Source organism: Sapajus apella, unplaced genomic scaffold (assembly GCF_009761245.1).
Source record: "Sapajus apella isolate SASKATOON/1434 unplaced genomic scaffold, GSC_monkey_1.0 scaffold16, whole genome shotgun sequence".
In the NCBI taxonomy this organism is placed as follows: Eukaryota; Metazoa; Chordata; class Mammalia; order Primates; family Cebidae; genus Sapajus; species Sapajus apella.
Genome location: NW_022436956.1, coordinates 12393796 through 12465715, shown reverse-complemented (window position 1 = coordinate 12465715; position 71920 = coordinate 12393796). Strand labels below are relative to the sequence as shown.

General features: G+C 42.7%; 2 protein-coding genes and 1 non-coding gene across 4 annotated transcripts in view; all 3 read left to right on the top strand.

The window, feature by feature from the left end:
• The first annotated feature begins 17473 nt into the window (after positions 1 to 17473).
• Positions 17474 to 51285, top strand: CRTAM (cytotoxic and regulatory T cell molecule). The gene is made up of 10 exons (XM_032285154.1): positions 17474 to 17727; positions 27884 to 28030; positions 31013 to 31165; positions 33280 to 33423; positions 34740 to 34901; positions 40366 to 40446; positions 42457 to 42540; positions 45627 to 45773; positions 46537 to 46623; positions 49926 to 51285. Exons 1-10 carry the CDS (start codon positions 17682 to 17684, stop codon positions 50054 to 50056), a joined length of 1182 nt encoding a protein of 393 aa, XP_032141045.1. The 5' UTR covers positions 17474 to 17681; the 3' UTR covers positions 50057 to 51285.
• A 7961-nt stretch (positions 51286 to 59246) lies between these two features.
• On the top strand, positions 59247 to 59411 carry LOC116556454. The gene has a single exon (XR_004271004.1). It is a non-coding gene; the product is annotated as a U1 spliceosomal RNA (small nuclear RNA).
• Positions 59412 to 64019: 4608 nt separating this feature from the next.
• JHY (junctional cadherin complex regulator) overlaps positions 64020 to 71920 on the top strand; it is a 74516-nt gene continuing 66615 nt past the window's right edge. Inside the window, exons 1-2 of one of the 2 annotated variants that reach the window (XM_032285152.1) lie at positions 64020 to 64771; positions 67843 to 68269. In XM_032285152.1, coding sequence (XP_032141043.1) covers positions 67929 to 68269 — 341 coding nt within the window. In that variant the 5' untranslated portion in view covers positions 64020 to 64771; positions 67843 to 67928. Of the gene's footprint in view, positions 65109 to 67842; positions 68270 to 71920 lie in introns of both variants that reach the window. The other variant, XM_032285151.1, reaches the window with a different exon arrangement.

Sequence of the window (71920 nt, the reverse complement as noted above, 5' to 3'; positions counted from 1 at the left end):
TGCAATGGGAAAAAAGTTCTGGGGAGAAGTCCTATAACTGTAACTCCATCATTAGGTGTCTGTCTGTGGTCCTATCACATGGTGTCTGATTTGGTGAGTATTCTAGGTGCTTCCAGTACCTCCTTTCTTCCCCTGATTGGTTTGGCTTTTTCTGGGGTCTTGGTTCAGCTCCTTTAAGAGGCTTGGCTGGCTCTCTCTAAATAGTATGAAGAGTCTTGGTTCAGGAGATGTTTTCTCAATCAGAAAGATTTTGGGGAGATTTCTCAGGAAGAGAGTAGGTCTTTAGTTTGGAAAGAATACTTGGGATTCTTGGTTAGGGATCTTGGCTTGAAGGCCTTCTGTCTGTCTTGTCTTTGTTGTATGTTTGTTTGTATATTTGGAGGTGATCGCTGAAGGAATTGTTGATGGAAGTCCAGGAGGCCTAACTTGGAGAATCATCCTTATTTGTGGGGTCACATTAGGTGAACCCTGAAGGAATTGTTAGCAGAAGCTCCACAGGTCTGACACAGGGTGACCATCTGCTCTTCATCTTGCCCACAAGATGGAGATTCTCACCTACTGATTCTTGGTTGAAGGTCATCTCTCCCAACCTTGAGTGGATCAAAGATGACAGGGACCAACAGGGGCAAATTTGAGCCTTGCCAGGTCAATATCAGGTGCCGAGCAAGGTGACTAGTGTCTATTTTCTTACCATATTTTGCTTTGGCTGGGATGGAAAATGTTCATTCATTTCCCCATGCAGTCCATTTGGCAGCATCTTGCAAAATTAAAAGACTTTCGCCTATGGTTTCATGAAACAAAAAGAGATGATTTTCCTTTGGATGCTGGTTGGCTCCCATGGTCATTGGAATAGAGGGGGAAAAACAAATTTTCAGTACTCTCATGGAGAGCTAATATATTCATGAGGTTTGCTAATTCAGTATCAAGCAGAACAGGAGTTATACATGAACTGAACTAATAGAAGACTAAAATTATCTCTTATGATTTTTTGTTTAAAACATTTGCTGATGGCCGGGCGCGGTGGCTCAAGCCTGTAATCCCAGCACTTTGGGAGGCCGAGGCGGGTGGATCACAAGGTCAAGAGATCCTGGTCAACATGGTGAAATCCCGTCTCTACTAAAAATACAAAAAATTAGCTGGGCATGGTGGCGCGTGCCTGTAATCCCAGCTACTCAGGAGGCTGAGGCAGGAGAATTGCCTGAACCCAGGAGGCGGAGGTTGCGGTGAGCCGAGATCGCGCCATTGCACTCCAGCCTGGGTAACATGAGTGAAACTCTGTCTCAAAAAAAAAAAAAAAAAAAAAAAACATTTGCTGATTCTATTTTATTTTTAGAGTCAAGAAAAGTTTGGTTTTTCTTTTAAGCTATTTACAGCTTATATCATTTGAGTAAAGTATACACTGAGCGAAATTTGGAGCCTATTTCTTTCTCTCAACCTGATTTCTCCAGAATTTGGAAACTATTTCTGAGTATTCTTAACTTGTGGCAGTATAGTTATCTGCCAACATGTAATAAGAATGTTTGCTTTTGTAATAGGACATTGTTGGAGACACTGATTATTTTACCAAGGCTTTGACGGCAATGGCATACTTTCATTTACAAACAGACTGCTTTAAGGAATCAAAGTTGACTTTAGAGCCAATAAAAGCCCCTGGTAAAAACTGGCCTCAAATCTTGTCTATTCAGTCCCTGTACAGGGTTCTGGACCTGTGGTAAGTAAAGAATGTCACTTTCTTACAAGCCCAGGAGCCCCAAGTTATCTTGGAATCTCAAGGAGAGGAATTTATCCGATTCATACTGATATTTGCAGGCACAGATAAATCCATGGCTGGGCTTAAGGCTTTGAAAAATCTAAGCTGAGATTCCTTATGAAATAAAGTTTTATTAAAGCCAATTTTAAAAAGAGCTTATATGGCAAATAATTATTCTTGCTGACCTTATGCAAATCTTCATGCTAAGTACAATAAGACTAACACTTATTTTGCAAACAAATTTGTCCTACTATGATTTGTCTTTAGTAAAAATGGGGACTGGGCTGGACACGGTGGCTCATGCCTCTAATCCCAGCACTTTGGGAGGCCAAGGCAGGTGGATCACAAGGTCAAGAGATCGAGACCATCCTGGCCAAAATGGTGAAACCTGTCTCTACTAAAACAAAAATTAGCTGGGCATGGTGGTGCACACCTGTAATCCCAGCTACTCAGTAGGCTGAGGCAGGAGGATGGCTTGAACTCAGGAGGCAGAGGTTGCAGTGAGCTGAGACTGCACCACTGCACTCCAGCCTGGTGGCAGAGCAAGACTCCCTCTCAAAAAAAAAAAAAAAGTGGGAGGATGGAGAAAGACAAACTGTATTTCAGAAAAAGGTATTTCTACTTCAATTGTGACTCAAAATCAGTAAGAATTGTTATTACTTAAAACCAATCAATGTAATAATTGAGTTTTATAGAGGCTATATGTAGTCCCTCTCAAGATCTAAAGTCTCTTTCAAAGATAGCCTAAGACAGCAAAGATCCTCATTGTTAATAAGACAATGAAGGTTGAGACAATTAAGATAAATTTTCTTGAGAGCTGACACATTCAGATAAACAGACATTTTGGACTTTCAGACAACTGGCTGGCCGCCTGGCATAAAGCTGAGAATGCATTCCCTTTGAGGTAGCAGATACCTGAGAATAGATTCGCAGATTACAAAGCCAAGCTTCCGAAGACATAAAAACAAGACAGAGAATCTTATTATGGTTTTCCTCCTTATGACAAACCACACCAAATATAAAAACAAGAAGAGCAAAGACCATTTATAGGTGTCTACAGATCAATAATAACTCTAAAAGAAGTCTACAAGAGTCACAAATTCAAAGCACTAATTTAAAAACAAATCTTCTGTTTTAAATTCGGAAAAGAAAAGGAGACAAGAGGTGACTCTTACTGTCTGCTCGACTGGATCCCTTAGGTAAAGGTCCAAGAGACTTCCTGATAAGAATTTCTTAACATTTTCCCAGCTTTATCAGGCTGTAGTTTCTCTCAATTGTAGCTTCCAGAGGAGCAGAGCATTTTTAATATCCTGCCAGTTATGCCAAATCTGTAAAGCAAAGAGAACTTCTCCACCTCCTCTGAAAGTTCAAGTCTGCTAAATAAATGGGCAATACACAGATTAACAGGAGAAAAAGCATACAAATTAGCTAACCTCAGACATAGGAGTTTCACAAATATAAGACTCTAAGAAGGCCCAGAGTGTTGAGGCTTAAATATTCTCTTTATAGGAAAGAGAGAAGTGAGAGTGTAGGCAATTTTGAGGGGTGGTAAATGATTTTCAGGGGAATTAAATGAGCGCAAAGAGCTGACAATAGCTTGTAAGTGATTCTCTTTTGAAACAAAATGGGAATCATAAATTATGGAAAGGTGAAGGGCAGAACTGCACTGCAAACAAAGGTTGTCTTGTTATGCAGATAAAGGTGGTCTCTCAGAGTTACCCTTAAAATGACAGATGAAAAGTCTATCTGGGTGTGGTGACAATTTGTAGCCTCCTCTCTGGTGGTTAATCTTTCCTGGTTTAACAGTTCATAGATTGGTGACATTCAGTGGCTGGTAAAGTGACAGCCAGCATTTGAGTGCTTGTATTTTTCAGGCACTTTTCTAAGTACTTCACATGTGTAAGCTTTTTAAATCTTCTCATCAACTCTACGTGGTAGAAATTATTATTCCCAATTTATGAAGGAGGAAGTTGATTCCTCCCACAGTCACATGGCTCATGAGTGTGAAGCTGAGAGCAGGACCACGCCAGCCTGATTCCAGAGCCTGGACTAATCACTGAAAATTTTTGTTGTTGTTGTTGTTTTGTTGTTTGTTTTTAAATTTAGATACACAGGCACCTCATACAGGAGGAAATGTTTTTTAAAAGAAATTTCAAGGCCGGGCGTGGTGGCTCATGCCTGTCATCTTAGCACTTTGGGAGGCCAAGGTGGGTGGATCATCTGAGGTCAGGAGTTCAAGACCAGCCTGGCCATCACGGTGAAACTCCATCTTAAAAAAAAGAAAACAAAAAGAAATTTCAGTGAAAGTATTGCAGAAGCCTGAGGCATCATCTTGGGGATTCTTGTGTTCTTCAGAATACAGTTTGGAAATCACAATTTTCATCTAATCTCATTTACAGATGAAGACAACAGGGCTGGTCACTTATCCAGGCAGAGCTCCATGAGCTGGGGCCTGAAGCTGGCCCTTGCTATTCTGTGGTATATTCTCCAAAACCACAATTGCCTTCTGAAATCCCCTCATATTTGGGTTGTTTTCAGAATGATCTATTGCATTAGAGTAAATAAAGTTTTTACCCTCACGAAAGCCCAGGTTCACAAGGGTAGGTTTTTTAGGCAGGAGGCTTAAGAACAAAAGCTGAATGGTCCCTCTCCTCCTCCCAGCACACCAACCTACCATGGTTCCTGTTGGGATGAGATGCTGTTCCAGCCACCTGAGGGCTGCAGATTTATGGAGGATGTTTTTTGTGCCAAGGTGCTGGGTGTTCTGGGTATTATTATTTATTTAATTTAACCCTCCGTGAGTGCTCCATAAAGAAGGTGTGGCTGCGGGTGAGCTGGTTCTCTTCCACTGAGGGCAAGTATAAAAATTTGAAGTCCCTCGAAGGAATCTCATAGACAAAGAAAAAATGTGTGTGTGTGTGTGTGTGTGTGTGTATCACTGATTCACTGTGTCATGTCAGGCAAACGTTTTAATTCTTCATTTTTAAAAACGATACAATGCAACTTTCTCAGCTCCTGCCTTATGATTCCTGGAGAGTCACCTCAGGCTGTACTTATTCTTCCCATTTTACAGGTGAGGAAACTGATTGCAACAGGCAAGTAATGTGCTAAGGCTAAACAGCTGCTAGTGAGTGACAGGGCCTAGGTGACAAGCCTGGGCCTGTCTGCTTTTCACTCCCATGCTCATCCCACTAAGCTCCTACTGCTCCTAGGAAACTTTTGTCTGAATCAATAATTAATTTCAAAGGCTACTGCTCTGACTTAGAAACTTGACAGTCACTTTGTGTAAGTTTTTTTTTTTTTTTTTTTTTTTTTGAGACCGAGTTTTGCTTTTGTTACCCAGGCTGGAGTGCAATGGCGTGATCTCGGCTCACCGCAACCTCCGCCTCCCGGGTTCAGGCGATTCTCCTGCCCCAGCCTCCTGAGTCGCTGGGATTACAGGCACGCGCCACCATGCCCAGCTAATTTTTTGTATTTTTAGTAGAGACGGGGTTTCACCATGTTGACCAGGATGGTCTCTATCTCTTAACCTCGTGATCCACCCGCCTCGGCCTCCCAAAGTGCTGGGATTACAGGCGTGAGCCACCGCGCCCGGCCTTGTGTAAGTTTTACAAGAGTGCTCAGAAAATCCCAACACTGAGTATGAATTATCTGAGGCACCTTCTGGGAGATGCAGGTGAGTCCGCCTCTTACTCTTAAGGAAGGAGACCCCCTTCCCTCCGCCTGTGCTTAGGAGAAAAGGAGGAAATCGAAGTTAAAAGCCAGCCAGATGAGGTCAGTGGAAGAACCAGTTAGGCACTGCTGACCAGGTCTGGAGGTTAAAAATTAAACCCCCCTCTTCTGGTATATGTCTTTAAGAAAGAAGAAAAAAAAATTAACCCCCCCGGCTGGGCGCAGTGGCTCACACCTGTAATCCCAGCACTTTGGAAGGCCAAGGTGGGCAGATCACCTGAAGTCAGAAGTTTGAGACCAGCCTGACCAACAAGGAGAAACCCTGTCTTTACCAAAAATACAAAATTATCCAGGCATGGTGGCGCATGCCTGTAATCCCAGCTACTCAGGAGGCTAGGCAGGAGAATCGCTTGAACCCAGGAGGCGGAGGTTGAGGTGAGCTGAGATTCCACCATTGCACTCCAGTCTGGGCAACAAGAGTGAAACTCTGTCTAAAAAAAAAAAAAAATAAATAAATAATAACCCCTCTACTCCTAACCACATTCCTATCTGTAGATCACAGTCACGGTATGGAGGAACTTTCTCCCAGAAGGTATTGTTCTTACTCAGTCACCCAAGACCGATATCTAGTCACATCTCTCACGCTTGCTAAATTAATCAAGACCCCCTCACATGTGCCCCTCTTAGATCTCTTAGATTGTGAGCCTTTAAAAGGGCCAGGATTGGGCTGGGCACGGTGGCTCACCCCTGTAATCCCAGCACTTTGGGAGGCTGAGGTGGGTGGATCATGAGGTCAGGAGTTTGAGACCAGTCTGACCAAGATGGTGAAACCCCATCTCTACTAAAAGTACAAAAATTAGCTGGGCACAGTGGTGGGCGCCTGTAATCCCAGCTGCTCGGGAGGCCGAGGCAGGAGAATCACTTGAACTCGGAAAAGCGGAGGTTGTAGTGAGCCAAGGCTGTGCCACTGCACTCTAACCTGGGCAACAGAGCAAAACTCCATCTCAAAAAAAAAAAAAGGGGGGGGGGCAGGATTTTGTTGTTCGGGAGCTCCATTGTTGAGGCATCTTTGCCTGATGCATCTACTGGCCAAATAAAATTACCACTTCCTTCCCTGTTCGGTGTTGGAGAGATTTGTTCACAGCTGCTCCGGCTTCATTTTGGTTCCCTGACCAGGAAGCAAGTTTCAGTTGATGGATGGCCAGGACAGCCTCCCAGGCAGTTTTGCCTTGCCCTGTGAAGTGTCCCTGTGAGGGACTCCAGCCCACTTGGATGACACGAGTCCTGAGAGTGCCCCCGGGTAGGCATTGGCCCCGGTGGAAAGCCTCACCAGATCAAAGTAGGGTAGACCCCCGCGGTGTGGATCCATCCAGTGGCTGAACACAGAGAAGGAGCGGGTGTCTGAAGTGTCCAGATGTCAGAAACACGGTAGGACTTGTCTTGGAAAACTTGCCCACCCCACTGAGTGGAAACATGGCCTAATCACCCATGACATGCCAATCTGTTTCCACACTTTGAGCTTGATTTTTGTTTCTTTGTAACTGGTCTCAATAATCTTGTGTTCTCAGAGTTTGAGTGGTGGGAGGTGTGTGAGTATGCGTGAGTGTGGAGGGGCCCAATTGGGCTCATCAGCCGTGAAGTGTGGGGACCGCAGGTCCATTAGATTGGGCCGTAAGTCCTGAGCACATTGTGGCGCCGCCTGGGATCAGGGACTACCTGCAGGAGGCTGAGGGAGGTGCCCTCTCAGTTCAGGCATTGTTAGGGGAGTAACTAACTCTCCAATGCCAAGCAGCATCTGAAACACTCCCTTAAGGGGGACGGTCCTACCGGTCTGAAGCGAAAGTGAAGAGAGTCCCGAATAGTAACATCGGGCAAAGTCAGTGAGAAACCCTTCTACCTTTTGGTACTACTGTTTTTAGGGAGTTGGGTAAAACACAGAGCAAACCTGCTCTGTTGGAAGCTATGCTAAAGAATTTCAAAAAGGGATTTAATGGAGATTACAGTGCCACCATGACGCCAGGAAGACTTAGAATTTTGTGTGAAGTGGCCTGGCCACCATTAGAGGCAGATTGGCCCTCGGAAGACAGCCTGGATAAGTCTCTTGTCTCCAAAGTGTGGTGCAAGGTTACATGGGAACCAGGACACCCTGACCAATTCCCATACGTAGATTCTTGGTTAGAGTTGGTTTTAAATCCCCCACAGTGGTTAAGGGGCCAGGCAGCTGCAGTTCTAGTGGCCCAAGGACTGACAGGCAGTGAAAGATCTCATTCCACCCTCCAGGGGACACAGACTCTTAAGGTCTTGGCCATCTCAGCACCAGAAGACTCTTTGCTAGTAGCACCCCTTCCAATGGCATCCCCTCTGATGGTACCCCCTCCTTACTCAGAGGAGAGGTCCCCAACTCTAGAGCCAGAGGTTTCTGCACCTCCACAGGATCCAAACACTCCTAAGTCACCCAGAGTGGAAGGAAAAGGAGCCACGGCTTCAGGAGGCACTCCTCCCATAGCAGCATGCTTCCCAGAAAAATTACCCCCATTGGCAGCCCGGTTATGACTCAAGGTGGGAGTACAAATGCCTCTAAGAGAACAGTGGTACACTGGAGTAGATGAGGATGGCCACATGATAAAAGGTGTGTCTTCACATATATACCATTTATTTGGTTGACCTCATAAACTGTAAAAATAGTAACCCATCTTACACTGACAAACCACAAGCTTTAATTGACCTGCTTCAGACTGTTATCCAAACTTATAATCCCACGTGGGCTGATTGTCACCAGCTGCTCATGTACCTTTTTAACACTCATGAGAGGTGGAGAGTGCTCTAGGCAGCATCTAAATGGCTGGAAGAGTATGTTCCAGCTGATTACCAGAATCCCCAGGAGTATATGAGGACCCAGTTGCCAGGAACTGACCCTTAGTGGGACCCAAATACCCCTGAGGACATGCAGAGGCTAACTTGATGCAGAGAGGCCTTACTGGAGGGAGTAAGAAAAGGAGAACAAATGGCCACAAATATACACAAAGTATCTCAACTTAAGCAGAGGCAAGATGAAAGTCCAGCCCAGTTTTATGAAAGATTGTGTGAGGACTTCTGCATGATACTTCCTTTGATCCCGAGGACCCTGAGAATCAGCACATGGTGAACTTAACTTTAGTTCTTCAGAGCGCAGATGATATCAGGAAAAGGTTACAAAGACAGAATGGGTTCCTGGCCATGAGCACTGTGCAGTTGTTGGAAATAACCTATCGTCAGGTGTTTGTGAATAGAAACGCAGTAAGCTGCCGAGAGAAGGAGCGACAAAACTGGTGAAGCGTCGATTTGCTGGCTGCAGCTATCAGAGGAACCCCTTCAAAAGGGCAGGGCAAGGGGGGCCCTGGGAATAACACCCAGTCAGATCGATCATGTCTGCAGTGCAACCAGTGTGCCTATTGTAAAGAAATGGGACACTGGAAAAATAAGCGTCCTCAGTTGGCAGGGGAACAAGGTAATCCCAAACAAGAAGTCTCAGGAAAAGATGAGGCTACCCTGTTTAGCTTGGCAGAGGGGGGCATTAGGCTGAAGGGAACCAGGCTCGAATGCCCCCAAAGAGCCCACGGTCAGGATGAAAGTGAGGGGCAAGAACATTAATTTCTTGGCTGACCCTGGGAAGGAGCACTTGGTAGTGACACAACCCGTGGCCCCTTTGTCCGGCAAGACAATAAACATAATTGAGGTAACTGGAGTCTAGGAAAAGCAAGCTTTCTGCCTACCACGAACCTGTTTGGTGGGAGGCCATGAAATTATACATCAGTTCCTGTACATGCCAAACTGCCCCCTACCCCTTTCGGGGAGAGACTTGCTAAGCAAACTAAGAGCTACCATCACCTTCACTAATAAGGACTCCCTGCAGCTAACACTGCCTGGAGCAGGGATTACCATGGCCCTTGGGAGGAGGAATGGAGGCTCTTCCTGACTAAACCAGGATGAGAATTAACTCCTGTTCTAGTCAAGCTATGGCCACGGGTCTGGGCAGAGGACAGTCCCACAGGGTTGGTAGTAAACCAAGCCCTGGTGGTTATTGAAGTAAAGCCAGGGGCATTCCCGGTCAGACTGAGACAGCACCCGGTCCCAAGGGAAGCTCTTGAAGGCATCCCAGTCTATCTCAGACATCTGTAAAATTTATGGCTTTATAGTTTCTTGCCAGTCTCCTTGGAACACGCCTCTTCTACCTGTCCCCAAGCTGGGAACCAAGGACTACCGACCAATGCGGGACCTGTGCTTGGTCAACCAAGCAACCGTGACCTTGCACCCTATGGTGCCTAACCCATACACACTGCTAGGACTGTTGCCGGCTGAGGATAGCTGGTTCACTTGCTTGGATTTGAAAGATGCTTTCTTCAGTATCAAGCTAGCTTTGAAAGTCAATAGCTAATTGCCTTTCAGTGGGAAAATCCAGAAACAGATGTCACTACCCAGTACAGCTGGATTCCCCCACCATCTTCGGGGAGGCACTAGTTTGGAATTTCCAGAAGTTTCCTGCCAAAAGCCTAGGCTGCATGCTGCTCCAGTATGTTGATAATCTTTTATTGGGACACCCCACGGCAGTTGGGTGTACTAAGGGAACAGATGCCTTACTTCAGCATCTGAAGGACTGTGGGTGTAAAGTGTCCAATAAAAAGGCTCAGATCTGCAGGCAGCAGGTACGGTATCTGGGATTCACTATTTGACAAGGGAAGAGCAGCCTAGGGGCAGAAAGGAAACAGGTCATCTGCACCCTGCCGGAACCCAAAACCAGAAGGCAGGTAAGAGAATTCTTGGGAGCGGTGGGCCTCTGTAGACTGTGGATTCCGAACCTTGCAGTACTGGTCAAATCCCTGTATGAAATCACAAAGCAGGGAGACAAGGAACCCCTTGAATGGGGATCCCAGCAGCAGTAGGTTTTCCACACCCTGAAGGAAAAACTTATGTCTGCTCCAGCACCGGGATTACCTGACCTGACAAAGCCCTTTACATTATAGGTATCAGAAAAACAAAAAATGGCTGTTGGAGTGCTAACCCAAACCATGGAATCTTGACCAATGTTGGTGGCCTACCTCTCTAAACAGCCGGATGGAGTTTCAAAGGGCTGGCCTCCGTGTCTAAGGGCTCTAGCATCAACTGCCTTGTTAGCCCAAGAAGCAGATAAGCTAACTCTGGGGCAGAATCTGAACATAAAGGCTCCTCATGCAATGGTGACTCTAATGAATACCAAGGGACAAATGCCAGGCTAAGTACCAGAGCTTGCTTTGTGAAAACCCCTGCATCACCACTGAGGTCTGTAGCACCTTAAGCCCTGCTACCATGCTCCCAACATCAGAGAGCCCAGTGAAACTTGACTGTATTGAGGTGTTAGGCTCAGTCTATTCTAGCAGGCCTGATCTCTGAGACCAGCCTTGGACAACTGCTGATTTGGAGCTGCACGTGGATGAAAGCAGTTTCATTAACTCCCTCGGAGAGAAGTATGTGGGATATGTAGTGGTAATCTTGAATATAGTTGTGGAAGCTAAATCACTGCCACAAGGAACCTCAGCCCAGAAAGCTGAACTTACTGCCTTAACATGGGCCTTGGAGCTGAGTGAAGGTAAGACTGTGAACATCTATACTGACTCTCGGTATGCCTTTCTAACTCTCCAGGTACATGGGGCATTATACAAGGAAAAAGGACTCTTAAACTCAGGGGAAAAAAGAAATAGATTATCAGCAGGAAATTCTGCGGCTATTAGAGGCAGTCTGGAAGCCCCAACGGGTGGCAGTCATGCACTGCCGGGGACATCAATGGGTCTCCACCGCTGTTGCCCTGGGCAACGCCCGGGCTGACTCAGGAGCTTGAAAAGCAGCGTCCACTCCCTACCAAGCAGCAGTAACGGTCCCCCTAATCCCCCAAATGCCTGATTTGGTGCCTACCTATTCTAAGAAGGAAAAAGACTTTTTTCGGAATGAAGGGGAACAGGCAATAAAGGAAGGGTGGATTCAGTTGCCAGATGACAAAATAGCAGTGCCGCAGCTGTTGTGCAAGCCATACATGAGACTACGTATCTGGGCCCGAATCTCTTGAAAAGTTAATGGGCCAGCACTTCTACATTTCACATTTGTCAGCTCTAGCAAAGGCAGTGTCACAACGATGCGTCACCTGCCAACAACACAATGCAAAGCAGGGTCCAACGATCCCTCCTGGCTTACAGTCTTATGGAGCAGCTCCCTCTGAGGATCTTCAGGTGGCCTTCACTGAGATGCCCAAGTGTGGAGGTCATAGGTATCCGCTAGTTCTGGTATGTACATACTCTGGGTGGGTAGAAGCATTCCCAACTCGAACTGAGAAAACTTATGAAGTAACCCGTGTGCTTCTTCAAGATCCCATTCCTAGGTTTGGACTGTCCTTGCGCATCGGCTCAGACAACGGGCCGGCTTTCGTGGCTAACTTGGTTCATAAGACAGCAAGTGTTGGTAATCACTTGGAAACTGCATGCCGCCTGTCGACAACAGAGTTCCGGGAAGGTGGCGTGAATAAATCAGATAATCAAAAATAGTTTACGGGAAGTGTGCCAGGAGACAGGGTTAAAGTGGGTATAGGCACTTCCCATGGTGTTTAAAATTAGATGCACTCCTAAGAAAACAGGGTACTCCCCTTATGAGATACTCTAACAAAAACTGCCTCCTATACTACAAGGGCTCCCAGGAACTCCTGGAGAGTTAGGTGAAATTAAATTGCAGAGACAGCTACAGGCCTTAGGAAAAGTTACCCAAACCATCTCAGCCTGGGTAAATATTTGAAAGATGCCCAGTGAGCTTATATATTCTCCCCAGTTCATCCTTTTCCACCATGTAATTGAGTGTGGATAAAGGATTGGAATATCACCCCTTTAAAGCCCCGGTGGAAGGGGCCCCTGACTGTAATCCTGACCTCTCCCACAGCTGTGAAGGTGGAAGGACTACCAGCTTGGATTCATCACAGCCGAGTAAAACCTGCAGCGGCTGAAACTTGGGAGGTGCAACCAGACCCAGGCGACAGCTGCAAAATCACCTTGAGAAAGACGGCAAGCCTTGCCCCAGCCACATCCCAGAAGCTGACTGGTCCACACACAGCCCAAGCATGAGGAAACTCATCTTGGGGCTCCTTCTCCTTGAAATTGGGACTCATGTAGTAAGAACTTTACCTGACTTTGGAGACTGTTCTCAGTGTATACATAAGGTCACTGAGGTAGGACAAAAAATCACTACCGTCCTTTCGTTCTACGCTATTATGAATGTACGGGAACTCAGAAGGGAACTTGTTTGTGTAACGGCACCCAATATAAAGTGTGCAGCCCAGGGGATGGGCAGCCAGATGTCTGCTGTGACCCATCAGAGCCCCCACATGCACAATTTTTGAGGTAAAACATTTAACAACTGTGGCATGGAAAACCTCAAGTAAGTTCATTGCTAGAACAGAGGAGAAAGGAATCCCTAAGCAGTTGCCATAAAATCTGATGCTTGTGCGGCTGTGGGTAAGGGGTGTGGCTCTCGTGGGTGGGAGCAGGGTTATGCAGTAGAGCAAAAGCATATGTGCCAGACAACATATTGGTGTAGTGAATGTACTTACTAGTCATGTGTTATCTGGGCCACTTGGAAAAATAATAAAAATGACCCCGTCCATCTGACAAAGAGAAAAAGTAATATTCCCTGGAGTAATGTTCTCTGTACCACTGGGCATTGTAATCCATTAGGGGTAATAATTACAAATCCACAGGATCCCCACTGGAAAAAAAAGGAGAATATGTAAAGCTAGGAACTAATGGGAAGGAACTGGACCCCATGGTAAATATCTTAATTTAAGTGTAGATCCAAAGCTGTACTTCCAGTCCAGTGCCTGAGTGTCAGACTTTTTATGAAGAGGTAAATGAACCAGCCCCAGAACTCCCGAAGAAGATGAAAAAGTTGTTCCTCCAGTTAACTGAAAATGTAGCCCACTCACTTAATGTTACTTTTTGTTATGTGTGAGGGGGATCTACAATGGGAGACCAGTGGCCATGGGAAGCCTGAGAGTTACTGCCCTCTGATCCCGTCCTAGACCTAACCTCGGTCCAAAAAAATTCAAACCAACAGCTTCTGAGTCCTAAAGGTTTCAATTATTGGACAGTATTGCCTAGCAAGAGAGGAAAAAGACTTCACCGTCCCGGTAGGGAGGCCTAGTTGCCTATAATGAAACAGTAGATACAGTCACTTGGTGGGATTCAAACCACACAGAGAAAAACCCTCTCCTTAAATTCCCTAAATTGCAAGATGCCTGGAATCATCCCAGCTTCATCGAGACTGGACAGCTCCAGCTGGGTTGTATTGGATAGGCGGGCACAGAGCGTACGTGCAGCTGCCTGAGAAATGGACCAGCAGCTGTGTCATAGACACCATTAAACCCTCTTTCTTCTTATTGCCCGTCAAGACAGGCAAATTGTTAGACTGCCCCATTTATACATCTCCCTGGGAACCAAGAAGTGTGTCTATAGGAAACTGGAAAGATGACAGATGGCCTCCTAAAAGGATCATACAATATTATGGGCCTGCTACATGGGTACAGGACAGCTCATGAGGACACCAGACCCCAATTCATACAATCAACCTCATTATCTGATTATAAGCTGCCTTAAAAATAATCACCAGTAAAACTGGTAAAGCTTTAACCCTTTTGGCCCGGCAAGAAACTCAAATGAGAAATGCTATTTACCAAAGTCGACTAGCACTAGACTGCTAGCTGGTGGCCGAAGGAGGAGTTTGTAGAAAATTCAATTTAACCAATTGTTACCTGCATATAGATAATCAAGGCCAGGCAGTTGAAAATATTTTAAGAGATATGACAAAGGTAGCCCATGTGCCGGTACAAGTTTGGCACGGGTTTAACCCCGGATCTATGTTTGGAAAATGGTTCCCAGCTTTAGGAGGATTTAAAACCCTCATAATAGGTGTGGTGCTGGTAATAGGTGCATGCTTGTTGTTCCCCTGTTTATTGCCTGTATTCCTTCGAACAATTAAAGGTTTAGTCACTACCATAGTTCACCAAAATCTTCAGCTCAAGCATATTACATGAATCATTATCAATCGGTATCGTCAAATGACCAGGATAGTGAGGAAGAGGGTAAAAACCCTCACTAATAAATAAGTGAGGTTCTCAAAGGGGGAAAATGAGGAAGACCCCCTTCCCTCAGCCTGTGCTTAGGAGAAAAGAAGGAAATGAAAGTTCAAAGTCAGCCAGATGAGGTCAGTGGAAGAACTGGCTGGCACCCCTGACCAGGTCTGGAGGTTAAAGATTAACCTCCCCTACTCCTAAATACAATCCTATGTATAGATTACAGGCATGGTATGGAGGAACCTTATCCCAGAAGGCATTGCTCTTACTCAGCCAGTCTGACCTTGGGAAAGGCCACGATTCTTCACAGGAGCTGTGAAAGGTCAAGAAGAAAGTGTAGGCCCCTTTGTAAATGCAACAACAACAAAAAAACCCAGTGGCTTCTACACATAGGGAAATCCCCTGTTTTCTGACCCTTAAAACAGTTCATCTTTAGCCTATTTAATAAATGTCTTCCTTTTCACATTTGCACCTCCCTCATCCCCAAAACTCAGCTTGACAGGGTAAGGATGAGAAATAGAGAGGATGTTTGTTTATTTCTCGAAAATCGGTCCCCTCTCTGCCACTCCACCAAGTGTTACTTCCTATTAGTACTGAAACAGAAGATGAAGATTTCATAAAATGGAGATCAAAATGACAAACTAGCTCTCAGTTGTAAGGTCTCCCCCATACAAGGTGGTCAGTAGACTCTTTCCCATTAGAAAACAGGTAGACCCTCCAGCCTCATCTTTTTCTCCCCAGCTCAGTGAGCAACCACAATCTGCTGCCCTCTCCCGTTGAATACTCCATGAGCTGTAGGTTGAAGTGGGGGCAATGAGAGCAGGGACCCTGCAAAGCACAGTGTATGTCTTCCACAAGTCCACCTTGTAGCGTTTCCCCCACCAACCGTTCTTAATATCCGAGTCCAGTGGACTATTGTGACATTTGCCAAGGTTTTCAACCAGGTGAATACGGCATCCATGGATGAAAAGGAAACATTCACCATTGCCCGAAGTGCAATTTAAAGCAAGCTCTTCTTTAATGCTCTGGGGAAACTGTAAGTCAAACATACTTCTAGACTTCTGAGCAAAAAGAGTAGCATTTACATCTCAAATAAGGAGTCCGTTTAGTCTTTCATTCACTCACTCATTGACAGCCCATGTCAAATGCTTTTGTGGGTCAGGTTCCTGGAAAACACGCTGAGACAGAGATTTGTGTGCAGAAGTTTATAGGCAAGTACTCTTGGTGACAAGAAGGAAAGCAAGATGGGGACTTGATAGAAGCTGGACTGAGATGCAGTTGCAGCAAAGATCTCAGCTGATTCTGATCCCGTGGGGAACTTCAGAGTTGCTGCACTTCAAGGCAAGGGAGAAGGACCTTGAGATCCCCTCATGGATGCCCTATGGAGGAGGTGTGATCCTGGGTAAACTGTTCTCTTCCGCTGAGGGCAAGTATAAAAATTAGAAGTTCCTGGATGGAATGTTAGGAGCAAAGGGGAGAAAAATGAAAAACTGAAAAAAATTTGAAAGACAAAATATTTCTGGTTTTTTTGTTTTTTAATTTTTATTTTTTCATACAAGGTCTCACTTTCTTACCCAGATTGCAGTGCAGTGGTGTGACCGCGGCTCTCTGAAGCCTCAACCTTCTGGGTTCAAGCAATCCTTCCACCTTAGCCTCCCAAGTTTCTGGAACTACAGGCATGTGCTACCGTGCTTAGCTAATTTTTGTATTTTTTTGCAGAGATGGGGGCTTGCTATGTTGCCCAGGTTGGTCTTGAACTCCTGGACTCAAGTGATCCTCACACCTCAGCTTCCCAAAATGCTAGGATTACAGGCATGAGCCACTGTGCCTAGCCAACAAAATATTTGAAAGACATTTTTAATGGGCAAGATTTTTCCTACCCAAACTATCATCAAATTTATCAGAATATTAACACAAATTTCAATTAGAACTAGTAAGTAGTGTTTTCTTTAAAATTTTCAGGCATTGCAGGCTGATCTTTGTTTTCTAAACATAAGCCTACTAATCCTTTCTGTGTGTCCCTGGAAAAATTAAATTACAGCTATCTCAATTTGTGCAATTAATGAAAATTAAATACCAAAATTGTTCATATGTACATTATCTCCCCAACTAGATTATATTCTCCTAAAAAAAGGAATTTATGTTTTTTATTTAAGCATGTCTCAAAAAAGTGCATACTAGATGCTGTATAGGTGAAAAGATGAATGGGTGGATAGAAAGAAGGATGATGGGTGGATGGATGTACATATGTATAGATAGATGGGTGAGTGAATGGATGAGTGGGTGGGTGGATGGATGGATGAACGGGTGGTGGGTAGAGGGATGGGTGGTTGGGTGGCTGGATGAGTGTATGCATGTATATATAGATGGGTGGGTGAATGAATGAATAGGTGATGGACAGATTGATGGATGGATAGATGGGTGGGTGAATGGATGGATGGATAAATGGATGGATGGAGAGGTAGATGGAGGGAGAATGAATGGGCAGGTAATACATGAGTGAGTGGGTTGATGGATGGATGAATAGGTAGATGGGTAAATGGATGGATGGGTGGATGGATGGATGGATGGATGGACGAGTGGAAAGATTTATGAGTAGATAGATGAAAAGATGGGTGGATAGGTGGGTAGACAGATATATAGATTTCAAAAATGAGTATATATATGAATAGATGAATTCATCCCTGATAACAATTATAAATTGATGTCAGCATTAGAAAGAAAATATTTACAAAGATTGAGCAAAAATTGTCTAATTATCTAATAAACTAGAAAAGTAAAAATAAGGATGACATCACTAGACAGGGACATTTTACAGTATCTCTCCCACTCTTCCTCCCTCTAAAAACCTTGCAACTAGTTGATTTACCAATACTACCCACTTGTGGTAAAACAATTTTTGTCATCAACACATCACTCACACCTCTCTCCCATCAAGAAAATACATGTGGTCCCCAATATGTTCCACCGGGAGGTGTTTTGGGGGCAGCTAACTAAGAGGGGGCTTCCAGACAGATGGAGGAGTTGATACACATGAGGTCACAGAGCTACTGCCTCTCCCCCTTCAAAAGAAACTATTCAGCTCCATTTGTCACAGAAGCTAGAGGAAGTTGACAAAGCGTCACAGCAGCACAGCACAATATGTGGTGGAGTGTTTTCAGCTTGCTGGCCTGGTTCCATTTACAAGGTAAGGACTTAGAATTATTTTTTGTTGTTGTTGCTCAGCTGACTTAATGTTTTGCCAAATCTACCCATCAGTCAGTCAACTGCTTTCACAGAGGAGCCACTGTAGAAGACAACTCAGGTGACTGATAATACTTTCCAAGCCATGCTCAAATCACACATCTGAGGGATGCTACTGCATTTATTTCATCTCTTGTTGAATGGCTAAAGGGTATAGAAGGGATCCTTACAGTGTGTGTCTCTGTGGGTCCCATGTTATGGCAAGATGTAACAAGCTTATTAGGCTCTGTCTTTTAAGGGTATACTAGTTGAAAGAGCATCCGTATTGAATTTTAAAATTTCCTTGCTATATAAATCTTAGCCACATGATTTAATCTCTTTGAAACTCAGTTTCTGCATCTTGAAATGAAAATGATAAAAATGTTTGATCCACCATACTCCCTGGATTGTTAGAAGGATCAAATTTCAAATGTGAAAACACTTTAAAAATGATAAAGCACCGTACAACTCTTATTTAGCTCAGAGGTAATAATGATACCAATGAAAACCTTGTGTTTATTTTTAAAGAATAAGATATACTGTACATTTTACTATAATTTTCAAACTTGGGTTTTAGTGTTTAATTCTAATGTAGCATATGAAAATTAAGGATAGAGACAGTTTTCTACTTTTTGGAGCGGGTCAAATTATTTTCTACCCAAAGTGGGGGCAGGGGTGTAGGAAGTGGCTCTTGTCCCTCAGTCTCTGATTACAACTTGTATCAGATTCATGCAAAGGAAATCACTCATAAAGCCACTCAAAAATTTTGCTTTTTGTGTGTTTGTTTCCAAATATTGAACCTGCGTTTCATGAAATGCACCTATCCTTCTAAATCTACATTCAATCTAGAATGGCATCTGAAGGATGCTACTTTAAAAAGCTAGATTTCCTATTTTACATAGTACTTCAATTCCCTGTTTCATATACCTCAATTAGTGCCTTCTTTTTTTGGTCCCTGTACCCTAAGGCACTTAATAAGTATTCAATTTTGGTAATGAATAATATTAGTTTCTTCAATAAGTGGCTTAAAGAATAGCTAATACATTCAGAAAGAGTACATTTAGACAGCTAAAATTAGGATGATTTTAATTATTCCAAAGTTTAAAGCCTTTAACTGACCTTAACTTTTTCAGGCTTTGAGTTATTGCCTCATAAAAAATAACTCATAAAAACACATTTGTTAAATAACTAGCAAAAATTATGTTTCAAGGTAAACCTAAATTATTCAAATACTATTTATATAGAGAGGAAAAGTATTTATTGTGCCATGCACAGTGCTGAGTACTCTATGTTAATTTCATGTAATTATAGCAAAAGTACTGAAGTAGGAAGTAACATCCCCAATTTAAAGATGAGAAAATTGGGGTAAAAGGTAGGTTTAAAAAAAAGGAGAAATAGTTAGGTAACCTGTCCAAGGTTCAAAGCTAGAATATGTCAACATAAATATCAGCCTATGAAGCAGATAGTAAAATTATTTATTTCATAAAACTTTTTTTTTTTTTTTGAGACACAGCCTGGCGCTATCGCCCAGGCTGTAGTGCAGTGGCGAGATCTCGGCTCACTGCAATCTCCGCCTCTTGGGTTCAAGCAATTCTCCTGCTTCAGCCTCGTGAGTAGCTGGGACTACAGGTGTGCACTGCCATGGCCAGCTAATTTTTTTGTATTTTTTTTAGTAGAGATGGGGTTTCACCATTTTGGTCCGGATGGTCTTGATCTCCTGACCTCGTGATCCGCCCGCCTCGGCCTCCCAAAGTGCTGGGATTACAGGCGTGAGCCACCGCCTCCAGCCTCATGAAACTTTTAATTAACGTGTTTTTGTGTGTATGTGTGTGTGTACTAGATTGTGATAGAAAATGTGTTTATTAATGTGGATCAAAAGTTTGAAAACCACTGCACAATTTGGAGGATTCAATATTGCAGAGTCCTAATTTGAAAACTCGTTCAAGGGGCCCCTCGAGGGCATCTGAGCTCAGTGGCATTTGAGCAGTGGCTGCCGCCCCGACCTAACCTTGCTCAAGCCCATCACAGATGTAATTAGGAGAGTAGTTGACCCTGCTGCTTTCTTGTCAGCAAAAAGGCCACACATCATCAATTTTGGCAAAGCTATAAATTGTCAGCTGATTTTAGCAAATTAAATGATGGGAAGATCACTGTGACTGCTTCTACAGTGTAACTTCTATGGCTGCCAAAAATTTATGGCAAAAAAAAAGTCACATAATCTCAGAGCCTGCCCTCTTTTCAAGGCTACTCCCGGAATAGTCTTAGGATTGGTTAAAAAAACACAGACACAATAAAAGTGAATCATTTTTCAAAATTCATCCCATTAACTTACATTGTAAACAACGAAAATGTCAAATCCAACGAATTTTGAACCCTCTATTTTGGTTGTTTTGTGGAGCGTAGGATGCAGAAAACAGAGAAAAATTGCAAATTGAGCAGTTCTTTTTATACTTCATTTGCCCAGGAAAAAGTCACATGTTAGATGACATGTTGAGACAGCTTCTTTAAAATGTACTAAAAATAATTTGATTCTGACAAGTCTGATTTATTTTTATACCTGCAATTTTATCTATTGATTCAATCTAAAAATAATAAAAATCTTTTTTTGGTAATGATCTAAAACACATTTTTCCTTAATACCTCATAACAGTCATGTAACTAGGGCTCTGATGTGAGAATTGATGTATTACATGTCTATGGCTTTAATGTAGACCTCGTCTTTGTTATTTGACATAAGAGTTAAAGAGAAAAGTTAGCATCCTATTAAAATATTTATTCTGAAATATATACGTTTACTCATTTTTATCCATTAATTCAATCAATATCAAAAATCTTCATTATGCTAAAATGAGTAAATGGCAAACAACTTTTCCATGAGGAGTTTGTAATCTATCTACAGAAAAACACCTGTAAGCAACTAATTATAAATGTACTGGGGCCGGGCGCGGTGGCTCAAGCCTGTAATCCCAGCACTTTGGGAGGCCGAGGCGGGTGGATCACGAGGTCAAGAGATCGAGACCATCCTGGTCAACATGGTGAAACCCCGTCTCTACTAAAAATACAAAAAATTAGCTGGGCATGGTGGCGCATGCCTGTAATCCCAGCTACTCAGGAGGCTCACCGCAACCTCCGCCTCCTGGGTTCAGGCAATTCTCCTGCCTCAGCCTCCTGAGTAGCTGGGGCAGGAGAATTGCCTGAACCCAGGAGGCGGAGGTTGCGGTGAGCCGAGATCGCGCCATTGCACTCCAGCCTGGGTAACAAGAGCGAAACTCCGTCTCAAAAAATAAATAAATAAATAAATAAATAAATAAATAAATAAATGTACTAAGTGCTATAATAAAGGTGTATCTCAAGCCTTTGGGAAACTAGAGGAAAGACATTATGGAGAAGAGGGAGGCTAAGGCCTGTTTTGGAAGTTTTGACAAAAGTTGTGTAATTTGAGTTGAGTCTTTGAGTTGAGTCTTGAGTTGAGTCTTAACGTTGAGTCTTGAAGGAGATGAGAAAAGCATTCTAGGCCAAGAGAACATCATAGACAAAGACACACTATCTTCTGGAGCCTAGAACTTTCTGGAAACAGCAAGTGGCCATGTACAAGGACTATCTGAAGAGGAGTATCAGGACATGACAAGGGAGGAGAACACAGGAGTCAAGTTGGCTGGAATTCGGGCCTGATTCCCATAGGCCATGGAAGCCATAGCAAATATTTGAATGAAGGAAGAGACATAATCAAATTCATGCTTTTTGTTTTTTGAGATGGAATTTCGCTCTCGTTGCCCAGGCTGGGGTGCAATGGTGTGATCTTGGCTCACTGCAACCTCCGCCTCCCAAGTTCAAGCGATTCTCCTGCCTCAGCCTCCTGAGTAGCTGAGATTACAGGCATCTACCACCATGCCTGGCTACTTTTTTGCAATTTTTAGTAGAGACAGGGTTTCACAATGTTGGCCAGGCTGGTCTCGAATTCCCGACCTCAGGCGATCCACCCGCCTCAGCCTCCCAAAGTGCTGGGATTACAGACGTGAGCCACCGCGCCAGCCTCAAATTCATGTTTTTAGAATGTAATCCTAGAAGTAGATGAGGATGATGAATTAGAGAGAAGAGAGACTAGAAGGAAGTTATTGCAATGGTCCAGGAAAGAAATGAAGAACTTAACTAACGCAGCAATAACAGTGATAAAAGGGAAATAAATTGATTAAAGACATGTTTTTGAGAAAGAAGAGTTTAGGGCACCTCTCAAATATCTGGTGATGACATTAATATAAGGGAACTCTAGAATGGGGCAGGTGGTATATCTGTGTTAGACATGGGTGGAGCATGGGGTCAATAGAGATAATGAGTTCCAATGGGACACGTAGAGTTTGGAGTCCTTGCAGGACAGGCTTGCTCTGCTCTGGTTTTAAATTTATTGCACGTAAAAATTTAGCTACTAAGGCAAGAAAGGGAAATAATATTTTATTCTTTTCTCCGTTTACCATGATAATCTATAGTAGAGGTAAAGATTGCACATGCAAGCTTTCAAAGTATTGGGAAAAACCAAAGAATCTTAAGAACTGCACTGGTTTTGTCTATGTGCACTTTGGTAGGTGGCTGTTACTGCTGCTTGTCCTTTTGTTTGGGAGTAGATCACATGTGATTTGGTTTAAAGCCATCCACTGATAGGACAATTCATTCATGGGATTCGGGGTGGTGACGAAGGTGAAGGTCACAGGCTCCATTTCCACATACAAACCAGTCACAATCGATAGCCCCAGGATCAGCTAGCAATCTCATCACATATGGCTATGCATGGATGGATGAATTCAGTCACAGAGATAATGACAAAGCCCGGAAGTCAATAATCCATTCCGTAAACATGACCTACCAGTAGGAAGTGGTGACCTCATAGGAGAAACACCACAATCACTCATTGTCAAGCTCTGTATGCTCAGCACATGGGGAGCCATCCAGGGCTAATTTGCAGATAAGAACTCTGAAGCTCAGAGAGGGCTAGACAGTAGGTGTACGGAACTCAGGGTCCAATAGGAAAGCTTAAAAGTGAATGGGGATATACACGTCTTTAGAGCCTGCAGAGGAGGAAGTGGTAAGCAAGGAAGATACCTCACACCCCATATCTCTGACAACAAAGGTGAAAGTCTGACTCCAAACTTAAGTGAAAGGAAATTCAAAAGAAGTTCCAATTTAGTTTCCAATGGCAATGAGAAGATCGTAGGGAATGTTTCCCGGGAAAATATACCACCAAAACTTAGGCACAGCATCCTGCTCTTCCATCTTTAACAAAACTAAAGACATTGAAACATATTTCTAAGCACTACAGTGTAAGCAAAGCTGGGTGAGTCTGTGGCTTCTCACTGGGGCTATTCTTCCTTTCTACAGTGATTTCCTGTTTCTAAATCGAATATGGGGTCTACATGATAATACTGCAAGATAAGCAGACCTGTAAAGCCAAAAGCAAGCCTTGGTGCAAAGAGTAAAGGAAACAGCTAAAATCCTATGCCTCAAACGCAGCCTTTTCCATGTGAAACTCAGGCATCTATGGTGTGGTCAGTCTGGTTAGCAGTCTGATACCGAATTCTCAGCAGCAAGTGCAGACGTTAATCTTAAGACATACAGTACTTTAGCGTGTAATAAAAAGCCAAACTATGTTTCGTCACAATTTTTAAATGTTGTAAGAGTTAAATTACACTATTTAATTCATAAGCACGCATACCAAGAAAGAGACAAATGATATCATACATCCTTAAAATGGAAGACATTTATTCCTAAACAGGCTGCAGATAAATCTCACCACCCCCATCTTACCCAATGCAGGCTTTCTGTTCAGACCATCACTTTACCAAAGGTAAGGACACTGGCAAAACATGTCAATGTCGGTCCCCAAGGAGGAAATTAGGGCATGTTTCTTAACACTAGTCTTTATTCTATCATTGATTCAATATGTAACTTTCTTCCAGTAACTAACTTCCTGTTTCTCAGTATCTTTGTTAGCAACAGGAGAGCAAAGGTATCTATCAATTATCTATGTTATAGTGCTGTCGTGAAAACTGGCATTAAGCCAGTAAATTTCAAGCTCGTATTGTAATAGTTTCTGTAAGGAATGAATTTTAGAGAAATATAAAACGTCGTCATTCTCTAGAAACTTCAGTCTGTTTATAGGAATCGGGACAGTGCACAAGAACTGAGTAATTTTTTTTTTTTTTTTTTTTTTTTTTGAGGCGGAGTTTCACTCATGTTACCCAGGCTGGAGTGCAATGGCGCGATCTCGGCTCACCGCAACCTCCGCCTCCTGGGTTCAGGCAATTCTCCTGCCTCAGCCTCCTGAGTAGCTGGGATTACAGGCACGCACCACCATGCCCAGCTAATTTTTGTATTTTTAGTAGAGACAAGGTTTCACCTTGTTGACCAGGATGGTCTCGATCTCTTGACCTCGTGATCCACCCGCCTCGGCCTCCCACAGTGCTGGGATTACAGGCTTGAGCCACCGAGCCCGGCCTTAAGAACTGAGTAATTGAGTAAAACAAGAAGCATCGCAGTGCTGTGGAAATTCGTTCTAGATTCAAATCTTGGCTCAAAAACTACTTAACCTCTGAGCTTTGATATCTTCATCTGTGAAATGGGAATAACGACACATTCTTTACAGAGTGATTGGGTTTGGGCCCGAGTAACTGGGCTATTTGCTGGTGGTGAAATCTAAAATAACACATTTAGTGGGAGAGAATCAAGAGTCTGTGTTGTACTTGTTAGGTTTGAAATGCCTTTTGAACTTCTTACTGATTGTCAGAAAAGTGATGATTACACCCTTGGCTGAAATCTAAGGTCCAAAATAAAAAGAACTCATTATCATAGTTTGCTCCTCAAAATCTTTAATCCTCTTGAACTGTTCCAATTTAGGTTTACTGTGACTGAAACTGCTTCTTCCTCAATGTCTACTAGAACCTTGGAATGTTTAATAATAAATAGTACCGTAACACTGGGGAAGGAGGTCCCTAGTGAAGCGCTTCAGAGCTACAAGGCTTTGTCTTTTGACACTGACACTTTCCACTTTCCTTTGTAAAGTAAGAGTCAGTTCAGTTCTTCAAATAATCATTATGCACTATTTACCAAGTAAGAGCAGCATGTTATGCTGACTATGGACTAAGTACTATACTAGGTTTTTTACATGTTTTTTTAAATTGTCTCAACGACTCCATGAGATGAATACTGTTGTTTTTCCTGTTTTTATGGTAAGGAAACTGACACACAGATATTTCCCAAGTTCGTGGTGTTAGTAGTGGAGGAGCAGGATTCTAACTCAGTCAATTTGGCTCATGTGCATGTGAGTTACCCATTGCATCATATTCCACCCAGGTTAGGGACACAGACGTGATTATAAACTGCTCCTCTCTGCAACAAGTTCAGATGGTACAAAGCCTAGGGGTCTATTGACAGATAACACAATCAAGAGCCAAAATGTTCTCAGAAAACCTGAACCCTCCGTCCAAACTTACGAAATAAGACTGATCTAGGGAGAATATGAAATCTGAACTTTGGTTCCAAAATGAAATGCATCATCAACACAGGATAGGGAGATGTGATGTGACACAAATTGTCTGAAAAAGATCTGGGTGTTTTGGGTGATTACCTAAATAGGGGCCTAGTAAGATGTTACAGCTCAAGAGTGAAACCCTGGGGTTAATAGAACAAGGCAGTCCAGAGGATCAGTGGTGATGCGAGTGAATGTCCCCCTATGCTCTAGCCAGCTCTGATGACATGTGAGTCCCCTGTCCCATACAGAGAGGTATATTTTAGGAAGGACATCGACAAACTACAGCATATTCACATGTGGCTGTTGGGAAATGGTGAAGAAATGATAATGAAACTAAAGGTGTAGCTTTTTAAATTATTTGACCATGCTATGGAAAAGACATTTATCTTCAGAGGGCCCAGTCCGACTAAGGGCGTAAGGGGTTGGACACAGTGGTATGGTAGAGTGTCTTCTGGAAGTCTTTGAAAGTGAGACGGATACTCATCTTCCTGTTCCATGTGGTTCTTGAAGCAGCAGAGAGTTGGTCCCAAGTATCTGAGGAGCATCCACAGATTTTTATTCATTGTGTTGCAACTGTGTGCTTTGGGAACCGGATGCTCTGAACACTTAGGCGTGGGGTCAGGAGAACTGATGTGGGGGCCCCACCAAGAATTCCAAGTTAATTAGTAGTGAATGAGGAGGGCAGGACACAAACTTCCTGAGTGAGTCTAGCATACTGCCAAGGTGGAGGACCACTGGCTGATACGGATGTCATGAGGACACAGAATAGGGACTCGATGGCTTTTTAAATCTTTATTATCAGCAAAATCCCTTAGAAGAAATTCTATTGTCATTCTCTTTTAACATTATTCTTATTACTTACTCAATTATGGATTGGTGTCACAGATGAGAATATTTCCAAATGGCCAAACCTAAGCAGAATTCTGGCCTTATGCCTCAATGCTTTTTTTGAAAGCACAGATCTCTTTGTATTGCCTCCTTGTTGTTCATTATGGTATTGGTGGATGATATGGGTGTTTTTCCATTAGAACTCAAGCAAACGGTTTCCCATGAAAGCTTACGTGAATACAATACAATAATTCTGAGTTATTTCTGCTAGAGGCAAGATTCAAATTAATGACCTAGGAATGTAACAAACAAAAAAGTAGACACCAATTAATTCCCAGAGCTCTCCAAAGCACTTTTCCTCATACTTGAAATTTATCACAAAAAAATAAACTCTCCTGGTTTCTTTGTCGTCGTCGTTGTTAAGGTTAAAGATGATTCAGTAAAACTTGTTACGTTTGCTATTCGTAACGTATAACCCCATGGCATTCTTCTGTTTATAAACGTGTTTTATACCTTCATTGATAAGAATTGTCTTTTCCTCAGGAAAAATAATTTAAAATATGAAGAAATAATGAATGACAATAAGCATGCCAAATCAGCAGGAACGCCAGTTTATTTTCCATCAACTTCTTTCTTGGGGAGATAAATGTGCAGCTGCTTAGAACCAATTGTTCATCATTTTCGGGGGGTTGTGATTTGGAGAAATTAGACTCTTGTGTTTGTCTGGAGAAATCTGGGCTATGGAATATGGAACTGAATGAGATCTTAGATCATCCACCCTGTGGCGGAGACGCTCTCAGACAGGTGGGGCTTAGCTACTTGCCCCGAGGGGCAACTCCATAGTTCACCAGAGCACCCTGATAGTAATATTCTTTCTTAGAATCCTAGACATACAACTTGAAAGTACTAGATGCTTATTTTATAAGCTGATGCCAGAAAGGCTTACTTTTCTGGGGTCTTGTGGCTTAGATAGGCTGACGTAGTTACATAAGCATGCCTTGGCATCCACAGCCCAGGGTACAGATCCCAGCTCCATGATCGCTGTGACCTTGAGCCTCTGTTCCCTGGTCTGTAAAGTGAGCATAGTTCTTCCTTTCTAGGATTAGTTTGAAAATTAAATTCCAGCCGAGCACAGTGGCTCACACCTGTAATCCCAGCACTTTGGGAGACTGAGACCTCAGACTGAGACTGAGGTCAGGAGTTCGAGACCAGCCAGACCAACATGATGAAACTGCATCTCTACTAAAAACACAGAAACTAGCCTGGCATGGTGGTGCATGCCTGTAATCCTAGCTACTTGGGAGGCTGAGGCATGAGAGTCGCTTGAACCCGGGACGTGGAGGATGCAGTGAGTCGAGATTGCGCCACTGTACTCCAGCCTGGGTGACAGAGCAAGACTCTGTCTCAAAAATAAATAAATAAATATTTAAAAAGTTAAATTAAATACAGGTAAATGGCCTGGCACAGTTCCTGGCATATGGCAGAGCAAGTGCCCCACACCTGTCAAACTGTAGTTTGAACTTCCCTTTCTTCCGTCAAAATCCTACCCCTTCCTTCAGACCTGGTTCCAGGGTTCCCTTCTTCAAGAGGCGTCATTACTGCTCCTACTCTGAGTTCTTAACTCACAGTTTTTTTTTTTTCTGTATTTGCTAATTTTTTTGGTTTCTAAAAGAAATAGATAATACGTGATTGAATGAATGAACGAGACAAGATCCCTGAGACAGTGTGCTACCCCACCCCCGGCCTGATCGCCCCCATTTCTCTTCCTCCACAGAGGCCTCTCTGGCTAACCACACAGAAACCATCACCGTGGAGGAAGGCCAGACACTCACGCTGAAGTGTGTCACTTATCTGAAGAAGACCTCCTCCCTGCAGTGGCTGACCCCCACAGGCTTCACCATTTTTTTAAATGAGTATCCTGGTAAGTGAAAGAAAGAGAAAAAAATGCCACCAGACTTCAAACTGAGGGATTTTCCAGTGGGACAGGTTGGTGGGAGAGAAAGCCTGCATGAGTCACCCAAGGGGTGGGCTCAGCCCACCTACTGTTACACGTGAATCACACCTCCGAAGCCTGTTGCTTTAGACGAGGCTGCTTGCTGCGGGGCAGGAACTGTGAAATGGAAACCCCACCGGAATGGTTGTTAAAAGGGGCTCAAATTACAAAGCACATTTCCATGTCCCCACCCGACACTCACATCACTTTTTCGCTCTCGGTAACCATCACACAGCCACAGCACAATAAACCACAGGCAGCCAACGGACTGGGGGCACCGTCCTCATGCAGCCACCGCCATCCCACATAGGAAGCCAGCTGCTCCGTTTTCCATCCGTGCAATTCAAAGGCACATTACAAAGCTCCCTTCCAGATAGCTCTTTTTCTCCTGGTGGTCTTAACATAAAATCAAGATTTCTAAGCAACAGAAATAGACAGGAGGTATTACAGTGGAAATGAGGGCAGTCATTTTTCTCTTCACAAACACACACGAAGAAAGTGCAAGACGTCTGAGATGGAAAAAGACTCTTAAAAATCTCTTGGTTTCATCCCTTTGACTTTAAGCAGGGTTTTACGAAACCCTAGATCATTTTCTATTTCCGTTTAATATTCCTAACCACCAAATACTTGGAAAAGTCTAAAACAGCACATTTCATTCTTATTTATAAAGCAGAGCCTCTTAAAACATGTCATATGCTGGCTGGGCAGCGTGGCTCATGCTTATAATCCCAGCACTATGGGAGGCTTAGGAGGGGGGGATCATCTGAGGTCAGGAGTTCAAGACCAGCCTGGCCAACATGGTGAAACCCAGTCTCTACTAAAAATACAAAAATATTAGCTGAGTGTGGTGGCACACCCCCATACTCCCGACTACTGGGGAAGACTGAGGCAGAAGAATCACTGGAACCCAGGAGATGACAGTTGCAGGGATGCTGAAATAGTGCCACTGCACTCCAGCCTGGGCAACAGAGCAAGATTCTGTCTCAAAAAAAAAGTTATGTGCTTTGAAAGCATTATTAGATACTGATATGTTAACATAAAGAAATATATTATTTCAAGCTAAAACAACTAGTAATACTAGATTCCAGTAGAAGTAAACACTAATTGTTAAAAGTTCTGAGAGAAAAAAATTTTAAATAGAGATAATTCTGTGAAATAATGCTTTTTGCTGTTTTGGCTTTGGTTTTGGCAAACTGGGAGAAGAGGGACACTCTTGGATTTCTGCAGCAGAATGGCTTGATCTAGCTCAGTTACTGCTCTTGCCTTCCAGTGGACGCCGGACAGTCTGGAGATAGTTTTGATTGTGTCGCATGTAGAAAGCAGGCAGTGCTTCTGGCATCTAGTGGGTCGAGGCCAAGGATGCTGCAAACATCCTGCAATGTACAGGGCAGCCCCACAACCAAAGAACTATTGACTCAAATGTCAATGGAGCAGAGACTGAGAACCCCTAAATTCTAATTCATATACTGTCAGTGCCCCAGGGTACATATTGTTCCAGATAAGGAACACCTTCCTTGATCAGTTGTTCAAGGCTTAGCTATCTATCGTAGACTTGTTTATATTATACATCTTAACAGTGGAAAACAAAAATGAACAGATGAAAACACTCATGTCAGGAGCCTCTGATTTGCTAAAGGAGTTTTGACCTTAGATAGGAATCCCAGGTCATTACACCATCAAGAGAAACACTTGATATTGGCTGGAACTTTCTGGAGCTAAGTATTTTTTGCCATTGGCTAAATACCTGGAAGGATGAAGTCAGAATCTGTGGGAAATTTCAGATAATAACAAACTTTAAAATAAAAAATACAAAGCACTTATCAATTAGTGCATTTATCAAGGCATTTACTTTCCAAACATTTAAAATACAAAATAAAAATCCCTTATCGGTTGGTGCATTTATTGGTGCATTTATTAATGCATTTACCTTCCATTCTTCACACGCATTGTGACCGGATAATCTCAAATGAATCAGATTTCAAAGATGTAAATGGCATTTTCCGTTAAATTTTTTTGTTTGTTTGTTTTGAGATGGAGTTTTGCTTTTGCTGCCCAGGATGGAGTGCAATGGCACGATCTCTGCTCACTGCCACCTCTACCTCGTTCAAGTGATTCTCCTGCCTTAGCCTCCCGAGTAGCTGGGATTACAGGCATGCGCCACCATGCCCGGCTAATTTTGTATTTTTGGTAGAGACAGGGTTTCTCCGTGTTGGTCAGGTTGGTCTTGAACTCCCGACCTCAGGTGATCTGCCTGCCTCAGTCTCCCAAAGTGCTGGGATTACAGGTATGAGCCACTGCCCCGGCCTAAAAATATTTTTAAAATAGAAACTACTTCTGCAACCTGAATCCCTCATCTGCATAGTGTTTTTACCTTCCTACAGGCACAAATAAAACAACTTGTTTAAGTCACAGAGCTCACTATCTCACTATCAAAATATTCCATTTCCTAAAGTAACTTTGAGAGGCATCAACTACTGACTGTTGAATTTGGAAGGCAGCTCAATTTGTGCCTTTAAAGTGTGAAAACAGGCCAGGCATGGTGGCTTACGCCCGTAATCCTAACATTTTGGGGAGCCGAGGTGGGTGGATTGCTTGAGCTCATAAGTTCTAGACCAGCCTGGCCAAAGTGGTAAAAGCCTATCTCGACTAACACATAAAAAATTAACCAAGTGTGGTGGTGCATGCCTGTAGTCCCAGCTACCTGGGAGGCTGTCATGAGAATTGCTTGAACCTGGGAGGCAAAGTTTGCAGTGACCCGAGATCATGCCACTGTACTCCAGCCTGGGCAACAGAGCAAGACTCCGTCTCGAAAAAAAAACAGGTCTAAAAATCAAAAGCTACTCCTGTGAATGATCAATCTGTGTTCATCGTATACCTTTCCTCATGACACTCTATTTCCCTGTTGTACAGCTTTTAAAAATTCCAAGTACCAGCTTCTTCATTACTCGGCCAATCAGCTCTCCATCAGCGTGCCTAATGTGACCCTGCAAGATGAAGGCGTGTACAAGTGTTTGCATTACAGCGACTCCGTGAGCACTAAGGAAGTGAAAGTGATTGTGCTGGGTAGGTACCTGCAAGTAAACCCAGCATGGGAACAATATGGATAGGAACACGATATAACATTTTAAAACTTAACCTTTTAGTTTAAAAATGTTGCCTAGAGCAAGGCATTGCCTGGGACACCTCTGCCATCTTTTATTGAAAGGAAACAGAAGAGAGCATTTTGAGAAGTAAGCCCTAGATTGAACTGTGAACTTGTGAAATTTGTCTTTGACGGCAACTAAATTTTCTCTCCGGGGACCTAAAAGAAAAGAAAATTAATATTTGATGAGCTGTGACTATGTGCCAGGCACCATGTGAGGCCCTAGGGAATCAAAGATGAATTAGGCACAATCTCTGCCCATAAGGAGTTTGCACACTAGCTTGGGAAATAAAACGTGTATGTAAATGAAGTGGAACCTCGTGACAGCAAATCCTAAGATAGAATGAATTCAGATGTAGCTGCACTGCTTAATCTGCTCAAATCCTCTCTGCCAAACAATTCCTCTTTTCTGTAGGAGGGTGGAATTGGGAGGTGCAGATAGGAAGTGACAGCCTCCTAATTGCCTAGGACTTACTCAGCTCTACAGATGGTCAATCGTGTCCAGTATGTGTCTTACTATCCTTACTTGTTTTGCTTTATGTGGCAGAACAGATCAATTAAAAACATTGCTTTTTATTGATCTCTAAGTAACGTCGTCCCACATATCACCCGAATGAATGTCTTAGACATCTCTTGTTGAATTATTGCAGTGTGGTGCCTGCCATGCAGTGAAGGCCTCATGGGAAAATAGCTGAGAAGGGGTGGCTCTCAGGGGGTTTTGTGAACCAAGGGAACTCAGCTCAGCGTTGTCTTCTCCTTATAAGGGAGCACACATCCTGGCTCGGCTGGTTGTGTGTCCTTCAGGGGTCTCATTGCACCCCATGCATACCTCTGTCATTGCTCTCAACACATAATCTATTCATTAACAGTTTAGGGCTGAAGCTACAGCCAGACTGTTAGCCACCTGAAGGGTCATGTCTTTTTCATCTTTGTATTGCCAGCAAGTGACACATCTAATGTATATTTGGGGTTAAGAAGCGCCTTTACCAGGTCTTGATGGCAGATGGATGAGTTAAGTAAACGGGGAAGAGTTCAGTTCTGGACTGAAGTGGAAGTAGAACGGAAGGAGGAAGAAGTAAGCCTAACGGGAAAGTATTTCCAAGACAGGTGTATAAAGAAAAAGGACGAATGTGCCCTTTATAAGAGAAATGCACCTTTAATGTTAGGAGGGGACAGAAGAAGCTTTCCTTGAGGTGAGTCATAAGACTCGCAAAAGTTTAGAGCTGAAAGAGTCCACTCCTTCATGCTACAGATAAGAAAAGTAGTATACCAAGAAGCTGGAGGACTTGCCCAAGTTCTTACAACTAGTTGGTGGCAGAGGTGGTACTAGATTTCACATCTCTCTTCCTCATCTAGTGCTGTACCCACCAAATATAGTCATATGTCACATTTTAAGAATTGTTGCCACACTGCTTGTTTGGGAATTTTCAGAGACTAATGACATGCTGAGTAACATACATTCTGACTTCAGCCAAAGTGGCTTTGCAGGCACATAAAAGCCCTTTCATTTGACTATTCTGGAAGAGACTAAGTTAACAATACGGGGTGGGCGTGGGGGCTCACGCTTGTAATCCTAGCACTTTGGGAGGTGGAGGCGGCCAGATCACTTGAGGTCCTGAGTTGGAGAGCAGCCTGGCCAACATGGAGAAACCCCTGTCACTACTAAAACCACAAAAATTAGCTGGGTATGGTGGCAGGCGCCTGTAATCCTAGCTACTCAGAAAGCTGAGGCAGGAGAATTGCCTGAACCTGGGAAGCAGAGGCTGTAGTGAGCCGAGATCGTGCCACTGCACTCCAGCTTGGTTGACACAGGGAAACTCCATCTCTCTCTCTCTCTCTCTCTCTCTCTATATATATATATATATATATATATATATATATATAAACATATATATATATATACACACATATATATATATGCTCATTAATTAGAGTATACTCTACAACAATCACCTACAGATTATTAGGCTCTGTGCTTTGTTGAGATATGCAGACTCATATCTAATTAAACACAGAAATATCAATTTTTTTCTAGCAACTCCTGTCAAGCCAATCCTGGAAGTTTCAGTTATCAGAAAGGAAAATGGAGAAGAACATGCTGTACTCATGTGCTCCGCCTTGAGAAGCAAGCCCCCTCCGCAGATAACCTGGCTACTTGGGAATGGCATGGAGGTCTCCAGTAGGTGCAGAAATGGTTCTATTTTCTTCTTTGTCTTTCTTCCTACTCAAATTTCCAGGGGATTTTTAAATGTTTTGGCACCCTCTGGTGGCAGGAGGCGCCAGAAGACATCATTTAATATTTCATTAGTTCTTTTCCAGACAAGTTATTCTTAGAACCAATCAATATTATGCCTTAATCTTGTAAGGCTAATCACAGATAAAGAAAATGTTTTGTTTAAAACAGGTAAAAAAATCTAAAGTGAAATATGATGACTTTTTAAAATTTCACAAAATTTTCTAAAATAAGTATAATACAGAAGTATAATATCTCTGAGCGTAAACTTTTTCCCTGACACAAAATCAAAAATACATTTAACATAATACATGTAATTGGAACAGATATGGTCTTCCCGATATTGTTTAGTACTATATTGTGCCATACCCACAGGGACAGATTAAAAAGATTCTTGTAGCAAAGCCTCTAAAGGTTGAGCCTTTGAAATAGGACAACTAATTATGGTGCTTGCGTACTGTTTTAGCAGTAAGTTTGCTTACATTTCAATATGCATTACCTTATCTTTGATATCTATGTAATCAACATTTTTTTTTTTTTTTTTTTTGAGATGGCGTCTCACTCTGTCTCCCTGACTGAAGTGCAGTGGTGCAATCTTGGCTCACCACAACCTCTGCCTCCTGGATTGAAACAATTCTCCTGCCTCAGCCTCAGGAGGAGCTGGGATTACAGGCACATGCCACGACACCCAGTTAATTTTTGTATTTTTAGTAAAGACGGGGTTTCACCATTTGGCCAGGCTGGTCTCGAACTCCTGACTTCAGGTGATCCACCCGCCTCGGCCTCCCAAAGTGCTGGGACTGTGCCTGGCTGGTTAATCAACATTCTTAGAGTTGCAAAGGACCCTTTACAGCTGAGAACACTGAGGGTCAAATGGAGTTCTAGAGAGAAAAGACCTAAACCCAGACCTGATTCCCAGTGTAGTGTCAATTCTACTTCATTATAAGACTTCCCCTTTAATTCATCTTATTCATTTAACCAGAATAAGGTCTTGGGTCTTTGTGTTTCGTAGCAACATCAAGCTGATCTTCTTAAGCTTTGAATTTTTTTCCAGTACTGAAAAGTTTGTAGAAACTCATCATCTACTGTCATACATCTATTTGCCTTTGTGATGAGAGCCAAGCATATACAAAGCAACTGGCTGAGGTTAGAATGAGGTTAGAAATCTAATGTTTGTCATGAAATCAAGGCCATTGGCCTCTAATAGAACCAATCTCATCCAATAGCATTACGTACCATAACGTCTTTAAATTGCTACATAGGTGGAACCCACCATGAATTTGAAACTGATGGGAAGAAATGTAATTCTACCAGCACTCTCATGGTTCACACATATGGCAAAAATTCAACGGTGGATTGCATTATCCGACACGGAGGTCTGCAAGGGGGAAAACTAGCAGCACGCTTCCGGTTTGAAGATTTGGGTAAGAAGAGCTAATGATTGTCTTTAATAATTTTTGATTTACTTTAATATTACACTGTCAAACAAAATTAAATGCAGTGGGCAAAGTCCTTCAGAGTGAGATTACTGCCAACAAAACTCTTCCTAATAGCAAATTTCTCCTGGTGAGTGACAGAATTTCAACTGTTCCAACGTTCAAAAGAACCCCAGTTCTGGCCGGGTGCGGTGGCTCAAGCCTGTAATCCCAGCACTTTGGGAGGCCGAGGCAGGTGGATCACGAGGTCAACAGATCGAGACCATCCTGGTCAACATGGTGAAACCCCGTCTTTACTAAAAAATACAAAAAATCAGCTGGGCATGGTGGTGCGTGCCTGTAATCCCAGCTACTCAGGAGGCTGAGGTAGGAGACTTGCCTGAACCCAGGAGGCGGAGGTTGCGGTGAGCCGAGATCGCGCCATTGCACTCCAGCCTGGGTAACAAGAGAAAAACTCCGTCTCAAAAAAAAAAGAACCCCAGTTCAGCAGAAAGCCTAGCAATATGGTGCCATATGCAAATAGTGTCATGCTTGCTTTTTGATAATGACTTTAAATAGTTTTATTGCAGTTGTGTTTGTGGAGCAATCAAATGAAACTATATCTTTGTACTTGACCCAGAAGGAGATAATACTAGCTGAAATAAACCGAAATTGTCAATATCATTTTATGTCAATATGAAACACACAGTTACAGGAAGACATGATTCCTGTTTAGATTTATTTTATTTATTTTTTAAGACAGGGTTTCACCATGTTGGTCAGGCTGGTCTTGAACTCCCGACCTCAGGTGATCCGCCCACGTTGACCTCCAAAGTGCTTGGATTACAGGTGTGAGCCACCATGCCGGTCTATTTTATTGTTATAACTGCTTTGAAGACTTTAGTGTAACCATGTTAATATTCTGAGTTGAACACCATTTTAAACATCCAATATTAAATGTGAAGAGAAGTTGCCTCCGTTCTCAGAACCTCTATTCTGTGATTCTTTCCCCAAAAGTCGAAGAAATAATCTTAAAACTGTACACAACTCTTTTGAGCCAAGAGGTATCCTTTAAGATGCATGAATCCTATAGGATGTGTGCAATTAGTAGGACTCTGAGTTTCATTGTTTTACAAGGTACTTCTCAGTGTAATAGATTCCTGAAATATAAGGAATTATTCACATTAGTGAAAAAGGAAACTGTTAGATGACAATGCATTTATTGAAAAAGCTCTTTTATCAAATGAAATAGCTGATGCTGAAAGGCAAGCTTGCTTAGGAGAATCTCACTGTGGGAAAGCTGCCATGCTGCCCTATAGAGGCTGTGGCTGTGGTTAACAGGTCCCCTCTGACTACTGCGTGCTTTCCACGGGTCACTTTCTCACCAAACCAAAAGTCGTCATTGCAGAAGCTGTACCGCAAGATGCAGGGACCCACAGACCGAGCTGTACAGTAACCTTACACAACCACCCCCGCCCCTCTCTGTGAGTCATCCCCACCCCACACCTCCACCTCCAGCAGAATTGGAGCACAGGGCATGTGGGGGATGAGGCTATATCTAAAAGCTTCCTAAAGACATTCAGATTCTTCAATAGGAGAACCAACAATGTTGAAAAAAATGCATTCTTAATTTTCAGCAATTGTTTAAGCCAACTACAAAAATGACTATGAAGGGGGAAATGGCCATTCTCCCCTTTTATGGCTATAGCTCTACATGACTCAAAATTATAGCTAAAGATGTTTTTAATAATAGGCTAAGGCCAAGCGCGATGGCTCACGCCTGTAATCCCAGCACTTTGGGAGGCCAAGGCGGGTGAATCACCTGAGGTCAGGAGTTTGAGACCAGCCTGGCTGACATGGTGAAACCTCATCTCTACTAAAAATACAAAAATTAGCCGGGCATGGTGGCAAGCACCTGTAGTCCCAGCTACTCGAGAGGCTGAGGCAAAAGAATCACTTGAACCCAAGGGGCGGAGGTTGCAGTGAGCTGAGATCGAGCCACTGTACTCCAGCCTGGGCAACAGAGCGAGACTCCGTCTCAAAATAATAATAATAATAATAATAATAGGCTAAGACTTGAGTTTTATTTGTGATCTATTTTCTGTACTCACTGCCAGATCTCCAAATAGTATTCAAAGAGAAATAGCAGTGTCAGCTGTTGATGGCTTCCATTGGTTCATTGTTTTTTCCATTTGGCTAGCTGCTACTACATTGACATACAGATATTACAAACATTTTGTTCAACCAATTACGTAAAAAATATCACTAGCTGAGGATGCTTTAAAACATGTTTACACATAAGGGCCCTGACCCCTTTCATTCCGATGCTCTGCACAGAAGGACCTGGGGAAAGGGAGGGTCATACCAGCACCAGGAGTAGGGTGGTCCTGAGGAAAGCAGTGTCTTCCTCTGAGAAAGCCAGAGTGTGATGCATGGAGAAAGAGAACAGAGCAACAGAAATTGATTTTCCAACAGGCTACCTTTGGTTTTTTGTTTGGTTTTGTTTTTTTGAGACATGGTCTCACTCTATTACCCAAGCTGGAGTTCAGTGGTGTGATTATGGAGTCTCGCTCTTGTCACCCAGACTGGAGTGCAACGGCAAAATCTCGGCTCACTGCAACCTCCACCTCCCAGGTTCAAGCAGTACTCTTACCTCAGCCTCCCGAGTAACTGGGATTAAAGACACCCGCCACCATGCCCAGTTAATTTTTGTATTTTTAATAGAGACAGGTTTCATTGTGTTGGCCAGGCTGGTCTCAAACTCCTGACCTCAGGTGATCCGCCCACCTTTGCCTCCCAAAGTGTTAGGATTGCAGGCGTGAACCACTGCACTCAGCCTAAATTTTTAATATTATTTCATTTTAGTTAATTGTAATTTAAATAGTTACTGCAGCTAGTGCATAAAGATTATAATATTCTGACCAGCTAGGAAGGTAGATCATCATGTAGTGGTATCCACCTAATCAAAACATTGTCTAAATGCAACAATTTGCTAGTTTGTTAATTGAGAGGATAAAGCCAAGTTAGTTCAGAATCTAGTTTTAAACATGTATAGATAAAACACGTTTTGTACATAAACATAATTTTCTGAATTCACATAGTATACACTATGTTAGAAGATTTTAATCACTATTGATAAATTTTATTCTATATGTCCCCAGTATTTCCCATGATCTTTTTTAAAATTTTGAGGCAGGATCTTACTCTGTCATCCAGGCTGGAGTACAATGGTGTGATCACAGCTTACTGCAGCCTCGACCTCCCCGGGCTCAGATGATTCTCCTACCTTGGCCTCCTGAGTAGTTGGAACTACAGGGGTGCACCATCATGCCCATGGCGGTCTTGCCATGTCCCCCAGGCTGGTCTCAAACTCCTGGGCTTAAGGAATCTGCCTGCCTCAGCCTCCCACAGTGCTGAGATTAGAGGGGTGAGCCACTGTGCCTAGCCCCATATTCTTCTTGTGATTTGTTCCCAGTACCTCTAATTGACTAGCATTTCAGCTTTTCCCTTTTTTCATTGTCAGCAGCTCTCCTCTTTCTTCAATCTTCTCTGGCATCTGTGCAGTCAGAGTTGATTTTAGCTTTATAGTCTATACTACCATCTCTATAATGTTTCCTTAGTAATTCTTTCTTTCTTTTTTTTTTTTTTGAGACGGAGTCTCGCTCTATTGCCAGGCTGGAGTGCAGTGGCATGATTCGGCTCACTGCAACTTCCGTTTTCCAGTTTCAAGCAATTCTGCTCAGCCTCCCGAGTAGCTGGGGCTACAGGCACACACCACCACGCCTGGCTAATGTTTTGTATTTTTAGTAGAGATGGGGTTTCACCATGTTGGCCAGGATGGTCTCGATCTCTTGACTTCATGATCCACCCGCCTCGGCCTCCCAAAACGCTGGGATTACAGGCATAAGCCAACGCGCCTAGCCCCCTTAGTAATTCTTTCTATTCTCAGAGCTCTTACACACAATTCAGGCATTTTTATATTTTTCATACATTTTATTTTATTTTATTTTATTTTTTTTTGAGACGGAGTTTCGCTCTTGTTACCCAGGCTGGAGTGCAATGGCGCGATCTCGGCTCACCGCAACCTCCGCCTCCTGGGTTCAGGCAATTCTCCTGCCTCAGCCTCCTGAGTAGCTGGGATTACAGGCACGCGCCACCATGCCCAGCTAATTTTTTGTAGTTTTAGTAGAGGCGGGGTTTCACCATGTTGACCAGGATGGTCTCGATCTCTTGACCTCGTGATCCACCCGTTTCGGCCTCCCAAAGTGCTGGGATTACAGGCGTGAGCCACAGCGCCCGGCATTTTTCATACATTTTAAATGTTTGATTAACCAGATACATTTTTAAAACCATGGAAAAGTATTTGATTAAATAAATACCAAGAAGCATTCACAAATTTTATAAAAACATGAGCCACCTGCAATGTGTCAGTTTTTTGTTTTTGTTTTTTGTTTCTTTCCAAGAAGGAGTCTCATCACTCTGTTGCCCAGGCTGGGGTACAGTGGTGTGATTTTGGCTTACTGCAACCTCTGCCTTCCAGGTTCAAGCGATTCTCTTGCTTCAGCCTCCCGAGTAGCTAGGATTACAGGAACACACCACCACTCCCAGCTAGTTTTTTGTATTTTTAGTAGAGACGGGTTTTCACCATTTTGGCCAGGCTAGTCTCAAACTCCTGATTTCACATGATCGGTCTGCCTCAGCCTCCCAAAGTGCTGGGATTACAGGCATGAGCCACCGCGCCCAGCCTGACATGTCAGTATTAGTATTTATAAAGTGACAGGAACAGCTGTTACTTGCTTCCTGGATGTGGGTCTGTTCATTGACTGGTGAAACCCATGCTAAGCGGATCCTCTGGAAACATTCCTAAGCATTGGTTAATATTGTACAATAACATTTAGCATCGTGCTTTCTAAATAGCTAGGCATTGTCCTAAACATGTTATAAAATGAACTTATTGATTCTCACAAAACCCTTGAAGGGGTAAATGCTGTCAGTATCTCCATTTTACAGATTAAAAAAAGAAAAACAGTGTTAGAGAGTTTGGGCATCTTGTCCAACTCATTCAGGAGCAAGTAAACAGCAACAGTAGAAGTCAACCCAGTCTGAGGCTGGTTCCAGAGCCATCTAACTAACAGGTAGATAGATAGGTGGATGGGTAGATAAACAGACAGAGGGATTGATTGATGGATAAAAGGACACAGATAGAAACAGTGACTACCTTTTGCCTACCACTGCCACCACACAGAAGTCCAGCATGCTATGCTTTTAAGCCAGGCAGGTGAGCAGATGGGCACTCAGTGGGATGCAGTTTCAAAAACCAGAGCAGGTGCCTCAGAACACACAGTTCTGGGGTTTCTGCACAACCTCTACAAGGAGGGAGCCGCCAAATACATTCTCCAATCTCTTTTACTGAGCACAATGTGGGTAAAACTGCTCTCCATAGTAGCAGAATTTTGTTTTTCCCCTTTCCTAGTTGCTGATGAAGAGACAGCTTCAGATGCTCTGGAGAGAAGCTCTCTATCCTCTCAAGATCCACAGCAGCCCACTAGTACTGGTAAGTGTCAAAATCATTAAAACTTCTTTTAAAAATTGTGCCTCATTGGGAAGGTCATTTTTCTTATTCTAAGTTTTAAGAATATGTTTTGTTTTAATTTCTATGAAAACCATACAGGCCCCCTCCAACTGGCTCCAGTTTTGTAGCATCGTGGAGTAGAACCACATCAGGCATAGGAGTACTTACTTAGTGGGATGGGCTTCAGGGTGACATAAAGCCTTGTAAGTTCAGTTACAGTTTGCTTGAGATAGAGATGTGCACATCTACACACACACATTCATGGTTGTGACATTTGAATTTCCTCTGCAGTAAAGGATAAGATTGAATTCATTTAGAGGGAGACTTGTTTCTTTGTTTTCTCATCTGCAGCACACCAAACACAAAACACTGACTTGATATCAACAAAGAGAAAAGAAGCAGCAGCTGGAGATTTCGTGTTGTCATTGAATAACAAAATCACCTTTGAAGGCACATCAGTTACTTAGTTGTCAAGAACTCAGCTCATTTTTGATGATAGGATTGAATTACAAATGCAGAATATATTAGAAAGCTTGGATTATAATTCCAGGTTTTTTAGACAGTGAATTCACTAGAGGTTAACTCGGGGCAATGATCATATATTTAATTTAACTTTATATTTTACCTAGCATAGTATCCGGCAATAGCAGCTGCTCAATGAATTAAGAAAGAAAGCAAGAAAGCAAGCAAGAAAGAAAGAAAATGAAAGAGAAAGAGAAAGAACTGGTTATGGTGCTTTGAGCAAGACTATTAGCCTCATTCAGAAAGGCATAAATTCCTACATATTCTCTTTCCATTTCATGTAGTGTCTCTATAATAATTTCATTTGGTGGAATAAGGGCTTTCAGATCATTATCATGTTCATAGTTCTGAGTATCAGATCACATTTTTAAAAATGTGTATCCTAAATAATATTTAAAAGTAAATGTTTGAGATTTCTAAACACTGATAAATACAACATATACCATACAATTTTTTGAAGGGCAGTGGAAATTGAAAATATTATGAAGTGGAACAACCACATCACTTGCTTTAATAATCCAATATTTGTAAACGTGTTTAGAATCTAGTTATCTTTAATGGCTTGCACCACCACTGAACAACTCAATTGTCTGCTCTGCTTTTTCATATATAACATAAGACTTTAAAAATATGGTTTCTAAAATTCCTTTCGGCTTTCCATTTCTACGATTTTATTACCTTTAATACCCATTTTCAATAGACTAGGAGGCTTTATTCCCCTCAGGAGCCACATAGTGGCGCTGTGCAATGGGCTAAAAAGCAAAAAACTGCAGAAGGGAAAAAAATTGGAAATATAAGCAGTAAAATCTGAAGGGAAAAAAGGTCTCTTATTTTTTATAATTTATCTTGTCTGGCAAAAACATCATAGTACATCCCACTTCTAATGGGCAGGCAAGCAGAGGTTTGAATGATAACTGAAGCTATATTTCAACATAAAAATCATTGCTTTCTGCATTTCAGGCTGTAGGCTTTCCATAAATAAAGCTTGGAACGCCATTCCTCGGTGTTCTGTTGTTATCTTAATGCATCCTAAAGCCTTCTCCCTATTAGGCCTGATTCAGGATGGAAGTATGAAATAATGGTTTAAATGTTGGGTTCCAGATTTAGATAAAACAGAGTTTATGCATTGGCTTGGCCACTTACTTGCTACACGACTTTAGCTAGCTTACGTAACTGCTCTAAACCTCCATTTTCTCAGAGCTGTAGTGAGAAAGAACATATACCAAGTGCTGAGTTCAAGGCCAGGCACAGAGTAAGTGTTCAAAACATTCGCCTTAAAAAAATAAGGCAAAGTAAGCCTAGCCATTTGCAACTATTTTTGCAAGAAATCCATAGTTAAAAAATGATCTCCGTGCTGTTTTTTAATTTGGCTTCCCAAGCTGCTCTGGGAAGACTTATGTAACCACAGTTGTATGTAGTCACATGTGTATAATGTATGCCTAGTTCATGTTTTATTTTCTTTCACTTTAGTCTCAGGAATGGAAGATTCTAGTACATCAGAGATTGACAAGGAAGACAAAGAACAAGCTGCTCAAGATCCTGATTTGGCCACCGGTAAGTGTCACCCACTGCATTTAGAATAAACACTAGACATTTTAACCTCTTAATCGGTAAGTCCAATGGCCTCTGTCCGTCCTCCCTTTTCTTGACCTTTCTGCCCTTTAGGACATGATTGGTTAATCACTCCTTAGTCCCTCCTTGACTTAGTTACCTCTTGGCTTCTTGATATACTTTTCCTGGTTCTGTTATTTACTCCTAACCACTACTTCTCTGTATCTATCAATTAACTTATCTTCCTCTTCTGACTTTTTATAAATGTGTATACTCTGATTTCACTTCTCTCTCTTTTGTTCTTCCCTTATTTTTTAAAGAGTTTACTCATTCCCAAGATGGTTCCTGTAGCCAGCAGGCAAAAGATTTATCACTCCTGTAATCCCAGTACTTTGGGAGGCTGAGTCAGGTGGATCACAAGGTCAGGAGTTTGAGACCAGTCTGCCCAACATGGTGAAACCCTGTCGCTACTAAAAATACAAAAATTAGTGGCTCACACCTATAATCCCAGCTACTTAGGAGGCTGAGGCAGGAGAATGGCTTAAACCTGGAAGATGGAGGTTGCAGTGAGCCAAGATCGTGCCACTGCACTCCAGCCTGGGCGACAGAGCAAGACTCTGTTTCAATTAAAAAAAAAAAAAAAAAAAAAAAAAAAAAGGAGATTTTTCTTTTTCTTTTTCTTTTCTGGTTTTGTTTTGTTTCTAGAGACAGCGTCTCTCTAAATAAGCTTGTCCAAAGCATCACACAGGCCCCAAACGTTAGTGTTCTCTTTCACTCGTGTGTATGTGTACAAATATGTATATGTATATGCATATGTACACACACACGTATATAAAATCAGTCAATTTCCAAGAACTTTTGAGTCTTCTCTTTCAGGTATCTTGCCCATTATCACTGCTAACTTCCCAATCTAGGCTCTTATCATCTCCCGCATGGGATATTATAACTTCAGTTTCTCCTATTCTGGTTCACTTTTAGCACCCTACCATCAAACTATCTCTTTCCACTCTGCATACCTGTGTTCTAAAATCCTTTGTGGCTTCCTGAAGTCTACAACACAGACAGGAGTCCCAAACATCTAATTAGGTGCCATGTATTACCTACTTCTGCAGTCTTGTATCTACAAAGTCTCTATGAGATGTATATTTTTCTCTGAAAATATCATCCTTTTTCTTTTTTCTTTTCTTTTCATTTTTTTTTTTTTTTTTAAAGACAGGGTCTCGATATGTTTGTTGCCCAGGCTGGAATGCAGTGGCTATTCACAGGTGGGATCCCACTACTGATCAGTGCAGGAGTTTTGACCTACTCTGTTTCCGACCTGGGCCGGTTCACCCCTCCTTAGGCAACCTGGTGGTCCCCCGCTCTTGGGAGGTCACCATATTGATACCGAACTTAGTACAGACACCTAATCGGCATAGTGCTCTACAGCCCACAACTCCTGGGCTCAAGCGATCCTTCCACCTCAGCCTCCCAAGTAGCTGGGACTACAGGCACGCGCCACCGCGCCCAGCACATCATTCTTTCTCAATCGCCCTGTTCTCGTTTATCCTAACTGCCCCTGGTGGAAGAGGAAACCTCATCTCACCTCTCCTTCCTCCTCCTCCAAGGCCAATACCCTCACTGAAAACTTTTTTGACCAGCTCACCCCTCAGAGACCATTCTTGCCTCTGAACCCCTGAACACACTATGATATAAATACATATGGAGGTAGAATTTGACATATCTTACTTTTGTTTGTTTTTATTAATTTGTTTACATATACAGAGAGCTAATCTCCAAAGCATAGGAACTGTACCTTCTGCAGCTCCAAGAACGAAGTCCTACACGTAGCTGGTCCCCCTTAATTATTTGTTGGTTGAGATGAGGTGACCAGGACATTTAGCAAAACTACAGCCTGTAGAATCAGAATTCTAGGTTTAGAAAGCCTTTTTTTTTTTTTTTTTTTTTTTCAAGAGACAGGTCTCACTCTGTCCCCAGGGGTTGGAGTGCAGTGGCACAATCATAGCTCACCATAACCTTAAACTCTTGGACTCAAGTGATCCCCCTGCCTCAGTCTCCCAAGTAGCTAGGACTACAGGTGTGCACCACTGCTCCTGGCTAATTTTTTTTTTTTTTTTTTTTTGTAGAGACAGAATCTCACTGTGTTGCCCAGGCTGGTCTGAAACTCCTGGCCTCAAGAAGCCCTCCCACCCCAGCCTTTCGAAGTGTTGAGATTACAGGCTTGAGCCACTGTACCTGGCTGGAAATATTTTTAAGAGCTCATCTGATTTAGCCCAAATGCCTTCCTGTAGGGCCATATTTAAGCTAACCAAGATAAATAAATTTTCATTTTATTTGGATAATTTTTAAACTCCTTAATAATCTGTCTTGCTACTTAACTATACTTTGCTAAAAATCATTTCTACAGATAATTTGAATCCCCTCAGTATAATTTAAGTTGATTTTCTCGTACGCTTTTCCTAGAAATAAAAAATAACTAGTCCAATAACTATGTAACTTAAAAAATCTTTTCAAATTGTCACACATAATTGCCTTGTTTGTTGTATGCCTGTTTGCTTGTTCTCAGAGAATGAACAGTGTAAGTCTCTTTACCTTCAGGGTAAGCTCTTTCTCATCTCTTCACCTGAGCTGTCTATTAGCTTATATCACATTGTATAAGTATTGTTGGCTGAGCACGGTGGCTCACACCCGTAATACCAGAACTTTGGGAGGCAGAGGCAGGTGGATCACGAGGTCAGGAATTCGAGACCAGCCTGGCCAACATGGTGAAACCCCGTCTCTACTAAAAATACAAAAATTAGCCGGAGCTGGTGGCAGGCGCCTGTAATCCCAGCTGCTTGGGAGGCTGAGGCAGGAGAATCACTTGAACCTAGGAGGTAGAGATTGCAGTGATCAGTCTCTACCTGCAAGATCATACCATTGCACTCCAGCCTGCGCAACAAGAGCAAAATTCCATCTCTAAATAAATAAATAAATAAATGTAGAAGTATTGTTACATATTCTCCAGTGACCAAAAAAACACAAAACAAAAACAAAAAGACAAATAAAAAAACCAATGTATCTAAACTTCTTTTACATTTTCCTTATAGAAGCAAATCCTCAGTATGTAGGATTGGCAAGGAAGAAAAGTGGCATCTTGCTGCTCACACTGGTGTCCTTCCTCATTTTCATACTCTTCATCATAGTCCAGCTCTTCATCATGAAGCTCCGGAAAGCCCATGTCATATGGAAAAAAGGTGAGTGGGCAGGAAACTTGATGGAGGCTATAAGATGCCAGAACAAATGGCTGAAAAAAGGGAAATTCTGTCCATTAAAGCTTTCTGTCAGACACTGCATAATCTATTTGATAAGCGCTGTCACTCAAATAAGCAAGTGTTTGTTTTCTAGTAAATTCAAGTGTGATTCTTCAGGGACTATAGTATAAGAGTGTATAATCAGTCAGGCACGGTGGCTTACACCTGTAATCCCAGCACTTTGGAAGGCTGAGGCAGGCAGATCACGAGGTCAAGAGATCGAGACCATCCTGGCCACCATGGTGAAACCCAGTCTCTACTAAAAATACAAAAATTAGCTGGGCATGGTGGCGCATGCCTGTAGTTCCAGCTACTCAGGTGGCTGAGGCAGGAGAATCACGTGAACCCAGGAAGCACAGGTTTCAGTGAGCTGAGATGGCACCACTGAACTCCAGCCTGGCGACAGAATGAGACTGCCTCAAAAAAAGAAAAAAAAAAAAGTGCATAATCAATAGAAACTAGCATGGCTCCAGAAATTGGCATTAAGTGATAGACAATTGTATTCACGGAAGGATAAAAGTCCCATGACGGCCTAGCACAGTGCCTACAGGAATCAAAACACCATGTTTTGAATTAATGAGGGCATGAGTTATGGGAGGGGCATGGTATACTATTGCACATTAACAGAGGTATTATGTTATTCAAACATACATTTCTACATGTCTGTGGCATCAGAAATTAGTCACTTGATTTTCTTTTCTTGTAGAAAACGAAGTTTCAGAACACACACTAGAAAGTTACAGATCAAGGTCAAATAATGAAGAAACATCATCTCAAGAGAAAAATGGCCAATGTAAGTCAACTGTGTGACCTAAGATTTGAACAATGAGGTTCATTAATGGATTAGTCAGAGTTCTCCAGAGAGACAGAGATAACAGAATATATATATATCTATATGAGAGGGGATTTATTAGGAGAATTGGCTCCTGAGATTATGGAGGCTGACAAGTGCCTGCATAGAAAGTCTGCAAACTGGAGACCCTGAGATGCTGGTAGCCTGGCTCAGTCCAAGTTCAAAGGCCTGAGAATGCAGGGGACCACTGGTATAAGTCCTGAAATCCAAAGGCCAGGGAGCCTAGAGTTCTGCTGTCCAAGGACGGGAGGTGAGAAGTGTATTCCCGCTCCAGCAGACAGACCAATGCGCTTGCCTTTTCTCTGATTTTGGTTTTTTCCGGCCCCCAATGGATTGCTTGGTGGCCCCCCACATCAAGAGCAAATCTCGATGCCCACCTACTCCACTTAGACTCACACACTAATCTCCTCTAGAAACAACCTCATAGACACACCCTAAAATAATGCTTTACCAGATTTGAGGTATTTCTTAATCCACCCAAGTTAACACTTAAAATTAACCATCACAATGAATTAGTTGCCCTTAAAAAGACGGAGAAGAATCAAATTTTGATTCTTTTTTTAGCACTAGAAAGTCTCCTAAATCATCTTGTAGAACTTAAGGAAGCTCAACTGCAAAAATAAATAGTAGCAGTTAGGTTCATGCAGCAGAAGATATACCATTGACTCTTTGATGTCACGCACAGGGATACCCCTAGACCACCAGAGGATTCTATGGCACCTTTGTCATAGAAGCACTTCTTCCTACATATTGTAATTTTTGGTGTTTTTATATAGCTACTACAATACTCCTTTAGGTGGGAGTAATCAGATTTACTCTGTATCCTCAGAATCTAGCACAGGGTATTTGATAATAAATGAGTGAATACAGGCTTAACTAATTCAAGAAGGCATGTTTCAGGTCCTTTGGATGACTTCATTGCAATTCTTCAGACAAAATATGCAAAGAAAATGAAGAGAATCAGATGGGAAGGAAATTGTGTATGGGGAAGTGGAGGTGGGGGGTCTATATTCTTGTTAAAGATCTGGAAGGCAGAAGCTAGGACTATAGAAAAGCAGGAATATTCCACTTCCAACCATATTATTTCCTCCATGTAAACTACATTATTCTACCTGCCAGAAGTTGCAAGAGATACAGAGAGTTTTGCCGCTCTATTCTATTGGTTTTACTGAAGTTTTGGTAGGAAGCTTGTCTTTTATAACACCTCTGCCTCTTTAAGTTTTGACCTGCTAGAGTGTGAGATGGAAAAAACAAATAGATGTATTAGTTGGGAGAGGAACACAAGTGAATTGACTGTGTGAAAACTGGGGGTGGGAGGGGTAAATGTGTGTAAACAGCATGTCAATTGTGTTGCAACCCCTGTTTCTAAATGCCGGTCATCACATACTCACCTGGCGGATAGGAAAATGATGTTAATATCATGTGTGAATTGGGTTGCTCCCTGTGCTGTTTTTCCTAGGCAAAAGGAACCAAAACAGTGGGAGTAGAATTATGACCTTTAGCGGAAGCCCTTGAAGTTCAAATTTATTTATTTATTTATTTGAGAAGGAGTTTTCCCTCTTGTTGCCAGGCTGGAGTGCAGTGGCACAGTCTTGGCTCACTGCAACCTCCGCTTCCCAGATTCAAACGGTTCTCCTGCCTCAGCCTCCCAAGTAGCTGGGTTTACAGGCATGCACCACCATACCCAGCTAATTTTGTATTTTTAGTGGAGATGGGGTTTCACCATGTTGGTCAGGCTGGTCTCAAACTCCTGACCTCAGGTGATCCACCCACCTCAGCTTCCCAAGGTGCTGGGATTACAGGCGTGAGCCACCACAGCCAGCCAACTTTAAGAAAATTTAAAATGAGTACCTGCATTACTCAAGGACTTCCTCCCCATGAAAAGTACATCTTGGGCCGGGCATGTTGGCTCAAGCCTGTAATCCCAGCACTTTGGGAGGCCGAGGCGGGTGGATCACGAGGTCAAGAGATCGAGACCATCCTGGTCAACATGGTGAAACCCCGTCTCTACTAAAAATACAAAAAATTAGCTGGGCATGGTGGCACGTGCCTGTAATCCCAGCTGCTCAGGAGGCTGAGGCAGGAGAATTGCCTGAACCCAGGAGGCGGAGGTTGCGGTGAGCCGAGATCGCGCCATTGCACTCCAGCCTGGGCAACAAGAGAAGTACATCTTTAGGGGTTTGCCGGGGGGTTCACTTTCTTCTGAGCTCAAACCTTCACTTTTCACCCTCCTTGCCTTAGCACCCTCAAATTCAGCATTTTAATTGTGTTGTTTTGCACATATTAAACATACTCTCTGGGGCCGTCTCTAGTCTCTTTGTACAGTTACATAGGCTTTGCGCGATCTACCCCAACCCTGCTTTTGCAGTAAGCCCTGTTATTTTTAGTGTGCAATTTTGCTGAGGCAATGTGTTGTGTTCAGCAACAGATTATTTTACAGCAGAAATATCTGTATGTTTTATTCCAGGTTTACCAGTATAATGTTTATGTAGTAAGACTTTCAAAATGATAGTGTAGGCCTGTGCAGTGGCTCATGCCTATAGTCCCAAGACTTCGGGAGGCTGAGGGGGGTGGATCACTTGAACCCATGTTTGAGACCAGCCTAGGCAATATAGTGAAACCTCATCTCTACAAATAATTTAAAAATTAGCTGGACATGGTGGTGTGTGCCTGTAGTTCCAGCTAGGCTAAGGTCAGCGAATCACTTGAGCCGGGGACTACACCACTGCACTTCAGTCTGGGCGACAGAGCGAGGTCCTGTCTCGAAAAAAAAGAAAGAAACAGTGTAATAACGCCTTCAGGCCATTTATATGTACCAGTAAGTTTTAGGTTTTTTTTTCTTTAAGACAGTGACTCACTTTGTAGCCAGGCTGGAGTACAGTGGTGTGATCTCAGCTCACTGCAATCTCTGCCTCCTGACTTCAAGTGATTCCCCTGCCTCCTAAGTAGCTGGGACAACAGGCACTCACCACCACCCCCGTCTATTTTTTTGTATTTTAGTAGAGACGGAGTTTCACCACGTTGGCCAGGATGGTCTCGATCTCCTGATCTCGTGATCCGCCTGCCTCGGCCTCCCAAAGTGCTGGGATTACAGGAGTGAGCCACCGCACCCAGCAGAGTTTTAGGTTTTTATAAAACAATACATGAACCTAAAAATATGACATCCAATCAAAGTGTTTCAAGTAAATGGGTGCAATGTTATTCAAAATAAATATTTGTCTTTAACTTGTTTTTTCTTTCAGCTTCCCATCCTATGCGTTGCATGAACTACATCACAAAGCTGTACTCAGAAGCAAAAACAAAGAGGAAGGAAAATGTACAGCATTCAAAATTAAAAGAAAAGCTCACCCAAATACCAGAGAGTATTGTGTAGTGCTCTCTGTAATAGAACATGTGACTTCAGGGTTCCTGCAGTGTCACCTCAGTGGACCAGCCTGGAAGAAGGAGCTTAATTGCTGAGACATTAACAATGACCTCGCAGTGCAATGCAAAATGGTGTCCTTGAATAATGATCTGCCCCGGAGCTAGGGCAGCAACATGAGGACCAAACCATGCACATAAAACTCGTAGAGAAAAAAAAATAATTATGCCTGACACTACTTGAGAGCAGGAGGATTCTACGAAGCCTTGGGGATCAGGGTCAATGTGACCAGTTAACATCTTACCTCAAAGGGAACAGAATGTTTTAGATGCTTTGCTCTAATGGAACTGCTTTAAATCTTTTTTTTTTTTTTTTTTTTAATATTTCCTTCTGGTCACAAAATAAATAAATTTGGAATGCAATGTACCTAAAGATCTCTGATCCTAAGGAGTTACTTCTGGCCAGGTGCGGTGGCTCACGCCTGTAATCCCAGCACTTTGGGAAGCCGAGGTAGGCGGATCACTTGAGGTCAGGAGTTCAAGACCAGCCTGACCAACATGGTGAAACACTGTTTCTACTAAAAATATAAAAATTAGCCAGGCATAGTGGTGTACACCTATAGGCTGAGCTACTCTGGAGGCTGAGGCAGGAGAATTGTTTGAACCTGGGAGGTGGAGATTGCAGTGAGTCAAGATCACACCACTGCACTCCAGCCTGATTGACAGAGCGAGACTCTAAAAAAAAAAAAGCTACTTCCAAGACAGACTTTTAAGATGCAACCAGCACAAAGCAATGTCAGGAAGGAGCGATATATACCAATAAATGGGTCAGGTGGGCATGAAGGCCCCAGGACCCATGCCCCAAGGCACAAAGAGGAGCTCAAGGTAGGCCCAAGATTTGAATTTCTTAGATTATGAAATCACATGAGCTGACTTTGTCTGTCAGACAAGATTTTTACCTGGACATTCCATGACAAATACATGTGCAAAAGAAAACGATGAGTTTAATTTACTGATTATTGACCTAATGGATGGCTTTAAAAAAATTCTTTAATAAAAAGCAGAATATATATTTGTTTTTCTAGTGGTTATACCAAGTTATACTTCCTGTTTTCACATGTGAAAGTAATATGGGACATGCCTTTCTTTTTTGATCACTTTATTTAAGGTATACAGCAAACTCTGGCATTTATGTGGAACATTTCTCATTGTTGGAATCTGAATAAACCAATTACAAAATAACACACACACATTATAAGTCTGTAATTTGTGATACGGACCAGGTCCAACCATACTGATTTTTTTTTCTCTTGACAAAATTTTTTTGGACAATCACAAAATTACAGAAAAGTGTAAAGACAGAATAAACACTTTTCCCCCTGGAATCATTTAAGAGTAAGCTGACACAATGCCCATCGGCCCCCAAATCCTTGCGTATGTGCTTCCTACAAATAAGAACATTCTCTCCTTAGAAACACGATGCAACCATCAAAAGTGGGAAATGAACACCGTCTACTTCCAGAACAGGCCTCAGACTCCATTCAGGTTTCTCCAATTGTCCCAAAGGATTCAGTTCAGAGTCACACTTTTAGTCTCATTCAATTTGGAACAGTTCCTCAGTCTTGGTTTGACTTTCATGACCTGGATAGATTTGAAGATTACAGGCTGATTATTTTGTAGATCATCCCTCAATTTGGCTTTGCCTGTTTCCTCATGGTTAGATTCAGGTTATACAACTCTCATAGGACTGTCACAGAAGCGACGTTAAGTTTACTTCATTGGGCCAGGAGCTATGGCTCATGCTTATAATCCTAGCATTTTAGGAGGCCGAGGCAGGTGGATCACCTGAGGTCAGGAGTTCGAGACCAGCCTGGCCAACATGGTGAAACCCCATCTCTACTAAAAATGCAAAAATTAGCTGGGTGTGGTGATGCATGCCTGTAATCCCAGCTACTTAGGAGGCTGGGTCAGGAGAATCACTTGAACCCAGGAGGCAGAGGTTGCAGTGAGGCAAGATCGCACCACTGTACTCCACCCTGGGAGACAGAGCGAGACTCCATCTCAAAAAAAAAAAAAGTGTATTTCATTGCATTTTACTTATCCCATAATTGATGATATTCATTCTGATCACATGATTGAGATAGTGTCTGCCAGATTTCATGAGGAAATACCATAAAACTGCCAATATCCTGTTCCTAATCAAACTTTCAAGTTATTCATTTTTTATTTCTGTCTATATGGGCTCATGATTTCCTCTGTTGGTCAGCCAGTTAAAATTCATTACTATCAAATTAATTCATGGCTAATTTGATGATCAAATTGCAGAAGCTGCCTTCTGTGTTTTTTTTGACATGTGCTGCCTAATCTTCTAGGACTTTCTTGCTTTCTGGTACAAGGTATTCCAGGCTCATCTTGAACTTTTCCTGTCCCAACCCTGGAATCAGCCATTTTTCCCCAAAATCCCTGGCTCCATTTAGTAGAAAATGGTATTTAGAAGCCAAGATGCAGATGCTGGGTGTACTCATGGCTTTGGAGGTATCATTGTTCTCAAGTCTTCTCAATGGACAGAGCTAGGGAATACGTCTGTGTCTATGTGTATATGTATATGTGTGTGTATGTATATGTATATATGTGTGTACATGTATGCATATATTTAAATCTATCTATTGAAAATCATGAATTTGTGTTTTCTCCTATTCTGTATTTGTAACTCCCTTCTCTGAGACACCCAGCTTTTGTTATCCTTAATAAATTTCCTTTTTTGCTCAATTCCTGCATGTAACTGATCACCCATCTTTGTTACCATTCCATTCTCCTTGAAGATGTCCTCCTCTTCTTGCTCGGCCTCTGACTCCTCATTGTGTGTTCCCATTCCTGCCCCTGCCATATGGATAATCTCCTCGCCAAGCTTGGGCTCTCACACCCCACACCAGGCTATCCCACTGTGTGGAAGCCTTCAGCACACAGTGACACACCCACGCTGCTGTGCAGTCACCCTTCTCACCATGCAGGCCCAGTCACCGTGTGCTGGGCAGCCCTTGGAGATGCACTGCCTCCTCACCAGGCTTCCCCACCAGCTTCCCCACCAGCACCACAGGGAGTATCTACCTTGCTGTACCCCACCCAATGACTTTAGGACTAAATTTTTCCAGAAGAGAATCGAAGTGAGGGAGTTAGGAGAAGCAGGTTGAGCCAAATGGTCTGCTTTCTAAGAGAGCCATTTGGCTCATCCCACTTCTCCTAACTGCCTCACTTGAAGGACATCAAGATTAAAGTGTAAGGACATCAAGATTTGGCATTGCAGCTGGGTATGGTGGCTCACACCTGTAATCCCAGCACTTTGTGAGGCCAAGATGGATGGATCAGCTGAGGTCAGCAATTCAAGACCAATCTGGCCAACATGGTAAAACCCTGTCTCTACTGAAAATGCAAACATTAGCTGGGTGTGGTTTCACACGCCTGTAGTCCCAGCTACTCAGGAGGCCGAGGCAGGAGAATTGCTTGAAACCGAGAGGTGGAGGTTGCAGTGAAGTGAGATTGAGTCACACTGCACTCCAGCCTGGGCGACAGAGACTCTCTCTAAGTCAGAAAACATTCACCAAGTCATTCGTATTATAAAAACAGTCCAGAGGGAAGAACACACTCACTTCAGAGATGGTGCTTGTCACAGCTGAGTAAGCCTTGCTATGCTGTCTACTTTGAGTCTGTGTTTCCAAGTTTGTCTTCCTAAGGGATGTTCACTGTGACTGCTCCCATGTATTCAGTTCCTTCTACTAAAAAGGCCAAACTTAGGGTCCAACAGTTCAGTAACATGCAAAGCAGAGATAAGTAGACTTAGCCAATTGCCAGAATCACCTGAGAGGATTTCATAAAGCAGAGATTCCCACGTCTGTTCTCAAGGAGTGGTCTCAGCAGACCCGAGGTGGAGTTTTGGAGTCTGCATTTTATAAAGTCCCTGAGTTATTCCAATAGCTGGGGAACCCTGATGTGGCACAAATCAAAATTTTTCAAAGCACAGCTGAGTTATAAATATTATCTTTAAGGTAATTGTAGTCTCCTGGTGATCACTTTACATTTGATCTTAGCCAAAAGGCCAATCATCATATCTTCCTTTCTTTCATAATAAGAGTGACAGGGTCTCGCTCTGTTGCCCAGGCTTAAGTGCAGTGGTATGATCTCGGCTCACTGCAACCTCCACCTCCTGGGTTCAAGGGATTCTCCTACCTCAGCCTCCCGAATACTTGGGATTACAGGCGTGCACCAACACACCCAGCTAATTTTTTGTATTTTTAGTAGAGACGGGGTTTCACCCTGTTGGCCAGGCTAGTCCCGAACTCCTGACCTCAAGTGATCCGTTCACCTTGGCCTCCCAAGTACAGGTGTGAGCCACCTCTCCCAGCTGTTTCTTGGAGGCAGAAGGACCTTATGTGTCATTTAATCTTGCCTGGTGTGGAACCATACCCTAATGTGCTGGCCAAATACTTTCTGTGGTCAAAGAACATCTAACTTGCACAGTGGCTACCCCGTGGTAATTTCTCAATTTATATTTGGCAAATAGCAGAGGGAAGACAGAAAAAAGAAAAATGACATTTATAAAAGACCTACTGTTAGTCAGACACTTTTTACGGGTATTCTAATTTAATCATCCTAACAACATTGCAAAGTTGGTATTATAATGCTTAGCCGATACATAAGAGATCCTCTAAACTCTACAAAACAGATTAGGAGTCTAAAAAGATTATATAACCAGCTAAGGGTAGAACCCAGAGGCCGATCCAGTTTCTGTCTGGCTTCGATTCTGTGCCTGCTTGCCTTCCTGCCTGCCTGCCTGCCTGCTGCCTGCCTGCCTGCCTGCCTGCCTGCCTGCCTGCCTGCCTGCATTCCTGCCTTCCTTCCTTCCTGCCTTCTTTCCTTCATGGTTTCTTGCCTTCCTTCCTTCCTGCCTGCCTTCCTGCCTTCCTGCTTTTTTCTGAGACAGGGTCTCATTCTGTAACCCAGGCTGGAACCATAGCTCCATCTCCATCATGGCTCACAGCCTTGACTTCCTGGGCTCAAGCAATCCTCCCACCTCAGCCTCCCAAGTGACTGGAACTACAGGCTCATACCACCACACCCAGCAATGCTGTGCCTTTTCTATTGCTATATTACGATGACTCCAGTAAGACAATGAAGATGAAATGAGATGTCTGCTGGGCACCCTGGGAGACGGACACTTTGGGCAGCATCAGTGGGCTCTCTAGCCCTCTCTCTGGAATTCAGCGGGGAAATGTACAGCACCAATAGCTGAGCAGAGAGCACCGCATGCTAGAGACTGACTGTGTTCCCTGAGTGGAGGTCACAATTCTGGTCAAGTATTTCTTTCCATATCTGGTTATAAAATCTACTTGTTTCCTTCACCTAACCAGGCCTAGGAAGATTATGCTCTATCTTTGCGGTTTCTCCAAAGCTTTGTATCTAGTTCACTTGTAAAATCTCCTCAAATTACCCAATTTGAGTATATAATGTCTCCTTCAGAAACAGAAGTTACAGATTTCTTGCATCCCAACAAACGTGAACTGGTTTTATAGATAATTATAGAATGTTGTAACTCGGAAGGACTTTAGTGTTCATCTCAAGCATTTCCTAAAATATATTTTGAAGAATGCTGGGCCGGGCACGGTGGCTCATGCCTGTAATCCCAGCACTTTGGGAGGCAAGGTGGGTGGATCACTTGAGATCAGGAGTTCAAGACCAGCCAGGCCAACATGGTGAAACCCCATCTCTACTAAAAATAGAAAATATTAGGCAGGTGTGGTGGTGTGCGCCTGTAATCCGAGCTTACTTGGGAGGCTGAGGCAGGAGAATCACTTGAACCCAAAAGGCGGAGGTCGCAATGAAAGGAGCTGGTGCCATTGCGCTCCAGCCTGGACAACAGAGCGAGACTCCACCTCAAAATAAATAAATAAATAAAACAAAGGATGCCGGAGCCCTAGAAATGTTCATAGGTATCGTGTGAGGAAAAAAACATAATTTTATGGAGTTAAATAAGTCTGAAAAATGTTGAACACTCTATCTCCCTCATAGAGATAAGCACATTAGCATAGCAAAAGCTCTAAAAAGCCATCTCATAAAGGAATCTGTTTTGCTTTGTGGACCCCAACACTTCTCCAACTTCCTTAGCAATATATCTAGCCATTCAGGACCATGGCCCACCCAATCATAATTTGCCAATTTCTTCCTCTTTTCTAATGGATCTATAACTTAGTTCTAGTGTTCTCCCCACGCTAGGCGGTCATGTGCTTCAGGAAAGGTGGGCTTCCTCCTAGCCAAAAGGAGACAATTTGATCGCCTTGTACCACCTTTGTGCTGGTGGTCAATCTTGACATGGCTATAAAAAAACAATGCTGGCCATTGAAATATGAGTGTCCAGAAAATTTTTTTCTTAAGGATAAAAAGAGATCCTTAGAACAAAAACAAAATTATCCTTCCCCCCAAAGGTTGTCATAACAATGAATAATACCTGGAATCACCACAGCCATTTTATCCCCATCAAGAGCTCTGAGCTACTGTGGTAAAGACACCACAGAAAAGAGACAGAGTAAATGTGCAAACCTGATGATTTTGTTAAGTTGCTATTTCAGAACTTTTTTTTTTTGAGACGGGATCTCACTCCATCTTCCAGGCTGGAATGTAGTGGCTCAATCTCGGCTCACTGCAACCTCAGCCTCCTAAGTAGTTGAGATTACAGGCACCCACTACCATACTCAGCTAATTTTTGTATTTTTTAGTAGAGACAGGGTTTTACCATGTTGGCCAGGCTGGTCTTGAACTCCTGATCTTAGGTGATCCACCCTCCTCAGCCTACCAGAGTGCTGGGATTACAGGTGTGAGCCTCCGTGCCCAGCATATAATGGGGTTTTGATCTACATAAAATGTAGTTCTATTTTTCAGTGTTGTACCTTCCAAAAGAGAAGACCTCTTCCTTCCTATGATTGCTTTGAACAAATTTGTTCAAGAACAAATTTGTTATAATTGATAATTACTCTAGACCTGTTAAACTATGTTAATTTTTAGGCCAGGCACAGTGGCTCATGCCTGTAATCCCAGCACTTTGGGAGGCCGAGGCAGATGGATCACGAGGTCAGGAGTTCAAGACCAGCTTGGCCAAGATGGTGAAACCTCCTCTCTACTAAAAATACAAAAATTAGCTGGATGTGGTGGTGAGCACCTGTAATCCCAGTTACTCAGGAGGCTGAGGCAGGAGAATTGCTTGAACCCCAGGAGGTGGAGATTGCAGTGAGCCGAGATTATGCCTCTTCATTCCAGCAAGGGCGACAGAGCAAGACTCCATCTCAAAAAAATAAAAATAAAAAAGAAATAGTTAATTTTTTCCTATGTTTTCTGCTCTATGTCTTATTTTCAGTTAGAAACAAACCAAAACTAAGGCTGCGAAAATGTCTTTATTCTCACCAAAGGCCATCTTGCCTAGGTTGATCTTAAACTCCTGGGCTCAAGCGATCTGCCCGCCTTAGCCTTCCAAAATGCTGGGATTACAGGCATGAGCTGTTAACCTGGCCCACACACTTTTAAACAACCAGATCTCAGTGAACACAGAGCAAGAACTCACCCATTACCAAGGGGATGGTGCCAAGCTATTCATGAGGGATCTACCCCTGTGATCAAAATACCTTCCACCAGTCCACACCTCCAACACTGGAGATTACATTTCAACATGAGATTTAGAGGGCACAAATATCCAAACCACATCAACGAGCCTAGAATGTTTTATACTAGAAAGCAAAGAAGATATCAAAGACTCTTCTGGGACCGTGTTAAAGGGACAAGAAATCAATCTGTGTATACCCTCCAGGGACTTTCAGTGTCCAAAGATGGGATAAGCTGAGCATTAAAAAAGAGTAGTGATTGGGCCAAGTATGGTGGCTCATGCCTGTAATCCCAGCACTTGGGAAACTGAGGTGGGCAGATCACGAGGTCAAGAAATCAAGACCATCCTGGCCAACATGGTGAAACATCATCTCTACTAAAATACAAAAATTAGCTGGGCATGTTGACTCACACCTGTAGTTCCAGCTACTCGAGAGGCCGAGGCAGGAGAATCCCTTGAACCTGGGAGGTGGGGTTTGCAGTGAGCTGAGATCATGTCTCTGCACTCCAGCCTGGCAACAGAGAGAGACTTTGCCTCAAAAGAAAAAAAAAAAAAAAAAGTAATGATTGAAATATGTTAAATACATTAAAAATGAGTTCTTAAATACTTTTTGACTGTTTATGATAGTCAAAGGTGAAAACAACCCAAATCACCATCAGATGGTTAATGAATAAGTAAAATATGATATATTCATAATGTGAAATATTATTTGGGAATAAAAAGAAATGGAGCGCTGTACATGCTGTCACATGGATGAACTTTGAAAACATTATCTAAGTGAGAAAAACCAGACACATGTTCACAAAATACATTTTGTATGATGCCATTTATATGAAATGTCCAGAATACGCTAATCCAAACAGACAGAAAAGAGATAAATGACTGTGAAGGGCTGAGGGAGGTGGGGAATGAGGAGTGGCTGCTAATGGGTTTGGGGCTTCCTTTGGGGAGACGGTCTGGAGATAGTGGGTCATGATGATTGCGCAACTCTGTGGCTATTCTAAAAACTACTCAATTGTGCATTTTAAGAGGGTGAACTGTGTAGTATGTGTATTATGCCTCAATAAAGCTGTTATTTTATTTTATTTTGAGGCTTTTACTCATTCTGTCACCCTGGCGGGAGTGCAGTGGCACAATCTCAGCTCACTGCAACCTACTCCCTCCAGGGTTCAGGAGAGTCTCCTGCCTCAGTCTCCCAATTAGCTAGGATTACAGGCACACGCCACCATGTCCAGCTAATTTTTATATTTTTAGTGGAGACAGGGTTTCGCCATGTTGGCCAGGCTGGTCTCTAACTCCTGGCCTCAAGTGATCCTCCTGCCTTGGCCTCCCAAATTTCTGGGATTACAGGTGTGAGTCACTGCACCCAGCCAAGCTGTTAGCTTTTAAACATCATTTTATAGAACTTGTTTGGATCCTGATTTAAACTAACCAATTATAAAGACACATAGGAGACAATCTGGAAGTCTGAACACTGAGGAATAGATGATATTAAGCAGTCATTACTAATTTTGTTCTAGATGTGATCATGGTGTCATGGTTATTAAAAAATTATCTCCTACTTACCTGGCAGGGGAGATACCATGATCACGAAGGTGGTTTTCCCAGGGCGAGGCTTATCCATTGCACTCCGGATGTGCTGACCCCTGTGATTTCCCCAAATGTGGGAAACTTGACTGCATAATTTGTGGTAGTGGGGGGACTGCGCTCGCACTTTCCCCTGGAAGAAAAAAAAAACTATCTCTTGAGGACACATCATAAGTACTTATAGGTTAAACCATGTGATAGCTGAGATTTGCTTCTAAATCATTTGGTCAGGGAGGAACACAGTATGTATAGAAACAAGGTTGCCCATGTATTGATCTTTGTTAAAGATGGGTAAGAACAATGTGCTCATTCATATACTTTTCTCTCTACTGATGAATATGGTTTCAAATTTCCATAATAAAATGTTTTAAAATTATTTTTAAGAAAGAAAACCAAGGACACAAAAAAGAAGAAAAAAGGCTGTCAATAATCTGTTCATTTGTGTTCCGAAGAGCCACCCTTCCAGATCATCCATTTTCCAAAGCTGATCCCAGCCAGGCTGAGTGCTCCTCTTCCTCTGGACTTCCCCAGCACGTGACTTATTCTTCTAGAAGGGTGTCAAATTTACTCGTATTTCTGTCTGTTGAGTTTCATTTTCTGTTTAAACATATATTTATTGTCATTTCAGTCCTCTAAAATTCTCAGGGTTGAGTCATTCTAAGTAAATACTTATCTCTTGAGATGTTAAATGTTTTAATATTTTGGATACAAGTCTTTGTAAACTAGGTTACATGACTTTTACCTCTCTAGTCAATATTTATTAAACTGACTTACCCTATATGAGTTTGAAAAGTTAATCATTATGAAAATTAATCTTGGCACTTGCCGTAATACCATAATACTGTGATTTTCACACGGGATATTCAAGAATAAGGTTGTTTGTTACTTACACCAAGTGAACCCCGGCTGTCTTGTCTGTTTGAACATCTTGTTTTGGTGATATTTGTCACTTCTTTTGCTGGTATTGTCCCTTCTTTCTGCCGAGAGTGCCCTCCTCGACCTGTTTGCTGCTTCTGATTTACCGTACGTGTGAAGGAACCAGACAATTAAACTTATTACAGTTATATGTAGAATGACTACACTGCCTGGCTACCCAGGACAATTTCAGTCCTAGTGTAATTAATAAATAGCATTCTTTTAAAAAATCTTGAATGTATCCTGGTTGGCTTTTTTTTTTCCCAAGTGGTGGGGTCTCATTCCGCTGCCCACACCGCAGTGAAGTGGTGCAATCATAGCTCACTGCAGCTTTGAACTCTTCGGCTCAAATGATCCTCCTGTCTCAGCCTCCTGAGTAACTGGGCCTACAGGTATGTGCCAACACACCTGGCTATCCTGGATTTTAATAAATTGATCATCCTAGTTATATGCCAGGTAGGAGTATATCCTTATTACAAGGTTTGATTGGCCACTGTTACCAGTTCTATTACAGGGATTGATGAGCTGTACTTATCTACTCTCCATTCAGGTGCTAAAGTCTAAGGATACTGTGGCTTTTTTCCAATATTTATTTGGCATTTATTAGGTGACATTCACAATGTTAGTCCTTGTTCTCCGGTTCTCTGAGAGCTTATAGTTTAGTAAGGAGGTGACAGAAATACAAACATGTGATTTCAATGAAATGTTGTACAAGGATATGTATAAAGCTAGAGGTATGCAGTTGGGTGCCTTGAGACCACAGACCAAGGTCCATTAGCCTAGCACAGGGTTTGTCCACCTCGGCCTTATCGACATTTTGGACCACATAATTTTGGCGGGTGGGGAGGGGAGTTGTCCTTTGCATTTTAGGATGTATAGCAGCATCCCTGGCCTCTGCCCATTAGATGCCAGTGGTATTCCTTAAGTCATAACAATGAAAAATGCCTCTAGATATTGTCAATTGCCCCTGAAGGATAAAACTGCTCCAGGTTGAGAAGCGCCCTGGTCCAAGAAGCAGAAGACAATGTGGGGGACTGCCCCAAAATTCCTGCTGGAGGAGACAGTGCTGAGCTAGGTCTGGTGGACTCAGGAAGGGTAAGACCAAGAAGGGAAACAGAGTAGAGGAAAGGACTTTGAGAACAGAGCATGAGTGATGTGTAGGAGCGGGAAACAGAAAGAAGGGAGTTGCATGAATGGGTGGCATGGGGTGGAAAAGGAGTAAACTCAGTTCAGTATTACTAACCTCCATATTTAAGTGCTTTTTGACTTGTTTTTCTTATTCTCTGTATTTTGATTAGTTCAGGGTCAGGTTGACAGCTGAATTCTAAACGATAATATATACAAAATCACTTTGCAGACCTTGTGAAGTGCTATTCATATGTAAATTATCAATGGTTTTACCGTAACAGCAGACAAAACAATGCACTTTATGGTTTTATTTTGTTTGTATGCACTCTGTAATCCTTAAGAATTCTGAAGAGCAGAGCATCACTGTGCTGCTTATTAAACCATTGTGCCTCAGCTTCAAACACTCTCATATACTCTGGTCGTGATGCTGCGGCAACCCCTAGAAACCTTATTTTTCCTTGGCCAGCCAGCTCCTTATGCCAGGAGGGGGCAATAGAGGGCGAATCCAAGCCTGGAGACTGGAAAAGGGACCACTCCTTCCTTTTCCTCTCAAGGTCACCTTGACAATGTCTCTTCACTCTAGTTGGTTTCAGTAGCAGTAGTTGATTACAGTTTTTCCAACACTCTCAGAATCCGCTTCGTGATACTTTTTCAAAGACATCAGCACCCACGAGCTTGGGATTTCACCCTCCTGAGAGGCCTGGGTCCCAGTTCTAAATGTTAATAATTCCAGTGTTAATACTTCCTCCTGTGATCTCCAGTCACAGAGGTGGAAGTTGCTTCTTATACTTACTACCCTTATGATACTTGTGTTTCCTTTTCAAGTTTTCAGTTAATAAATCTTCATTTAAATTATTTCCATTTTAATAACTGGCATGGCTTCTGTCTCCTTACTGACACTGACTACCACTCGTGTTTACTATTCTAACCTTTAGTCACTCCAAATAAGAATACTCAGGATAGCCATTACAAGGGGGGAAGGAGGAAGACCAAGCCCAGAGTGTCCCACGCTCTAAGTGTGAGTAGTCTGTGCAAGTAGCTGCTAGATTGACAGACTCCTGAATCATGTAGGGACCACTAGCTTTCAGAAAAGCCAGTTAATATCTTTTCTGGATAGTGCAGAAAGCACTTGAAGAGTCTGAAGAACTACAGCATCATTTCCATTGACCAGTACATGAGAAAGTGGACAAGTGTGAAGGACTCAGTGTTGATTCTATAACATATTCTGGAAGCTATTAGGACTAAATCCTTCTGCTTAAAATTTGTTTGCATGTTTGCAGTTGCTATAATAATACTTTGTGTAATATACTGAGCAGAGTAACACTAATGGTTTCAGCTACCTTGATTTTATTTTTTCTACAGACATTGAGATCCTACTGTGCACTCATAAGACAAGGTCCCTGATGCCAAAAACAGTAAAAAAAAAAAAAAAAAAAAAAAACTAACTCAAATAAAAAACCAAATAAAAAGTGCTAAAGCTGGGTAGTAAGGACATTTTCCAGTTTCCCATGTTTCCTATCATTAATGAGGCAACTGATATTGAAGCACTCTTTTTCCCTTTTTTTTTTTTTTTTAACTATTTTGTCTCGCTCTGTTACCCAGGCTGGAGTGCAGTGGTGTGATCCCGGCTCACTGCAACCTCCGCCTCCCGGGTTCAAGCAATTATCCTGCTTCAACCTCCTGAGAAGCTGGGACTACAGGTGCGTGCCACCATGCCTGGCTAATTTTTATACTTTTAGTAGAGACAGAGTTTCGCCATGTTGGCCAGGCTAGTCTCCAACTCCTGACCTCAGGTGATCCACCCACCTTGGCCTCAAGTGCGGGGATTACAGGCATGAGCCACCGTGCCCCGCTGGAGTATTCTTTTTCTTTTCTTTTTTGAGACAAGTTCTCACTCTCACCCAGGCTGGAGTGCAGTGGCATGATCTTGATTGACTGCAGCCTCAACCTCCTGGGCTCTGGTGATCCTGCCACCTAAGCCTTCCAAGTACCTGGGACTACAAGCACGTGCCACCACACTCAACTAATTTTTTAAATTTTTTGTAGAGGCAAGGTTTTGCCATATGATAGCCCAGGCTGGTGTTGAATTCTTGGGCTCAAGCAATCCTCCGTCTCAGTTTCCCAAAATGCTGGAATTACAGGGTGAGCCACTGCACCTGGCCTCGAAGCAATCTGAAGACAGTTATTCAAATCTACTTGTTGTTTTAATGTGAACATAGTTCCTAATGCTTCCTTTTTAAATTCTTTCTGAAACCTTTTTTGATAGTAAAATATTCCACCCATACAAAAATGTTCAGCTTAATGAACTTTGACAAGATGAACATCTGTATAACCACCATTAAGGTTAGGAAATACAATCTCAAAAGCATTGTTCTCCCTACCTGCCAGAACTCACCACAATGCTCATAACTTTATGGAAATCACTAAGTGGGTAGTGATTCCCATAAAATTGCTTTTTTGCTTTTTTTCATAGTTTCCTCCACTAAGTATGCTTAAGACACTTAGCCTGTCTTTAATTTATATATAAAAAGCATACAGTATGTATTTTTTCCGGGTCTTCGTTGTTGTTCAAAACTGTATTTTTAGTATGCTTCCATATAGTTACACGTAGTTGTATTTCATTTATTCTCATTGCTGGGTAGTATGCCAGTATAGGAAATACCATAATCTAATTAACCATTCTATTGTTGACGGCTAGTTCAGTTATTTCCAGTTTGTATGCACAGGAGCATGCACTTCTTAGGGTAAATACCTAAAAGTGAAATTGCTGGATCCCCAGGTATACATATCCTGGCTAAGGTCAACCCATTTTCCAAAATGGTTGGTTGCATCGGTTCTCACTCCCGCCAGCAGAAGGTGAGGGTTCTTCGCCCTGCATCCTCCCCAGCACCTGGACGTTGCCAGACGTTTCAACTTAGATCTTTTCGACTCAGCTTACAGTAAGTGTAGTATTATCCGTTGTGGTTTTAACTGGCAATCTTTTGATTATTAATGAATTAAAGCACCATTTCAATACACAGATATCGGCCATTTAGATTTCTCTGGTGTTTGTGAAATGCCTTTCCATCTACCCATTCTTTAATAGGATTCCTTTTCTTCTTGCTTTGTAGGAGTTCCTCGCGTATCCTAGCAGTTTTATTTGTGGCAAATAAAACCCCCGGGCGGCCTCTGCCCTCCCGCGCTGGGAAGTCCAGGTGGCGAGGCAGCCTCTCCGGGGGCGCCCGGGCTCCTCCGGCTCTGCCCCGACGTCGTTATCACGGCCGTTTGCAGCGCCGGGCCAGGGCCAGGGGTGCCGTTCGGGACGTGGGGTCCTCGGTGGGGTCCCGCCCCGCCCAAGCGGCGCAGGCGTCTGTGTTGCCCGCGGTCTCCAGGGCAGCGCCGGGGCGGGCGGGGGCCCGAGCGGCGGCGGCGGCTGCGCGGGAGGATGCGGGACCGCCGAGGAGCGCCGGGCAGGTGACGGGCGGTGGCCTCTCGGATCCGGGGTGGGCGGCGCGCCCGGGGAGGGAAACGCGAAGGGCTGACTGGGGTTGGGGAGGACAGGAAACAACCGGAGCAAGCTGGGGAGGAGCGGGCGCGAGAGCCTTTGGGACAGAGTGGGGAGCGACAAGGGGGCGAGGCTGCGCCAAGGGGCCGGGAGACCGCGATCTCAGGATTCGGCGTCCGGGCTCCCAGAGCAGTCCTGTTCCCGGTCAGTCAGGACCGGTCGCAGGCACCAGGCCCACCGACCTGTCACTTCCGGGACCTCCAAACGCCCCTTGTGGCGGGTCGTGTCCCTCAGGAACAAGCAAAGGTAGAAAACAAACCCAGCGCCTCTACTGGGCAGCTTCCGGCCGGTTTCAAACCAGGGTTCCTTTTTCTTTACGATTCACCTTAGTGAGCCCAAGCAGGGTTCCCTTTCCCCTCCAGGAGAAAGCTTGTTTGTCCCATGCTAGTGGGCTAGACTCGTTACAGGGATCCCTGCGGGGCTGGCCGCTTCTTAGTCCCTAGGTGCCATCTGATCTATCCCCGTCTTGTTTATTTAGGAGACCGGTCGCCTCTCTTGGTCAGAAATTTCAGTGGCACAACCCCTTTTTTTTTCACTGCACGGGAGAAGGAAGCCACATTCATTAAACTTAAATGCCCACCTTCTAACTTATTCAAGCTGCTAGCTGTTCCTTCTTCAACCTCATGTTTTCCTAAGATCAACCCTCCACAGAAAACTCTGCTTCTGTGGCATTTGGCTTTGCTTTTGCATACTTTAGCAAACTTCAGGAATCTGTTAACATCAACAAAATTATCTTCTGTGGTTACTGTTTTATTATTTATTCATTCTAAAAAAGCTTCGTCTATTTCATTTAAGAAGAGAAGTTCAAGGGACTGAATTATTTTAACAGTAATTCTAAGTTGCACTATAACGCTTAAGCTTGCTCCTCAAGATGTCAAATTCGGTGACCTTAGCTCTTCCACTAAAACCAGTGTTTGTACAAACTCTTAGTTAAAACATGTTAGTATTTGATAGATTTGCTGCTTTCTTGGCACGTCCTAAAAAGCAACAATTGAAATAATCAGGCAGAATGTAATATGTATTTTTAAAATAAGAGACAAAATGATGCAACAAACCAGCCTGTAAAATTAGAGAATAATATGTTAGTTTACCAACAGCGCAGACTTGGAGTTAAATAGAAGACTCACTTCATGTGTATTTACATCTGAACGTCACCTGTTGTCTGTTGTTTGCTAAGGTGCTTTCCTCCAAGGAGTTGATGATGTTCCTTGGAAACATTAGCAACAAGGTCAACATTATGAGCAATCCTAGGAATAGTCATAAGGTTGTGTCATTTAATTAAAGTTAGGATTTGCCAAAAGAACAAGGGCAAGCCATTAAGACAAATCTTACAGTAATTTCTAATGGTAAAGATTTCTGTTACCTGACTCATAGAAAAAAAAAGTGGGGGGGGATTATAAAGGCAATGAGATAGAAGGTAGGCCAAAATAGAAATGCCAGGTAGAGATGAAAGGAAGCACAATCCAAAAGCATCGTTTCCTTTCAGTCCTACGTGAACTCAAAGCACCCTTTCTTTTTTTTTTTTTTTTTAGTGGGCGGGGTTTTGCTGTTTCTTACCCTGGAGTGCGATGGCGCGATCTCGGCTCACCGCATCCTCCGCCTCCTGGGTTCAGGCAATTCTCCTGCCTCAGCCTCCTGAGCAGCTGGGATTACAGGCACGTGCCACCATGCCCAGCTAATTTTTTGTATTTTTAGTAGAGACGGGCTTTCACCATGTTGACCAGGCTCTTGACCTCGTGATCCACCCGCCTCGGCCTCCCAAAGTGCTGGGATTACAGGCTTGAGCCACCGCGCCCAGCCCAAAGCACCCTTTCAATAGGTCTTTATAATGACCCTTAGAGACAGTGAAGGTTCACTTGACTCATACTCATAAGTGAGTTGGAAGGGACTCCAGCTAACTCCCAGCTGTAATTCCAGCCAATCTCCCACCCACTCAGCTTTCCCCAGGATGGCATCCCCTTCGGGAATGTAGACCTCCAGCCTCTGCTTTGAATTGCTCAGTGGCAGAATTCACAAGGCCACTAAATCTTTTGTTGAACAGTTTTATTTATTTTTTCTGATAGGGTCTTGCTCTGTTACCCAGGCTGGAGTGCAGTGGCACAGTCTCAGCTCACTGCAGCCTCTGCCTGCCCAGCTCAAGTGATCCTCCTACTGCAGTCTCCCAAATAGCTGGGACTACAGGCCTATCCTACCATGCCCACTAATTTTTTGTATTTTTTTTTTATAGAGATGGGATTTTGCCATATTGCCCAGGCTGTTCTTGAACTCCTGGACTTAAGCGATCTGCCCACCTTGGCCTCCCAAAGTGCTGATATTACAGGTGTGATTGTTGAACAGTTTTAATTATTATTATGGGTTTTAAAAAATACTGGATGAGGTTGATCTCCATTTGTGGCCACCTAAATTATATGTTCCTATCTAGCCACAACCTGGGCATCAGAAAGTCTTTTCCAAATGATGCTACTAGCCAAAATAGGTCTAGGAAAAAAAAGCAGCTTTCCCATTTACAGTTCCAACTATGGAAAACCACATTCTTCTTTCTTCTCCCTTTACTTCTCAAAAGGAAGCCCCTGAACCTGTTTTAATCTATCCACAAATACTACTGAGCATATTTATATTGTTGCTCTGGGCATTTGAAATAAGGCCATCAAAGTACTGTCCATGATTTGTCTTAGTCCAGGCTTGTCTGTAACAAGTGCTTGGAAGCTAGAAATAGGAATCTGCTTCCAAGCAGCCATTTATTTCATCAATAAAGCTGCATTAGATTACTCAGGCTGCTTATGAGCTCTACATCAGATGTGTTTCCGTAGAGAGAAAAACAATTGTTTTTCTAATAGACCTTTCTTATACACACAAAAGGTACGTACAAAAGCCTGCAGATAATACAACCAGGTTCTCTTACTGATTTAAATATTTGATTAACATTGATATTAATAAGATTTCAGTAGTCACAGAGTAACATAAATGTAATTTTTTTCAGGTAATGCCTTTACAAACTACAACTTTTGATATCAGCCAGCTGCTCCTATCAAGAGTATCCCCTGTTAATTTTTTGCATTTTTCAAGATGAGTAAAAGTAAACTAATTCCCAAGCTCTCTATTCAATCTCCTGTCCGTCATACCAACTTAAATGTTCAGTCCACACACTCACCTTTTAAGAAAGAAGACTTATATCAGATTTCAAAAGACTCCTTGGAATCGGATTCAGAAAGCTCCACTCAAGAGAATATGTCCCAGCCTGAGTTTGGTGATCAAATCCAGGATAATGATATGGAGCCCGACAGCTTAGACGAGGAAAGCCCTCCACGGGAAAGCCTGCATGAGGCGGAAGAGGAAGCAAGCAGAAAAGCAGCTCAGATGGCTCGAGAGCAAAACCACCATAGCTGGGACAAGGGCGTGAATAACAGGTAAGGAACTGGCTTGTGTAAGATAATAATGGGCTATAAAATGTATTGTTAAATAATTGCTGGTATCATTTCAAATGAGAGTAAGGGCAAGCTGCCCTAATGAGCACCTTGCGATGTGTGTGAGACAGTTCTCTAAGCAGCCAAGGATAGCTGGGCACCATGTTTTTTCCATCTTCAGGTTTTTTTAAATTAAAAAGTACAATGTGTATTAATAAGGGCATTTGCATTTCTCATACCATTTATCTCCTGTCCATATTCAAGTGTCTCCACACTAGGATCTCACCTGGCAAAAATTCCAGAAGCCTGATATAGAAAAGGATTGGAGTCAGTTGGTCTTAATTTGGTCTAGGTGCTGCCGTTTAGTGTATAATTTGGAATCACTTAACTTTTTTTTTCACTTTAAAAAAATTTATATAGTATTAAATGTTTATAGTAGAGATGGGATCTCACTGTGTTGGCCAGGTTGGTCTTGAACTCCTAGCCACAAGCAGTCCTCCCACTTCAGCCTCTCAAAGTGCTAAGCCACCATGCCTTACCCACTTAATTCATTATTTGGCTCACTTTTCCTTATCTGTTAAATAACCTGACCTGACTATCTCACGGTATTGCTGTGAATGTCAATAAAGTACAAATAATTGGGGGTAGAATCTTACCTGGCCCATTCAGAGCTAGTAGAGGTCTACCTCCCAGGGCTTGTATGATCATATAAAGATTTAATCTAATAACCAGAATTTATGAGATTTGACTTTGTGCTATGAGCTACCCAAAAATGTAAGGGATTATAAAATGATGTGGTGATATTACTTTGTTACAATTGAGGCACTAATGATATGAGAGAGTACAGAAGAAGGCAAGGGGAGTTTTAGTGTGACGGTGAAGTGCATGGCGTCTGAAGCAGACCATCTGGGTTCAAATAGTGGCTCTGCCACTTACTAGCTGTATAACCTTAGCCAGGTCCGATTAATGTTTCCGTGCCTCAGTGTCTTCACAGTAAAAATGGGATAATAACAATAGTTAACCAGTTATCATAAGGCTAAAATAAATATATATAAAGTGTCTAGAATAGTGACTGGCTCCTTATAAATTATATTGTGTTAGAGTTTTTTTTTGGTGTGGGGGTGACAGAGTCTTGCTCTGTCACCAGGCTGGAGTGCAATGGCTCAATCTTTGCTCACTGCAACCTCTGCCTCCCGGGTTCAAGTGATTCTCCTGCCTCAGCCTCCCGAGTAGCTGGGACTACAGGCGAGTGCCACCATGCCCAGCTAATTTTTGCATTTTTAGTACAGATGGGGTTTCACCATGTTGGCCAGGATGGTCTCAATCTCTCGACCTTGTGATCCGTCTACCTCGGCCTCCCAAAGAGCTGGAATTACAGGAGTAAGCCACTGTGCCTGGCTGATTTTTTCTTTTAATTCAGGCTGAAATATATTAAAAGTTTATTGAAGGGCCTAGAACTTAGACAGAGTCTTGAAAACAAGCTAAGATCTGGATAATAGAACAGAATGGGAGTGACATGTTTGTGGCACATTAGGGAGCCCAGCTGGATTGCAGAGGATTTGTTTTGAGTGTAGGGAAAGTAGACTGAATATGGATCTGATTATAGGGGCCTTAAAAATGTGCTTATAGTATTGGAAGATGAATTTTCAGGTCTTGAAGTATAACCATCCTACCAGAGATGAGGATATTGAGTCTTACAGAGCTCAAATGGCTTGTCCTCTAGATACAGTCACTGCCAGGGATCCTGTGGAGACAGAAGTAGAGCCCTGTCCTGAGTCTTTTCTTTCTTTCTTATGTTTCTTTTTCTGCCTTCCTTTTGTCTTCCCCTCCCTTTTTTCAGTGGGGATATCTAGTTGAATCAGTCTCATAAGTGTTTTTTAGTGATATGTCACAGTAAAAGTGATAAGAGCTGTCACCAAGGTGCTGGAGGCAGAAGAGGCATGTGGGACAGCTTCAGAGAGACAGACACCCTTGATTGGACTGAGTTGGGGAAGCCAGGTAGAGAGAATACAGGTTCCTGGGGAGGGCAGTGAGATGCAGCAGTGTTTAAGGAAGATTATTCTGCAAGTTGGTGCATTTTGAATGAGAGAGTAAACACACAACGGGCAAAGAGACTACTGGATGGATATGACAGTCATAACAGTGATATCACTTTTTAAAAGCCTATCTTAGTTTCACTCAATTCTCCATCGCAATTTCGATCCGGTAGGGAAGATGCTGCTTTTCCTATTTCACAGATAAGGAAAATGAGGCTAGCAGAGAAGAAGAAACTTGTCTAAGGTTATAGTGCTTGGAGGATGTCCTTATCTTGTTACTGATGCTGTTTTTTTTTTTTTTAAAAATCATGTGAAAATTCTAACCTATAGAAAATTACAGAGAAAAATACAGTATGACCCTTACTGCCATATTTGTTTCAGACATATTTTTAAAATTCATACTTTATTACAGATAAAATTTCCTTGTACCCCCTTCTCAAACTCATTCCCCTTCCTTCCCCCTCAGAGGTAATCAATACATACTCTTAAATGAGTGTGCATCTTTCTCGCCAATTTTCCATTCATTTATTTCATGGGTAATCTATAATTACTAGATAAATATATATCTATGGATATATGATGCCCTTTTTATTCAGTCAACATTATGTTTCTGGCATTTTACAATTATGCTTTTGAACTAAGACATGGCCTTGGTTGAATATTGATGAATATTTAGGGTTTTTCCAGTTTTCGTTATTTCATACAGTGCTCTGTGCACGTCCTCGTATGCTTCCTTGGTATGCTGGCAGGAGTTTCCTTAGGGTGTAAGTTCCCAGGAATGGAATTGCTGGTTCATGGGAGAATGGACATCTTCAACTTAACCCATAAGTGCCTGCAAGTTACCAGTCCTCAGAATTACTGTCTTTTTAACCTTTGCCATTCTGATGGGTTATAAAATCCTATCTTATTATAGATTTAAATTACTTTTCTCTGATTACTTGTGAGCCTGAGAATCTTTTTACATGTTTTTAACCAAATGAGATAAATTTAGACATCCTCTTTGGCAACTGGTTATTTTCATTTAACAGAATACCCATGTGAATCTTGAGTATCTTTCTATAGAGTTGGCCTTCTGTATCATGGCTTTCGCATCTGTGGATTCAATCAACCACAGATCAAAAATATTTGGGGAATAAATGGATGGTCGAATCTGTACTAAACATGTACAGAGACTATTTTTCCTGTCTTTATTCCCTAATAATATAGCATAACAACTATTTACGGGCTGGGCGAAGTGGCTCACGCCTGTAATACCAGCACTTTGGGAGGCTGAGGCGGGTGGATCATGAGGTTCGAGTTCAAGACCAGCCTGGCCGAGATGGTGAAACCTCGTCTCTACCAAAAATACAAAAATTAGCCGGGCGAGGTGGCAGGCACCTGTAATCCCAGCTACTCGGGAGGCTGAGGCAGTAGAATCGCTTGAGGGAGGTGGAGGTTGCAGTGAGCTGGAGATCGTACCACTGCACTCTAGCCTGGGCAACAGAGCAAAACTCCATCTAAAAAAAGAAAAACCCAACTATTTGCACAGCATTTACATTGTATTAGGTATTATAAATAATCTAGAGATAATTTAAAATATATAGGAGGACATGCATACGCTATATGCAAATATTACCCC

Bases quoted from the DNA above. Each gene is read 5' to 3' on its own strand.
- CRTAM (XM_032285154.1), top strand. From the start codon at position 17,682: ATGTGGTGGAGTGTTTTCAGCTTGCTGGCCTGGTTCCATTTACAAG. The intron at 31,166-33,279 runs GTAGGTACCTGC...ATTTTTTTCTAG, and splicing joins AGTGAAAGTGATTGTGCTGG to CAACTCCTGTCAAGCCAATC. The intron at 33,424-34,739 runs GTAGGTGCAGAA...ATTGCTACATAG, and splicing joins GAATGGCATGGAGGTCTCCA to GTGGAACCCACCATGAATTT.